The following is a 72,089-nucleotide window of genomic DNA, read 5'->3' on the forward strand; positions in this document are numbered from 1 at the left end:
GTCAAACTAACAGGCCTATAATTACCCGGATCACTTTTTTTCCGTTTCTTAAAAATAGGAACTATGTTAGCAATTCTCCAATCATACGGTACAACTCCTGAGTTTACAGATTCATTAAAAATTCTTGCTAATGGGCTTGCAATTTTGGGTGCCAATTCCTTTAATATTCTTGGATGAAGATTATCTGGGCCCCCCGATTTAGTCCCATTAAGCTGTTTGAGTTTCGCTTCTACCTCAGATATGGTAATATCTACCTCCATATCCTCATTCCCATTTGTCATGCTACCATTATCCCTGAGATCCTCTTTAGCCTTATTAAAGACTGAGGCAAAGTATTTGTTTAGATATTGGGCCATGCCTGGATTATCCTTGACCGCCACTCCATCCTCAGTGTTTAGCGGTCCCACTTCTTCTTTCTTTGTTTTCTTCTTATTTATATGGCTATAGAACCTTTTACTATTTGTTTTAATTCCCTTTGCAAGGTCCAACTCTACTTGACTTTTAGCCTGTCTCACTTTATCCCTCCATGTTCTGACCTCAATAAGGTAGCTTTCCTTGCTGATCCCTCCCATCTTCCACTCCCTGTTTGCTTTCTGCTTTTTCTTAATCACCTCTCTGAGATGCTTGGTTTGATTTAAAGTAATCCCAGGCCACCTCTGCCTTTAGATCCATAAATTCTTCAGTCCAATCCACTTCCCTAACTAATTTCCTTAATTTTTGAAAGTCAGCCCTTTTGAAATCAAAAACCCTAGTTGCAGATTTATTTTTGTTAATCCTTCCGTTCAGTTTGAACTGAATTAGCTCATGATCACTTGAACCAAGATTATCCCCTACAACCATTTCTTCTATGAGGTCCTCACTACTCACCAAAACCAAATCTAAAATGGTATCCCCTCTAGTCGGTTCAGCAACTACTTGATGAAGGAATCCATCAGCTATCGCATCTAGGAAAATCTGAGCCCTATTATTATTACGAGCACTCGTGCTCCAGTCTATATCTGGGAAGTTAAAGTCCCCCACGATCACGCAGTTTCCATTGAGTATTTCCTTATTAAAAACATTAAAAAGGGCTCTATCCATATCAAATTAGATCCCGGCGGTCTATAGCAACACCCCAAGCACTATTCAGGGATAGATTTCCTCTCCTTGACCTGTCCCTTATTTTTGAGGATTGCTGACATTGTATTATTAAAATTCAAAGGGGATGTGAGATGGCGTTCGTGTGGAAGTTAATGCTGCCTCAGGCTGTTATTGATTTTGTGGGTGGACTTACTGCTAGATTCAAGGGCGGGGGGGGGAGGTGCCATTCCCAACCCCACCTCCTTGGGTTCAGAGGTTATATTTAGGGTGACAATATTTCCCAAAGGGAAATAGGACACCTCCCAAGCCCTGCCCCCCATCCCCAAGTGGGGCTTACCCATTCCCTGCACCCCCTTTTATTCCCCTGCACTCAGGGCTGACCAGAGTGGCTGAGCCAAGACCTGCCTCCACTACGTCCAGGGCTTGAACCTGAGCTCAGCTTGCTCCCATATGTGGCCGGTGACACTCTTCACCCAAGCTCTGCTGGCCCTCCCGCCTGGGGCTGGCATTGCCCATACCCTCCCTGCCCCCCTCCCCCTCCGTGCAGATATTGCGGCTCGCCCAAACCTTGCCTTCCCGTCCTGGAGCCCTGTTCTCCCCTCCCACCCAGGGCTGGCATCTCCACTCCCCCCCAACGTTCCTCTGCACCCCACTAGGGGTGCGTACTCCATTTTTGCCAAAAAGGTAGAATGCCTGGGACAGGAAAGGGATGGTCACCCGAAGTATATTGCACAGGTAGCTCACTCCACGCCCAAAGGAAAGGGAAATTCATGTGTGTAGAGTCCCCTTCTGCAATCCCCACCTCCCCAAGAACTCCTCCAGGATTTAGCCCAAGGATTTGTATTCTGCGTTTCCAGGGGGGTTTTTTCGTAATAACTAATGCCACTTAACTTTTCTGTGTCAGAAGCTAAAGTGATCCCAGCTCCTAAAGAGGTCTCTGCTCGGCTGGGTTTGCCTTATGCCATACAAATAGAAATCAATAGGAATTTAAAAGTAAAACTCTTTCAGGGAGGCTGGGTCACAGCCTTTCCTTTGCAATGACTAGAAACCACACAGCTGCGGAGTGTCAGCAAAGAAAGCCCAGAAAAGTTCACATCCTTCCCCTCCTAACTGGCACTTGGCCTGATACCTGGTGCCATGGGTGTGCCCAGCCTAGAGTGCAAACCAAGTATCTGAGCTCAGTTTCAGGGCACAGCCCGGCTCCCAAGTCCAGTGCAGTGTCAGGCTGCCCTTCATCGTAGAGTGGTGCAGGCAGGAGAAGGGTGCAGTCACTTCCTGCTTTCCCACCATTCAGAGCCTGTCCTGCCAGACAGCCAGGCAATCCTTACCCAGCTGCTTCCCCTGTGACTGTCCTCCTGCTGTCAGCCTCATTCACGGGTGGGGGAGGGCCCCCATTCACGTGATAGGGCCCAAATTCAGGTGGATGAGTCCAAAATCAGGGGCACAGCGTGCTTAAGTATGGGGACAGGGCTGCTATCGGGGGACAGCCTCCCTCCCTTTCAGGGAGGAAAAGGTCTCATATAAAGGTCTCATATAACAGAGCGTTTTGCCTTCTGTCCCACAAGGCCAGTCACAGTTTTTTCTCTGTTGCATTTCTGATCAGATGTCTTTTAGGATTTCTGATAATTTGAGGGAATATTTTCCTGCACTCCCTCATATTTAGGACACTGGAGTAGAAAGAGTCTCCTGTCTCAGTCTCTCTCCTCTGTCGTGCTGGAAGCACACTCATTCCTCTCTGGACTTGGATTGCTTTATGCCTCCTAATTCTCACCTCTAGTTTATGGTCACTGATTCTGTAATTGGAGACAATCTGCCTTAGTTCTGCCCGTGTCACTGTAGTGAAGCTGCTAGGGTGACCAATCTCTGCAGCGTTCTGTAGCAGTCCAGCTTGTTGCTATTTTTGATTTGTTTTTCCAGTGACTGATGTGTTGGTGTTTTAGTTGCTGGTCTAGTATTTTGAGCACATCTTGGTTTTGATCATTCTTTTCTGGTTGTTGATTTAATAGAATTGGCTCAGTTCTGCTCCGTAGCTGGTGGTGCTGAAGTCCCCATGCACTGAACTGCAGGCGGAGGGTTTCTATGAGGGTTTTATAGTAGTCAGTATAATCCGTTCTTAGATGCGGGGCCCAGATTTCACTCCCATGTAGTAGAATGGGTTGGATGTTGCTCTCAGATAGTTTTAGCAACAGTTTCACTGGGGAGCGGTATCTATTTAATTATTTATTTATGGCGTAGATACCCTGCAGCACTCTTCCTTGCAGTGTTTTGATAGATGATCTGAAACTTCCTGATGTGTTTATTATCAGGCCCTGTACATATAATACAGGGTATGTTCAATCTCCATGTCTCTCTAATACGATTTCTAGACTAATAGACTTGAAGGCCAGAAGGGACCATCATGATCATCTAGTCTGACCTCCAGCACTTTGCAAGGCACAGAACCTCACCCACCTCTCTGTTTTGATTGTTTTCAGGCTTTACCTGGAAAATCATGATTTTTGTTTTTACTGTGTTGACCTGGAACACAACAGTCTGTTTCATATGTATTCACCCAGACCTCGATCCAGTCAGGTCACTCCCATTCCACACAGCCCATCCCCAGGTCACTTATGCTATTTAAAGTCCCAGCTTGCTCAGAGATTCACTTTTAAATGTGCCTTACATTGCTCACTCAATATTCAAATAGTGATGATTCTCATTAGGGGACGTGATGGCTTTTCTTCTGCAAACTTTTAGTGATATGAAGGTTATGCTGTACTGCACAGAATGCACACAGCCTTCCTCTAGTCAGCTTGCTTTCACTCCTAACTTTGTCTAATGGAGTAGAGCAGGGGCAGCAGATAGGACTCTTAAGGAATAGAGTCTAGTGGTTAGAGCAGTCCTGGGTTCTATTTTTAGCTCTGGGAGGGAAAACCTAGTAATTAGAGCAGGACTAGGAGTCAAGGCTCCTGGTTCTGTCCCTGACGGGGAAAGGAGTAAAGTCTAGTGGTTAAAACACCATGGCTGGGAGTTAGGCCTGCTGGGTCCTACTCCAAGCTTTGAAAGGGAAGTGGAACCTAGGGATTTAGAACAGTGGTGAAGAATGGGAGTCGGGACTCCTGGGTTCTATTTCTGACTCTGGGAGGGGACTGGGGTCTAATGGTTAGCAAATGGGTAACTAGGAATCCAGATTCGTGGGTCCTATTCCTGGCTCTGCCACTGACTTGTTTGACTGTGGGCACCACCTGAACTATTATCTCACTTTTATTTCATTCTCCCCAAGACTATTTCTGGGAATCAGAGTTGCTGGCTGAGATTAGTGAAAGATCCTGGCACCCATTAAGTGTGAAGCCTTTTGGGAGATTGTCATGCAATAACATGATTCCAGCAGTTGGGGCTTTAAGAAATGCATTAAAATCACAGGACTGTTTACATTAAGGAAATTTGCAAAGGTTTTGCTACACTACTGGAAATTCCCCTTCCCCTCCACAATATAAATATTCTGAACTGGTGCAATTTACTTTGATAAATTACCTAGCCACATCAGCATAAACTCCACTACTTCAAATTATCTAGTTACATTGGCGTAGCTATGCTAGTGCAAATTTCCTAGTGTAGACAGGCTTGAAGAGAAGCTGTTATAACTGTTATAAACAAGGAAAGGGCCTGCCCCTGTCCTGACTACTTCACTCTCTCTCATTGGTATTTACTGAGAGCAGTGGGTGTGGAGGCTGCTTTACAGATATGTGTCAACACTCGGATACCATGGTAATGAGTGCAGTATAGTAACACAGGGAGAGAGAAGCAGAGGTCCCTGTTCCAAGGAGTCCTGCTCTAAATCAATCCCACAACTCAGTGGAGAAGATGGCAAACTGTGGGGATCTAGGTGAATGTTGGGGGCAGAGGGAGGGGGAATCCAGAGGCCCAGAGGAGAAGGAGTGAAGGGAGCTGCTCCTGGGAAGGGTTATTTTCCCTTTCAATGACAGCTCCTCCCAGAGATTAGCACTTCAGGCCACTTCCTCAGGGAGGAGATTTTAGAAGTTTGAAGACAAGGAGTGGGGGACTGTTCGTCTCAATATGGTGGTTGCCCTCAAAGTAGGGGAAAGTCTTTGTGGTGCACCATCTGCTGTAACTGGTGTGCGTATCGGTGGAATTTAACGGTGCTGTGCCCAGGGCTGGCACCCTGTTCTTGGGCTGCTGGGGATCAGTTCAGTCTCCAATGCTGGTCAAAGCGGAGGTCTGAGGGCTGCACACAAGCTACTATGACCACTCCAGCTGCCAGGAACAGCCAACATGAGGAACTCCCTGACCACGCTCACTTCCTTTCCATCACCCTCCTGCTCAGGGCACTGAACAGAAATAGAACGTGGACCTAGTTTCAGTGGGGCCGCGCTTGCCAGCAATGCCTTCTTACGTGTGCAGTGCAGCCACATTGTGCCGGCAGAGCAAGTGGACAGTGGTCACAATGCAACCACGACGTACACAGCCCCACATAGGTTTCTGTCTGTGAGGGGGCATGAGATCAGCAGGTAGGAAGGGGGCCAATGAGTCCCACAGGGATTGATGTCTCATCCAATCTTATTTAATACTTGCATTAATGGTGTAGAGGAGAATGGCATAAACACAGACCCCCACCTTTCTCTGCACACGTTGAGACCAGGTCCTCTGAGGTGGCAGGCAGGACGCTCAGTCACTTATATTCCAACTAGCCCTGCTCTCTTTGCCCGAGGGGACTGTGTTGTCTTTACAGGTACAGAGTTGCGGGATTTATGGACAGACTCCATCATTATCAGATGAGAGCTGCACTCTACACACAAGTTACTATACGCAGATAAACAATGAAGCAACCTCAGATCCTAGCAATTATCAGGCTCACCCAGATCCCCACCTTTCACTCTGCCTCCCCGCACTGCACTCTTACTGGCCTTTCACTTTCAGTTCCTTTGTTTTCTGGCCATTTCTGGGAAATGGAGTATCTGGCTCTTTTTGATAAATGCTCCCTTCTTATTCAGAGTTGGGATGCTCTGTGTCATCCCCTCGTGCTGGATAACGTGCTCAGATCTCCTGTTCTGCCTCCTCTAACACCCCCAAGTAATCATGAGGAAGGACCATTTTCTCATTGCATTACCCTCCCCTTCTCTTTACTCGAAAAGATGTATGTGTGCGCATGTGTCATCAGTGTGTACATGTGTCCATAGGACTGATTCTCCTTCCTTTCTCACCCCTAAGACCTCCTTCTACCACAGCCAGAACTGGGAGATTGGCCTATTACCTCCTCCCAGGAGACAAGCTATCCATTTTCATTTAGCCCATTGAGAAGCTGTAGCGCCTTCATGCTTTGGAGTGACGGCTGCTGAAGCAGATTCTAGTCACACAGCAGGAGTAGATCTCTACTGCAGTTCAGTGGGTTCCTGGCTGCCCCTGTGGGCTCACTATGTGGCCTGAGGTTGTATCAGGCAGCCAGCAATATCTGATCTATCCATGCTCCTCTGTGAACAGCCCAGATGGTTTCCCATTTCTGGGATATTCATGCATCTTTGGTGCCCTCTAGCACACCAGTGTCCACATTCTCCCTCATGGAACCAAACATTTGGTCCTGAGGATCGATAAGGAGCAGCAGCTCCAACCCCAGCTCACTTCTTTCATGATTGCCAGGTAGCAAGTCTTGGAACAACTAGTTCCCCGAGTGCCTACTTTGTGGCCTCCCTTTCACCAGGTAGATCTTTAACTGTTGGTCAGTTAGTTTAGCTGTTACTTATTACAACCAATGTAGTTATACTTTAGGATTCGTTCGGTAGCTGAGTCCCACCCTCAGCTGGGATTCCTGCCCCTGCTTCCTCCAGGCTTCCGCAGCCATGCTCCAGGTCCAGCCAGTCTGTGTCCCCTCCAAATGAGGATCCTCCTCCAAACACTCTGGCCAGCCCACCCCAACCACGCTTCCTCCAGCACAGGGATGAAGTGTATCTTTATTCATTTTCTGGATTTCAGATGTTTAAATTTGTGTTATATTCATTCAACCAGATCCCAGATCACATGGATGGCCAGGGAGAGGGGCTCAGACACAGCAAGAGGAGCAGGATGCCCCAGATTCCAGAACACATAGCAGGCAGGAAGAAGGGCTCAGATCCCTGCAGAGGGGTAGGGCGCCCCTGGATCCAAGAACACGTGTGGAAGGGGACAAGTCAGGGCTAACAGGCCCCTCCCACCTTAAATCCCCAACTTCCTCTGATACCTCTCACATTCTCTGACCCCCCCCTTCTCACCTCCCTTTCCCCCAATCCTTATCCCATTCTCCCATACCTAACCCCTGACCCATCTTCCTTCTCTTCCATTTCCATGTATCCCCCTCCTAACCATACCCCCATCCCTCACTGCAGGCCCAAACCCTGTCCCCCTATTCCCACCTACTCTTGCACCCCTAATCACCCCTCACCTCCCTGGGAGCATTAGTTTGTGTAGTTTATTTTCTGTTCAAAAATAGTTTCAGCTTGTTTTGTTGATTCTGCTGTACTCCGATTACATTTCCCTACAGTAAAAATCCCCTTTTATTTCAGATTTCTTCATTGGGTTGGATTTGAACTCACAGAGACTGGGACAGGTTGAAGCTTAGAATTAATGACTGTGATACTCCCTCACAGGTACTGAGGTGCTGTAAGGCAGAGGTAGTTTTCTAGATAGTTAACCTAGCTTGTCATTTAGCGCAAGAGGCTTCTGACGAGCTACGCTAGAGTGGCAAAATCTTTTTCAAATAATTTTTTAATTTGATTTTCCCCCAAGGGCTGGCGGGTGCCATCCCCTCTCTTGGGGTAACTGTCGAGTGTTGAATTTCTTGATGCAACGATCTGAGCCCTGGTTTGAGCTCTATCTGTGAGCACAAAAAGGTCGCCAAAAGCTCTCACGTTTAAGAAATTCTTTTTGGAGGAGCGACTATACCTCAGGAAGCCCTTGGTCAAATGTCTCCAAATCTGGATTACTAACAGAACCCCACATCCCTATGAAGCAAGGCAATCTGAGTAACCCTGTAAATTTTAGGGCACTTAGAAAAGTGAGCTTTCAATGGAAACATTGCCCTAACCTTAACTATAGCAGGGCTGTCACTCTGCTATAAAACCTTGAGAAATCACCATCTCTGAAGACTCAGGGCCATCTGAATTCCTGGGTGTACTCCTTACATAAAAAGACTATGAAAAGAAAACAAGATCCTTGAGACTGTCCTGATTTTCCTGTTTTCCCAGACAGATTTCATCCTGGCTTTTCTTCAGGAGGAGGATGGTGCCTTCACACCCAGGGTCACACACAACAGGCATATAGATGAACACCCATGAAAAGCAGAGACAGCGCAAATAAGAATAGTTCTCAGTAAACTGCGGGGGAGCTGGCCAGGTGAAATGGGAGATGATGTTACATACTCTCGGGTAAAGGTGATACTTGGACAAGTTATATTCTCAGATGATTTTATTCTAAGAACCGCAAATTTGCACCATTAGCTCTATCTCAGACATGCGTTTCTGAGCAATGGAAATATTAAAATCAGCTTCTTACTGAAGTGCATGTATCTGAGGAACTCCTTCACCAAATACTCCCATTCTTGAACCTCTAACTCTGTCCCTGGCACAAATGAGAATCTTCAAGCCAATCAGAGTGTGCCTGTGGATTTAAGAGCACTTTGAAAGATCAGCTTTTACACCAGAAGCTTTGTTTTCTGGCAAAAAGTCCAAAAGCAGAGCTTCCAGGTGAAGCAGGCAGAGAACTTAATGAGCCCAACACATGTTCTCAGAAAGCTTCTGCGGAAAGTACTCAAGAGTCTCAGTTTACAGGTGTGGCTCCAGAGCAATGGCACAGCAGATCACCTTGATCCACATGTGAGCTCAGGTGACAGACACTTTGGCTTGCAACAGAGCCCCAGGTGTGTGCCAAAACATATTAGAAGAACGGGAAAATGCTGATATATGATGGTTGTGCCTCAGGATCCCATTGTTGAAAAGACCCTAATTGTGGACTAACCCTACCGCAAGACCTGATGAGACACAGCAAATTTCAAGGCAATCTAAGTACGCACATGGATTATAGAGCACGTAAGAAATGTCAGCTGTTAAACAGTAAACTAGTTTCAACCTTAAGTACAGTGGAGCTACCATGCCACTATAAGCCCCTTGGATTAGCTGCCTGAAGGTACTGATTTATTTATCTCAAGTTAAAAATGTGACAATTGGAAACTCAACATTAAATTCATGAAACAAAATCAATCAGTGGTATCTCCCTCCGCAGACGCCAGCAAAACTCAACCACCAGTAAAACTCCCAAAGATATTACAAGGCCCATCCCCAACCCAGCCCTCGCTACAACCGTCTATCTGCAAAAGCTCTAGGAAATAGTTATGTCTCGGCCACCCTGCCCTGGATCCCACATATTGCTGCAAAATGCCAGGCAGGGGCCCTTACTCAGATGAACTCTATATACAGCACTAGGGATGCATACATCTTCGCAGGCCCTGGAATCCTCACCCCATTCTCCTTCCATAGCGGAAGAGCACCACCTCCCTCTCCAGGAAACCCTTATGTCCAAGAGGTGGAGGCAGCATTTGAATCTACTAAGCAGGAATCGAGTTGGGAACAAATCCCCCCGTTCAGTGTTGCAGCAATTACATTCTTAACGTGGAAAAATGATTTTTTAAAACCAGACACACTGACACCACTTACCCTGTCCTGAGTATTGTATGTGCTGTTGGAAATCAGGAAACAGGCTTTGTAAACTCTCCAGAAATTGCTTACAGGTCACTTCCCCCTTCCGCTGGATCATATCCAACAATATTCTTATTTTGTCCTCTGCATCCTTTCCTTTGTTGATTCGATGGTAGTCCTGCTGTGTGATCACCAACTGGAAGAACAACTCGTCCAAGACCTTTCCAGCATTGTTTTGAAGTAATTTGACCAGGTTATTTTGTTCCCTGTGTATCGTCTCCAAGGCCTTTTCATCAGTGGCCGCTGTTACTGAGTCCCATGGTCTGGAACAATAATTCACTATTAAATATATATATTATTTTTCTCCTAAGGATCAAGAAATAAACATTTGAAGCTGCTAAAGCTAGACTACATTTAATGTCTGGGGAACTGATTCCTTCAGTAACATATAATCAGGAAGTCAAACAGTTGTAGAGAGACAATGGCCAGTTGTTTTCTCTCCTAGCTAGATTGATGTGCTCCACTCACCAGAATGAGTTAAATTGTGACCATTTCAGGTCACAGCAGCTCATGCAAGGTTCCCTTTAAGGGGCTGTGCATGAATTTCAGAAATGTAACATTTTTTTCCTTTCAAAGTAACTTTCTAGGGGGGAGTTGAAAGGGCAGTTACAGGAAAAGGGAAGCTGAGCTCAGCAGAGATTTCCACATACTCCCGGATTCGCTCACAGGAGAAAAAATATTGTGCTCACTGAAATGAGCTGAAACCCATCAAGAACCATTTGTTGGCTGGGCTGCCTGACTGGGGATCATTACATCAGTCCTCCATATTGCCCACCTCTCAGGAACAAAACCCCTAGGGTCGATTTTCCTCTTGCTAACACCAGCATGAACCAAGAGTGACTGCATTGGATCCAATGGGGATCCAATGAGGTTTCACCAGTGTAAAACTAGGGTAAGTGGATCAGCCCCATTGTTTTCATCCCATACTGATACAGGACTTTTCTTGTGTGTGTTGTAATGGGGTTTTTACCCCACACTGGTGGTGAAAAAGGTTAATTGTCTTCTCAGGCCCACATTAACACAGCTGGGTGCACCTGGAGGGTGAGCCAGGCCTAATTAAAGATGAGTCCCAGCTGAGGGAAGAGCTGGGCAGTTCTAGAATAAGAGGAAATCCAGACAAGAAGGTTTCAGAGTAGCAGCCGTGTTAGTCTGTATTCGCAAAAAGAAAAGGAGTACTTGTGGCACCTTAGAGACTAACCAATTTATTTGAGCATTATTTGAGCCTCCAGAGAAGAAGGAGGCTGTTGGGAGAATCATAGACTCATAGGATTAGAAGGGAACTCGAAAGGTCATCAAGTCCAGTCCCCTGCACTAATGGCAGGACCAAGCACCATCTAGACCATCCCTGACAGGTGTTTGTCTAACCTGCTCTTAAAGATATCCAATGATGGAGATTCCACAACCTCACTAGGCAATTTATTCCAGTGGTTTACCACCCTGACAGCCAGGACGATTTTCCTAATGTCCAACCTAAGCTTCCTTTGCTGCAATTTAAGCCCATTGCTTCTTTGTCCTGTCATCAGAGGTTAAGGAGAATATTTTTTCTCCTGCTTCCTTGTAACAACCTTTCAGGTACTTGAAAAATGTTATCATGTCCCCTCTCAGTCCTCTCTTTGCCACACTAAACAAACCCAATTTTTTCAATCTTCCTTCATTGGTCATGTTTTCTACACCTTTTATCATTTTTGTTACTTTTCTCTGGACTTTTTCTAATTTGTACACATCTTTCCTGAAATGTGGGGACCAGAACTGGACACAGTACTCCAGTTGAGGCCTAATCAGTGTGGGGTAGAGCAGAAGAATTACTTCTTGTGTCTTGCTTACAACACTCCTGCTAATGAATTCCAGAATGATGTTTTCTTTTTTTGCAACAGTGTTACACTGTTGATTCATATTTAGCTTATGGTCCACTATGACCCCTAGATCCCTTTCCGCAGTACTCCTTCCAAGGCAGTCTCTTCCCATTTTGTATGTGTGTAACTGATTGTTCCTTCCTAAGTGGAGCACTTTGCTTTTGTCCTTATTGAATTTCATCCTAATTACCTCAGGCCATTTCTCGAGTTTGTCCAGATCATTTTGAATTATAGTCCTATCCTCCCAAGCACTTTCTTTCATTGTGATTTGTACTTCACTTTTAGGTTTGTCTGTTTGACTCCAAGGAGAAGTCTTGGGGCCACTGCTCTGACAGGAGATTAGAACAGAAAAGGAGCCCTTGGGGTGGGGTGAGCGATCCTAGGAGCCACTTTATGCCAACTAGCATAGCCATTCAAGACACACTGTTTTCAGAATATTTAGCCAAACATTGTCTTGTAAGGTATTATATAAAAATTGATGACACTCTGATCATGAATATCATTATGTGGTGTGTATACAGGTTGCGTACAAAGAGCTATGTATGTGTGGTGGAAATATGTTCTTAAAATATGTTTTGGAGGCAGGGAATAAATAAGTCAGTCTTAGACAAAGGAATGTGGATTAACTTGTCTGCCTGGCTTGATTACAGGCAGAGAACAAGGAAAGTGCATTTTACACATACGGTAAACAAAGTAATCACACTCACAAGCAGCAGAGGAAACCCCCATGAGGCCTTCCTGCCTTTGAGGCAAAAACAATGGCCTCTGGGAAATATAAGGAGAGCAAAGAGAATCCCTTAGCCCTGGTCTACACTAGGACTTTAGGTCGAATTTAGCAGCGTTAAATCGATGTAAACCTGTACCTGTCCACACAATGAAGCCCTTTATTTCGACTTAAAGGGATCTTAAAATCGATTTCCTTACTCCACCCCTGACAAGTGGATTAGCGCTTAAATCGGCCTTGCCAGGTCAAATTTGGTGTACTGTGGACACAATTCAACGGTATTGGCCTCCGGGAGCTATGCCAGAGTGCTCCATTGTGACTGCTCTGGACAGCACTCTCAACTCAGATGTGGGGGGGGGGGGGGCGGTTTGCAAATGAGTACAAAACAAATCTGGTCTATTTCTTGTTTTGATCCACTCCATCTATCTTTTACATCTTTGGCTGGCAGCAGACGGTGCAGAAGGACTGCATGCCATCCACATCTCATGGCTGCTCGGCAGAAGATGGTACAATAGGACTGCTAGCCATCCTCATCTCTTGCCTGCCCGGCAGAAGATGATGCAATAGGACTGCTAGCAATCCGTATCACCTGCCTGCTCACCATAAGATGGTTCAGTAGGACTGACTGCAGGACTAAAGAGAATGACCTGGTCAAGTCACTCCAAATTTACTCCCTGCGCCCATGTCTGCCCAGGCGCTCCTGACCGACCTCACAGAGGCGACCAGGAGCACCTCGGACATGACGATGGTTATCAGGCCTATTGCACCGTCTGCTGCCACAAGGCAATGGGTTGCTGCTGCTGTGTAGCAATGCAGTACCACGTCTGCCAGCACCCAGGAGACATACGGTGACAGTGAGCTGAGCGGGCTCCATGCTTGCCGTGGTATGGCGTCTGCACAGGTAACTCAGGAAAAAAGGTGCGAAACGATTGTCTGCCCTTGCTTTCACGGAGTGAGGGAGGGAACGGGGGCCTGACGATATGTACCCAGAACCACCAGCGACAATGTTTTAGCCCCATCAGGCATTGGGATCTCAACCCAGAATTCCAATGGGCAGCGGAGACTGTGGGAACTGTGGGATAGCTACCCACAGTGCAAGGCTCCGGAAGTCGACTCTAGCCTCGGTACTGTGGAAGCACTCCGCCGAGTTAATGCACTTAATGCACTTAGAGCATTTTCTGTGGGGACACACACACTCGAATATATAAAACCGATTTCTAAAAAAAACGACTTCTATAAATTAGACCTAATTTCGTAGTGTAGACATACCCTTAGTTATCCATCATTTAGGAAACAAAAGGGACAACACCCTCTGATTCTGTGAACATTAGATCACTGAAGGGCTAAATCCATATGCTGTTTATGTTACAACCTGATATATAGACTGTGTCAGCTCTCTTTACAGGCCCAAAATCCAGAGTTTGGTCAAGAAAACAGAGAACAATATTAGCTAAGAAGCAGAACAAACAAAGGACAACCTTGCTTTTTGCTGACTCCTGAAAATCACATTCACAAACCCCCTTCACAGGAGGACGGTTGAAGGAGGTGTTCCATATGTAACTCCACTGAAAACCTGAGGGACAATTGTCCTAAAAAGGAATCTAGGCCCACACTCCATCCAGCCCAGGTTAATGCAGCTGTCATAAACACAGGACCCCCAGATGTGCCTGAGGGACTCCTGATGTGTTTTGTAAAGTCGGACCCACTGGAGTTTATTCAAGTTGCCAAAGTGAATGGCAAAGAACGCTTGGGATGGAGGGACACTGGCACCCAGATTTCTCTGGGCAGAGAGGCCACACTCTGGGAAACTGACATGTTACCTGTGGAAAATGTAGAACTCCCAACATGGGGAAAATTTAAAACCACTGTTAACTTTGGCTAACGTTCATTTGGAGTGTGTCATAGGGTGCTAGAGAGGAAAGAGCTGCTACACTAAGCGCAGCCATGATGGGGCGCACTCGAGGTGAGTCCCCCCCTTTACAAGTATATAACAAGGGAAACAACATCCCAGCAATGATCCTGCGGTGCCAGCTGAGGAGAAACTTTCCCCCTAAAACCCTGTTTTCAGAGACGTTACCCTCTGGTTGATAACATCTGTGAAGCAGCTCTGTCGGCATCTTCCAAAGGTTCCTCAGCCACAGGCCTCGGCGATGTGATACCAGCTGGTGCTGTGTGATAAATCAGAACAAAATGCTCAGTGAGACATTGCTAGGCTCATAGAAACCACTGTCTGGATGGCTAAAAGCAGAGTGTGAAAAGGATGAGGGGTCCGACAAGTTGGCATTTTCTAGTTCAGTTCGATATGAAACACCCACTGCTCTACTGACTAGGGGAAAGGGGTGCAGGGTTTTGGGGAGTTGAATAGTGGGTGACCAGTCTACTGTAGTTGGACACTCCCCTCATGTACAGATGTTGGACCAAACTCCCCTGTTCTAGACACCAGTCGATTGCACTGACTCCTGTTCATGTCAGTGGGAGTGAAATTTAGCCCATTTTGCGTAATTGAAATGCTCCCTTCTCTAGCTGCGTTTGTAGCCCTGAAGCCTAAGAGTGCATGCACAATGGTCCCTCTCTGTACTGAGTGGCACATGAAAGACCTTAGGCTGGTCCATTCCCCCATAATGCTGGGGAATACTGACTGACAGTATGTCAAGGAGCAGAGGGTCCCAGCAGTACAACTGGGAATAGCTGTAATAGCACTGCACTCCCTCAGCACAAGTGGCTGCAGATCGCACAGCAGCAGGAAAGAGTCCTGGAGGATGTGATACCCTAACACTAGAGGCTTCCTCTCAATGAGAACAAAACTCATTGTGCCCAGCTTCAAGCTCACTTTAACATTTTGTGGCTGGAAGTATGAATGACATGAGTGGATTTGAGGACAGTATATGGAAGACTGTGCAAAATGCAGAAGAAATATACTCAATTAAAAAAGGGGTGTGAAAAATGCAGCAGAGGCTGGGAATAGGAAAACACAATGATTGAGAACGTGGGGCATGGCAATTAGGCTGAGGTGGAGGGGAGACGAGTTGAATAAAGTTAGTTGAACTCTTGGAGCACAAATATCCTACATAGGGCTCCCACTCCTGCCAGCCTAGCTCTGGGGCTCTTCTCTCTCTAAGAAATGGCACAGAATTCCCATTAGTTGGAAACACTATTGTTAGAGTCAAGTCTCTGTTGGGTGGGGGATGGAAGGGATCCATAAATTATATTGCAGAGGAAAAAGATTTCCCAGTTCAGACTGGTCTTGTACAGCCTAAAACAATTTCATGAGGGGTACCGAAAACCTTAGACTACAAAAAAAGTCACCCATTCCCAGTTTGAATTCTGTAGTTATTGGCAGGATAGAGAGAATAGCTCATGCCTCTTTACAAATGTTGTCCAGATGTGACGTCCACTTCTGCATGACACTAGTGAAACATACCATAATATTTTACTTATGGTTTCTCTGCCTGTCAGTATTAGAGAGATGTAGGACAACTGGAAGGAATACAAAAGAGAAGAGCTGGATACTTAGTGTGGAATGATTGATTAATGAGGAAGGATTAAAATAGCTGAATAGGTAAAAGCTGGCTCATAGACAGCTAAAGGGGTATTCGCATACATAAACAACAACAACAATACTCACCACGTCCACAGCTCACAACCCCTGCTTACACACTGGGAGCTGTGAGTGCTTCGCACATCAGGGACAGGCACTTCATCTTGAAAGTGCTTAACAGATATAAATTACTGACCCCAAAGCTCTGTCCTGTGCGGCCACTTGGCCTTATTGTCTCTCTTTAAGATATGGGGAAACCGAGGCACGGGGAGACACATGACTAGTGTGACAAGTTCTTTCAAGGACATGGCCACAGCGTGAGTCAGAGGCAGTATTAGAAGTCAGAAGTTCTTGGCTTCCAATGTCATCCCCTAGGCACCAGTGGGCATGGCTTCCTGAGAGAAGGGCCATGATTAGGACTCATGGGATCACAGTGTGTAACAAGACAGTTCCGTGGAACACCACAACCAGTGCCATACAATGGGACGAATCAGACTGTGGAACAGTCTCCAAAGGGGAGGGGTGGATGTCCCTGGTCTCGGAACATTTACACACCACAGGACAAGCCCTGGATGATAGACTATAGACAACACTTCTGCTCCACGCATAAGGGCTGATGATGGACAGGAAGGGACCATTGTTTTCTCTTCAAAACATGAACATGCTGGAACAGAATGAAGGGCTCATTGGGGGTTGCCCGCAGCTAATCAATCTTCCAGTTTAAGAAGGTCTTTCAGCACTAGTGTTGCAAAGTTCACAGTGCTGTACTGTTAAGAAGACAGAACTGGATTCACATGGTACAGAGGCATCAGGACATTCATTGAGTATGTCTGCATGAGCTGGGAATTATACCCCTAGCTCCAAGTGTAAGCGTAGCCTTAGTGTGATACATCTCAGGGAGCTCAAAGGAGCCTTCAGTGCAGCAAATACTGTATTAGCATCCCACAACAACTGGGGCTATTAAATGAGGAAGCAGGGGTTGTAACTGACTGCTCTTAAGGAACCTGAGGAGTCAGGTTTGAAGAGAGGCTAGTCTGCCTCTTAGCAGTTGAGGGAAAGACAAACTAGCAGGTGACTGACCTCCAAGGGCGATGCAGTGTTACCAGCTGGTGCTGCACAATAAAACAGAACAAAATGATCAATGAGGCATTGATGGATTTATAGGGACCATTGTCTGAATTGCTCATTGAAAAGTATGAGTTAGATTATGGTTTTGGCAAGTCTACATTTTCCAATTCATTTGGGTATTGTGTACCAGCTACTACTGTAGCCAGAGGGACATTGGCAAGACTGATCTGGTTGGTACAAAAGCATGAGAGAAATTTGCTAGCCTCCATGTTCAGATGTTGGACCTAATTCCCCTGTGTTACTCCACTGCCTTGCATTGACTTCAGGGACTGTCGGTCAGAGCAGAATGTAGCCCACAGTGTGTAAATAAAAGCTCCAGTTCTGTTTTTAGCCTTGCCCACTCCCTGAAGCCCTAACGGTGCATGTGCAACCTTCACTTTCAGCAGTGAGTGGTACGGGCAAGATTTTAGTTGGTCTATAAGATGGGGAAACACTGATTGGCAGTATGTTAAGGAACCCAGGCTACCAGTGGTATAGTAGAATAGCTGTAGTATCACTAGCTTCCCTCAGCAAAAGCAGCTGCAGACCTCTTAGCAGCAGGAAAGGAGCCTAGAGGACGTGATACCCTAATACTAGCGGCTTCTACTCAAGGTGGGCAAAACTCATCGTGCCAGTTTCAAGCCCACTTTAACATTGTGGGGCTGTAAGTCTGACTGACATTAGTGGGTTTGATTTCTGCTTATGCAAGATGGTGAAAAATGCAGAAGAAAGAAGAGTATCTAATTAAAAGGGGGTGTGAAAAATGCAGCAGAGGGTGGGAATACGAAAATACAAAGATTATGGACATGGGGCACTGGGATTTGGCTGCGATGGGGTGAGAAGAGAAGTTGAATAAAGTTGATTGAAATACTGGAGCACAAATATCATACACAGGACTCCTGCTTTCGACAACCTTGCTCTTCTCTCTCTAACACACAACACAGAAATACTATTACCTGGAAACACTGTTTTAAGAGGTGCGTCTCTCTTGGATGCATAAAAGGGGAATTCATATATTAAATTTCAAAGGAAAAAGATTTGCCAGTTCAGTCTAGTCTTGTGAAGCTAGAACAGTTCCATGAGGGGTACTGAAAACCTTAGACTACACAAGATTCACCCATTCCCAGTGTAGATTCTGTAGTCGCTGCCAGTTATTGGCAGGGTAGGGAGAGGATGGCTCAGGCCTATTAATTAACATTGACCAGATTTGATGGCCTCCTCTGCATGACATTGGTGAAACTCCCATGAATATTTTCCTTCTAGTTCTGGACACCTTAATACCGGCAATATGTGGGGCAACGGAGGGAATACACAGAAGAGCAGCAAAAATAAATCCTGGGGTTAGAGGGACTGACTGTATTAGGAGTCAGGAGTTCTTGGCTCTCAGTGCCATGTTGTAGGTAACAGGGCACATGGCTTCCTGAGAGACGGGGGTATGACTAGGACTAATAGATCTCACTGAGTAATGGGACACTTCTGAGGAATATAAGGAATACTACAATACAGTATCAGATTGCAGAACAGTCTCCCAAGGGAAGGCGTGAATGTCCCAGGCCTTGGACAAGCACTGGAGGATAGACTGGAGGGAACACTGCAGAGCTGGGCAGAGGGGATGGTGAAGAAGATGGGACCCTGGTTATCTCTTTGAAACCTGCAGGTCTAGGAAGGGAAAGAGGGGCTCATAGCGGGGTTGCTCCCAGATAAGCAACCTTTCTCTTTAGGAAGGACTTTGTTCACTACCTCTGCAAAGTGAACACTACTGTAGAGTTAAAGACAATACCTTGAGGCTTCACTGTCTCTGAGGACTCAGAGCCAGTTACACTCCTGGGTCTATTCTCCATGATTACAGACTCTGAAAAGAAAACAAGATCCATAAGACTCTCTTCATACAAATTTCTTCTTGGCCTTTCTTCAGAATTAGGAGGATGCCCCTCATCCCCCATGATGTTTGTGTCACCCACCACAATCACATTGATAGAATTCATGTGAAAAGCAGAGATAAAGGAAATATGAATGAGCTTCAGTAAACTGTGTGACAGACAGCAGGGAAAGTTGGAGATAGTGTTGCACACTGTTGGGCAGGGCCGGTGCAAGGATATTTTGCGCCCTAGGCGAAACTTCCACCTTGCACCCTCCCGCCCCGCACATTGGTTCATTGAGGGGCAAATCCCAACGAGCCTTTATAGACCCCAGGGGCCAGCCTGCCCAGGTGCTGCTCCCCAGACCAGGTTCCCCTCTCCTCACCCCCTGAACTCCCCTGGAGGGTGCACAGCCCCCCCACAAGCCCTCCTGACCCCACCCTGGCAGCCCCCACCCCGAGTCCACTCACTGGCTTTTCTGGGCTTGGGCTGCTGCAGCGGCTCGGCAGAGAGGAGCCGCCTTCCGGAGGCACCGGACAGCCAGAGCGTCCCACTTGCGGCGGCGGCGAGCCCCAGCCATGGAGGAGCCGGTGCCGCGCAGGGGGGCAGCAGCCCTGCAAAGGTGGCGGCGGCGCTAGCAGGGAGCCGCCCCCCCCGCCCAGGCTGCGGCCCGGCACCCCCGCCCCGGGGGCTCCTGCAGGCTGCAGCGGATGCATGCGGGCGCTGGCCCCCATGCGCCCCCCAGCTCCCCCCTCGCCTAGGGTTATCATATTTCAACAATCAAAAAAGATAGAGAGAGCCCCACCCTAGCCCTGCCCCCATCCACTCCCTCCCACTTCCCACCCCCTGACTGCCCCCCTCAGAACCCCCAATGCCCCCCCGCCCCTTGTCCCCTGACTGCCCCCTCCTGGGACCCCTGCACCTAACTGCCCCCCAGAACCCCACCCCCTACCTAAGACTCCATGTTCCTTGTCCCCTGACTGCCCCCTCCTGAGACCCCCCCACCCTAACTGCCCTCCTAGGACCCTACCCCCTACCTGTCCCCTGACTGCCCCAACCCTTATCCACACCCCCGCCCCCAGACAGACCCCCGGGACTCCCACGCCCCATCCAACCACTCCCCACCCCCTGACAGGACCCCCAGAACTCCCGACCCATCTAACCCCCCCGTCCCCTGACTCACTGCTCCGATCCCTCTCCCCACCCCCACCCCCTGACAGGCCCCCCTAGAACTCCCAACCCATCCAACCCTCCCGCTGCTCCCTGACTGCCCCCCGGGACTCCCCTTATCATGCCCATGCCGGTCAGATGCTGGCTCCACGTGGAGGCAAAACACGCTGCCGGGCTGCAGCGCGCACAGCCCCTCCCCCGCAGAGCGCTGAGGCCGTGGGAGGGGCAGCGGGCGGCAGCCCCCGTGCACCCCCTGTTCCCCCCTCACTGCGCTCGGGCTCTGCGGCTCCCAGGAGTGTGAGCTGCCGCCGCTGCTGCCCCTCCTGGAGCAGGCTCAGGGCCCCATGCCCCAGCACCGGCTCACATGCCCGGGAGCTGCAGAGCCCGAGTGCGGCGTGGGGGGAATCGGGGGGTGCACGGGGGCCGCCGCCCGCATCCATCTGCTGCAGCCTGCAGGAGCCCCCCCCGGGGGGGGGGGGGTCGCCGGGCCGCAGCTTGGGCAGGAGGGGTGGGGGGCGTGGCTGCGCCCCGCCAGGGGCGCTGCCGCCTTTGCAGGGCTGCTGCCTCCCTGCGCTGTGCCGGCTCCTCCATGGCTGGGGCTCACCACCCCTGCAAGCCGACACTCTGGCTCTCCAGTGCCTCCGGAAGGTGGCTCCTCTCTGCCAACCCAGGGCACCCCTTTTTGGCGCCCCCAACAACTTGGCGCCCTAGGCGACCGCCTAGTTGGCCTAGTGGTTTATTATTTTCACAGTTTTCCACCAACTCAGTGGATTGGAGATAATGGGGACTAGCAGTTATATGTCTAAACACAAATTTCTCTGAAAACTGCTTGAACTGCAGCCCATTGTCAAGCATTATTATGTAGGGCATAAATGTCTAGCAAAAACGGATCTGACATACACAATCACTAGTTAATGTGTCTCATCTTCTAGTAACACTATCTCAGGGATGTTAGAATAATAGTTTCTGACAAGTACATAGCTTTTACAGCTAAAAAGCAACTGTAGCCCCCTATTTAGCAAGAGGGCTGCGCCTCAAGATAAGGGACACCCCTTCATGGCTCAATACAGAGTCCTGTACTGTTGACTTCCCCAGCAGCAGGAGGGAAGGGAAGTGGGCTGCGACATCCTTGTCACCCTGGCAACCCTCCTCCTTCAATCCCTTGGAGGAGTGGAGACAACAGCAATCCCCAGTAGCCAGTTAGAGGGCAGAGGACAGTCCGGGAACACTGCAAGCAGTCTCTGGTCTGTACAGAGCCTGAGGGAGGCTGTGAATAGCCCAATTTCCCACCACGTTTCGGACACCAGCCAGGGAGCAAAGGAATGAGACACCACAGCTCTTCCAGGCCCTGCAACTGCCCTGTCTGTAACCTCAGCCTGCCAGTAACAGGAGGAGACAGCTGGATACCAGTCACCACCTGCAGCCTGCCTGTCCTGCAGCAACGCACACTGGATCTGGGAGTTTGGATCCAGCAGAGGCCCTACCTGCTTACATCTGAACCCCTGAGAACCAAGCTGTAAAGATTGTCAGTTCCATTCCTGAAGGGGTTGGGTGGTTAGTCCGTCTCCAGCCATCCCCAGGGAGGACCAACTTGCCTGCATCAATATCCCCACCACTCAGCCAGAAAAGGACCCTGAGTGAGTACCCGGTATAATAGGTAGTTAGGCAGGGTTTAATCTCACACCTCTAAGGTACATTGCACCTCTGACAGGACTTTCACCTACCTGGATCATCAATATCTGCACTATCATTTCCCAATTTCACTAGGAAGGTGGTGAAGCACTGGAATGCGTTACCTAGGGAGGTGGTGGAATCTCCATCCTTAGAGGTTTTTAAGGTCAGGCTTGACAAAGCCCTGGCTGGGATGATTTAGTTGGTGTTGGTCCTGCTTTGAGCAGGAGGTTGGACTAGATGACCTCCTGAGGTCCCTTCCAACCCTAATCTTCTATGATTCTAATATAATAAAGTCTGTTTCTAACAGCATTTCCTTTCAGGTCTGCAATGTGTCTCCATGTGCACCATCCAGGCACCTGAGACGTGGGGGATAGATGGAACTGAGAGAAGAGACACTATTGGGTAGGAACACTGCAGGAGTATGTGTTCATGTGATCTAGAATGCTTGCCGGCGAAACCTTTATTAATTAAAATACATTAGTTTTACTGATTGTTTATTTCTCTTCACTCAAACCCTTACATACAGTTTATAGTTACTATTTGGAATTTGTTTGGTTGTGTGAGTTTGAATTAACTGTGAATTAATTCAAGTTAAGTAGCCACTGCGAAAGTGTGTTTAGCCCCCTGTCTCCCTGGAGGCAGCGCCAAGTAGCTTTGCTCTTTAGCACACCAGGAGAAGGAGTCAGGCACCTGCCAGCACCACTGTGAAATGAACCCAGGTGATAAACCATGAGACTGTCCAAAGACTGTGTGGTACCCCTCTCCTGTGTGCACATCATACAGGTACTAAACCAGCACCAAAAGGGAGATCACACAACTGTTTGTTTACTTTGCTCCAGGGGGGCAATTTTCTCCTGTGCCACCAGCATGGGCTCTTTCATTTGACATGACCTCTATATTTGGCATACATAATGAGTCTTCAGAGCTTCCTAATTGCTACTGTTCATCTCAGGCCAGTATAAAACATCTCTGGCCTTTCTCCTAGATTTTGTCAATCCCTAAATTACCTTCCTGGGCCCTTTCTAATATACTTTTTTCTCTTTTGACCTCAGCAGTTAACCCAAAGTTCTGGGTACTATGTTTGTTGGAGGGGGGTTTTCCATTGGGAGAGAAATTGATGATGTCAGATATTTCTTTGATGTAATCTTGTTTATTTACAAGAATGTAGAAACACCTGTTTCCCTGACTACAGCAGGAATCAAACAGGGGACAGTTTCTTTACTCACAGCTCCAAGACCCTTTCAGACAGCACTTTGCCCACAATCTCTCTCTCTAGTCTTTGCACAGAGCCATGAGCTCATGTTTGTTCAGGCTGAGTCTGGCTTTCTGACTTGGCCTCACTTGTGCCTCTGTTTTCAATGATGACGTGTGCATGTGCTTGAGGTGGAGGCTACTGTTTTTTCATAAAGGAGCTTAACTGTCTTTTACCGCTGTATTCAATGAAGGGCAGTGGTTACACCCACCAGCTTCAACTAGATTTTGCCCAACTCTCAACAATATTTTTTCTGTAACATTTTAGGGATTAGCAACCTAGTGCCTTCAAACAAAATCCCGTCTAGGACTGAGAGCTCCCCCCTGAATTGGTGTTAGGGTCTGGGAATATGCTGTACTAGCCACACTGTGCTAGTAATTTTAATTTCCCTTTGCAAGTTCTGATCCTGAGCAGTTGCTCGAGCAATCAGAGTCCACATTTTCTCTGAGAGCAGACAGGTTTCTTTTTAATTAAATTGGCATGTAGAATATCTAGCCTTGCACTTTGCTCCACTGAGCTGCGTCGATTACACTAACTTTGTAGTGTAGACCAGGCCTGAAAAGAAGAAGCTAAGATGGATTTCAGTACCAGGTGACATGGTCACATGTCCTGTGAGACCCCAGCCTTCATTCCTCCCATTCCTCCCAGGAAGGCCTGCAAACAGAGCCATCCACAGTCAATTGGCCTGGTTGATGGGAGCCATCAAGATTCCAAACCACCATTAATGGCCCATACTTTGCATAATTACAGTAGGCCCTCAGAGTTATATTTCATATCTCTAGTTTCAGATACAAGAATGATACATACATACAAATAGGATGACCACACTCAGTAGATTATAAGCTTTGTAATGATACCTTACAAAAGACCGTTTGCACAAAGCATATTCCAGTTACATTATATTCACACTCATTAGCATATTTTCATAAAATCATACAGAGTGCAACGTCACACCCTCCTCCTGAACTTACTGCTAGAGACTTGGATACTGACAGTGGCAGAGGCAGTATACCTAAAATTCCTCTTTGAGCTCCCCTCTTGGGAAGACACTCCTGTGACCCCCAAAAGGAGGGAGACCCTGATCCAGCTGTGGGCTCACAGCTACTAGCTATGATGGACCTTTCACTGACCAGCAAAATCCGCGCCCCCCCCCCCCCTTCACTCAGGTTGGGCTTGCGTACCGCTACAGAGTCCTTGGGGTCTGTTCCCACCGCAGCAGTCTCCAGGACCCCAACTTCCAGCTCCAGGATACATGTCTCTGTGCACATCTTCCACTCCATTACAGCCAGTTCGTGCTTCTGGGTCTCAATTTGCTTTGTCTTTTAAGTCCAGAATTTGCTGGTGGGCAGCCTTTTCTTTTTCCAGGGCAGCCTTTTCCCAGGCAAATTGCACATCAATTTTCATTTGTCTTCCCTTGAGACCATCACTCGATGAGCTAGGACACCACAGAGAACCCCCTCTTTCCAGAACAGGCACCCCTCCACTCCTGTATTGCTAAGTTAGATGCTCCAGTCAGCTTCAGGACGGACACAGAGGTTGGACCACACCCGTCTGCAGTTCACTGAAACTGAGATGCACTCAGCTCGGGGCTTCTTAGTTAACAGAGACTTTCCCAGTACCCAGTGTTCAGCCTTTCTCGGCAATTTGCAACTTGTGTAGTTCTAGCTTCTTCTGATCCTCACTCTTACTTATTTTGCTTGGGTATAAAAAGAGATGAATTATTGGCAGGCCCTTTTTAACAGCTGGGGTTCCTGACCGAAAACATGTCCAGCTGTGTGAGGAGAAACCTGGTCCTTTTAAAATTACATAGCAAATTGTCCCTGCAGCAAAGAAAGGCTATACACTGTTTGGTCACAGACCACTGAGCGGCCATCTCATGTCAACGTACCTTTGACACAGAATCAAGTGTGTGTGCTAAAAAAGAGATGCACACTTATAAAAGCTTTGTGTAATAAAAGGGTTTCACTTAAAAGAAGGAATCATCTGGTGAAGCAGTCTGGGGGTTTTAATCGGACCCCTGTTAAGTTTTGCTATCCCTCTGATAACTGGGCTTTTGACTAATCGATAATGGAGTATGCAGAAAAAATTTAGCTGCTGTCCAGCTGCCAGGTGGAGCAATTAAGCGCTCCTGCTCCGGTGGAGGAAAATATTAGAACGACCACAACTCGCTTACTGGATGATGAAATGAAGTCTATTCTTCAAAAGACTGACTTACGCAAATATGAAAAGGCTAAACTTTACAGTGCCATGCTTCAAAGGTAAAGGTACCTCCATTCTGAAAACTGACCATCTATTTCTACCCTTTGTTTGCTATCTTTTAACCAGTTACCAATCCATAAGACCACCTTCCCTCTTATCCCATGGCAGCTTACTTTGCTTAAGAGCCTTTGGTGAGGGACCTTGTCAAAGGCTTTCTGAAAATTTTAGTATACTATATCCACTGGATCCTGTTTGTTCACATGCTTGTTGACCCCTTCAAAGAATTCTAGTAGATAGGTGAGGCGTGATTTCCCTATCCTCCAGTCATCTGGTACAGCATCTGATTTAAATGATAGGTTACAGGCTACAGTTAATAGTTCTGCAATTTCACATTTGAGTTCCTTCAAAACTCTTGGGTGAATGCATTCTGGTCCTGGTGACTTATTGCTATTTACTTTATCAATTTGTGCCAATACCTCCTCTAATGATACTTCAATCTGTGACAGTTCCTCAGATCTGTCACCTAAAAAGAATAGCTCAGGTTAGGGAATCTCCCTCACATCCTCAGCCGTGAAAACTGATGCAAAGAATTCATTTAGTTTCTCCACAATGGCTTTTTTGTCCTTGAGTGCTCCTTTAGCACCTCGATCGTCCAGTGGCCCCACTGGTTGTTTTGCCGGCTTCCTGCTTCTGATGTACTTAAAACCATTTTGCTCTTACTTTTTGAGTCTTTGGCTAACTGATCTTCAAATTCATTTTTGGCCTTCCTAATTGTATTTTTACACTTAATTTGCCAGTGTTTATGCTCCTTTCTATTTTCCTCACTAGGATTTAACTTTCACTTTATAAAGGATGCCTTTTTGCCTCTCACTGCTTCTTTTACTTTGTTGTTTAGCCAAGGTGGCTCTTTTTTGGTTCTCTTACTATGTTTCTTAATTTGGGGTACACGTTCAAGTTGAGCCTCTATTATGGTGTCTTTAGAAAGTTTCCATGCAGCTTGCAGAGATTTCACTTTTGGCATGGTACCCTTTAATTTCTGTTTAACTAACTTCCTCATTTTTGTGTAGTTCCCCTTTCTGAAATTAAATACTACACTGTTGGGCTGCTGTAGTGTTTTTCCTGCCACGGGGATATTAAATTTATTTATATTATGGTCACTATTACCAAGCGGTCCAGCTATATTCACCTCTTGGACCAGATCCTGTGCTGCACTTAGGACTAAATCACGAATTGCCTCTCCTCTTGTGGGTTCCAGGACCAGCTGCTCCAAGAAGCAGTCATTTAAGGTGTCAAGAAATTTTATCTCTGCATCCTGTCCTGAGGTGACATGTACCCAGTCAATATGGGGATAATTGAAATCCCCCATTATTATTATTGAGTTTTTTATTTTAATAGCCTCTCTAATCTCCCTGAGCATTTCACAGTCCCTATCACCATCCTGGTCAGGGGGTCAGTAATACATCCCTACCTCTATATTCTTATTATTAGAGCATGGAATTTCTATCCATACACACTCTATGTTACGGTTGATTCATTTATGATTTTTACTTCATTTGATTCTACTCTTTCTTTCACATATAGTGCCACTCCCGCACCAGCACGACCTGTTCTGTCCTTCCAATATATTTTGTACCCTGGTGTTACTGTATCCCATTGATTATCCTCATTCCACCAACTTTATGTGATGCCTATTATATCAATATCCTCATTTAATATGAGGCACTCTAGTTCACCCATTTTATTATGTGACTTCTAGCATTGGTATATAAGCACTTTAAAAACTTGTCTCCTTTTAGTTGTCTGCCATTACACAGTGTAATTGAGTGGGACTCTTTTTATTTGACTGTTGCTGATCAGACCCTGCCTGTATTTTATCATTTTCCATCCTCTCATCCTTACTAAGACATAGATCTTCTCTATTAATAGATCCTCCCCTAAGGGATGTCCGAACCACGTGCTCCTCCGCACCTGTCAGCTTTCCCTCAGCCCTTAGTTTAAAAACTGCTCTACGACCTTTTTAATGTTAAGTGCCAGCAATCTGGTTTCATTTTGGTTTAGGTGGAGCCCATCCTTCCTGTATAGGCTCCTCCTTTCCCAAAAGTTTCCCCAGTTCCTAATAAATCTAAATAAATAAAACTTCTCCCCTTTCCTCATGTGGGCTGGGTCCTGGGTTCCTTTTTGTGACTCCTGGTGACTCCACTCAAGATGACTCTTCACTGTGCCCAGGACACAAGCGGGGCTATCCCTTGGGGAAATGAATAATGCTACCATTGCTGACAAGGAGTATAAAACCCAGTACACAAAAAACAATAAAATAGATCAACACATACCCCAGCAAAGAAATGGCATACACCAAAATAATAATATAAAAAATGGGGACTTTACTGGGAGCAGAAAAATAGTATCTGGGGAAGGAAAGGGCTAAGGTTAAACTAATACATACTAAACATTAATAATTCAATAAATTCCCCACCTCCCAACATTCACAAGTTTTCCCAGCTCCCTCCCTGGTGCCTTGGCAGGAAGGTGATACACTGAGGATGAGACTGGAGATGAGAGATGCAGCACAGTGAATGTTGGGCTGCTTCAACAAAAAGTGTCCTGTTCCAACATCTTTACCCCTGGATGGGGAAGGGTCCTTTTCTGGCTGCTACCAGGCTCACTAGCTTCCTGGGCTGGATTCCTGCGTGGGTCTCAGCTGGCTCTCAGTAGCGTGCATTGGGTCAGATCTGTGCCAGTCCGGATTCTGATCTCTGTAGAGCTGGATAAGTCTGACCCATGCACTAGATCTCACAGCAATGCAAAGACCCTCTTTGTGGAGAGGGGAGTTGATCAGAGACTCCCTGAGTTGCTCTGCTTCTCATTCAGCTCCAAAACCAAAAGCTCATCACTGGCCCCCCAAAAATGGCCTGTCCAGATCACCCCACGCAGAAGGCTCCCCGTTGGCCTCAGTTGAATTTTTCCAGTCCATTTTGTCCCTGTCCCTTACTCCAGGCATGCTGGGAAATGGTGTCAGTGTTACCGGGGGTTCTTTCAACCCAAAGCTCTTGGTAACTTTTACTCTGTGCGAGGTGGTGTCAGGAAATAAATCAGGGGAGACACGGCCATCCGACCTATAGATGGCTGGCGCAAACAGGACAACACAAGAGTGCTTTCACTTAAAGCTAAACTTTACTTAGTCTCAAGCACTTACACATGTCCACAACAGGTTAGTAAAACACCCCCAACCCTCAATAATTACCAAAGCTGATTGTGGCTCTCGAGTGGAACCGCGACAGTCTTCCGTTGGCCAAACTTCCGTCTGCCGGTGGGACCCACAAGATGCATCCAGAGGGAGAGTCCCTGAAGAAACCCTCCCGAAGAGTCCAACTACCCCAGACTTTTTAAACTTATATATGCATTAGTAATACAATGACATGTCACTTAACGAAAACTTGCTAAACAAGCAGTTTTTAAAGGTCAAACAAGAGGTGTCCTTCTGATCATCAATTAACCAGATGTGTTTTTTCAGAGTGTGCATGCCTTGAGGCCCTGACAGACACATTCCTAATCATAGAATCATAGAATATCAGGGTTGGAAGAGACATCAGGAGGTCATCTAGTCCAACCCCCTTCTCAAAGCAGGACCAATCCCGAGCTAAATCATCCCAGCCAGGGCTTTGTCAAGCTGGGCCTTAAAAACCTCTAAGGATGGAGATTCCACCACCTCTCTAGATAACCCATTCCAGTGCTTCACCACCCTCCTAGTGAAATAGTGTTTCCTAATATCCAACCTAGACCTCCCCCAACTGCAACCTGAGACCATTTCTTCTTGTTCTGTCATTTGCCACCACTGAGAATAGCCGAGCTCCATCCTCTTTGGAACCCCCCTTCATGTAGTTGAAGGCTGCTATCAAATCCCCCCCCCCCTCACTCTTCTCTTCTGCAGACTAAACAAGCCCAGTTCCCTCAGCCTCTCCTTGTAAGTCATGTGCCCCAACCCCCTGATCATTTTTGTTGCCCTCCTCTGGACTCTCTCCAATTTGTCCACATCTTTTCTGTAGTGGGGGGACCAAAACTGGACGCAATACTCCAGGTGTGGCCTCACCAGTGCTGAATAGAGGGGAATAATCACTTCCCTCAATCTGCTGGCAATGCTCCTACTAATAAAGCCCAGTATGCTGTTAGCCTTCTTGGCAACAAGGGCACACTGCTGACTCATATCCAGCTTCTCATCCACTGTAATCCCCAGGTCCTTTTCTGCAGAACTGCTGCCTAGCTACTCGATCCCTAGTCTGTAGCAGTGCGTGGGATTCTTCTGCCCTAAGTGCAGGACTCTGCACTTGTTCTTGTTGAAACTTATCAGATTTCTTTTGGCCCAATCCTCCAATTTGTCTAGGTCACTCTGGACCCTATCCCTACCCTCCAGCATATCTACCTCTCCCCCCAGCTTAGTGTCATCTGCGAACTTGCTGAGCGTGCAATCCATCCCATCATCCAGATCATTAATAAAGATATTGAACAAAACCGGCCCCAGGACCGACCCCTGGGGCACTCCACTTGATACTGGCTGCCAACTAGACATCGAACCGTAGATCACTACCTGTTGAGCCTGGCAATCTAGCCAGCTTTCTATCCACCTTATAGTCCATTCATCCAATCCATATTTCTTCAACTTGCTGGCAAGAATACTGTGGGAGACCATATCAAAAGCTTTGGTAAAGTCAAGATATATCACATCCACCGCTTTCCCCATATCCACAGAGCCAGTTATCTAATCATAGAAGGCAATCAGGTTGGTCAGGCATGACGTGCCCTTGATTAATCCATGTTGACTGTTCCTGATCACCTTCCTCTCCTCCAAGTGCTTCAAAATGGATTCCTTGAGGACCTGCTCCATGATTTTGCTGGTGACTGAAGTGAGGTTTGACCGGTCTGCAGTTCCCCGGGTTCCCTTTCTTCCCTTTTTTAAATATGGGCACTATATTTGCCTTTTTCCAGTCGTCCGGGACCTCCCCCGATCACCATGAGTTTTCAAAGACCTTGACCCTCCTAAAATAACCTTGTGACCCACCCCCCTCGCAACCTCCTTTTGGGTCAGGACCCCCAATGTGAGAAACGCTGATCTCCCCTGTGAAATCTGTATAGTATAGGGTAAAAGCACACAAAAGACCAGAGTTCACACGGGAGACCAGATTTCATGGTTCATGACACGTTTTTCATGGACGTGAATTTGGTAGGGCCCTATTTATAGGGGACGCTACTCTCCTCAGTGTTTCTGTCAGTGTGGCCCAAGCAGAGAAGTTGAATCTTAGAGATGTGCAAGAAGCAGCAGCCAGGATGTGTAGGTTAAAGAAAAGAGCTGAGTCAAAGATGGAGCAAAGGGCTGAGTGACAAGGAGGATGGTGGTGCTGTCCCCTGTGACAGAGAAAAGAGGGGAGGGCTCAGGGGAAAATATCAGTAGCATGGTTTTGGTCATGTTAATTTTCAGCTGACTAGGGGTTTTAATGATGTTTCCTCATAATATTTCTTTCTTTCTTTCTTTCTTTCTTTCACTAGAGACTGATGAAGGGGAGAGTAACAAGAAGGTTAATTTTGGTGGGGTGGGGGCTGTTATTGGCTGGGCAGGAGGACTGGGACTGGGAGCCAGGGAAGATGGGGGACTGGGACTAACTGGGTAAAGAGACTGGAATTACAACAGAAGTTCCTGATCTACCTTATAGTATCTAAACCTAAGTCAAACAGAAATACCTGTATGGAAGGGGAGTGCCATGACTGGGATAGGCCTGACAGAATAGGGAGCAAACATACAAATTCATTCAAGCCAGCCCTGATTACTCTCCTCAGATTAAATCCCAAAATCCCTGATTGAGGTCAGCAGATTCTGATGTAGCAAAATGATGGCATGACAATGGCTTCACAGCATCTAAAGTCTCCATAGCAGAACCCCCAAATCCCTTCACCCCAAATATGATTAGCTCTTGTTATGCAGGAAATGGCAAATGGCTTTCTTTTTGAATAAGCAACCAGACCCTCATTAAGCAGGTTGTTGTTATAGAATACTCTCCTTGGTCTGGCTCTTAGTTTGGTGTGAGACCCTAGCCAGAGACAGAGGCTCAGTCAGCTACTTCCTGGGACAGGGCAATACTGGTTTAGCTGAGGTTTCTGCAAGAAGAAGTTACCCATCTGCAGTCCCTGACACCTCTGTCCAAGGAAACAGGTTTCATATACATTTTGTAAATACACAGGTTTACACTAAGGGCAGGTCTGTATGGAATAGGTGGGCCCCTGAGCTGTGTTGGTTAGGAATGTGTTTTTTTTACAACATAACTGTGCCAGCAAATGCCCTGGTGTGAGATGCACTCACACTGGCAAAAAAGTGCTTTTGCTGGTAGTGTTTATTTTGCTCAGGGAACAGATATAAGCTTTATTGGCAAAAGAGTTTTTCTGCTGGTCTAAGCTGCATCTACACTAGGAGGCTGTTGCTTCTTTAAATATGCCAGTGCAGTTAAAGCAGTAAAACCTCCAGGTGTCCACCAAGCCCAAGTAAACATGTCTCCACGTCACTGATTTCTACCTCACCTGGGAAATTTACCTGCAAGGTCCCGAAAATCTGCTTCCACTCAGCTAAGGAGGCAACACCCTTACACCCTGCTCCCTGCATTTCCGGCAAGTGTAAAGGGCCATGTCTCCCCCAAATGGTGGATACTACGTTCTTCCCCTCTGGAGTACAACGGGTCCTCAGCTGCACATTATCCCCTCCCCCTACTGAGTGTTTTGGCCCTTGTTTCTGCCTCCCCCTTCCTCCCAGCCCCCGTCTCCCCCACTCCATTCTGTGTAGGGCTCTGCCCCCTGAATGCGACTGACAGCAGCAGTGACGTCAAAAGGGAAGCTGCTGGGTAAGAACTGTCTCTCTCCGAGAACTCACCCCCAAACGTGATGAAGGAAGCAGAAAGCAACTGCACCCTTCTCCTGCCAGCCACACTCCATAATGTGTGACAGCCGGACACTGCAATGAGCATTGTGGGCTCAATTCTGCCTTCAGTTACTGGGGTGCAGCAGAAAGGTAAACTGGGGTGAGATTAGCCCCATAAATTGTCCTGAACCTGAATTCCCAGACTTCTTTCCTGTTTCATCTGTGCTCCCAATCACACTAGACACACACACTGTGTTGAGGACTGGGTCAAGTGTCAGTTGGGAGGGGGGTGATGCTGAACTTCTGTGAGTTCAAGTGGTTACAATTCTTCAAATGGTGTGTGATTTCCAGTAATCAGCAATAAAGCTCTGAGCCACACCACATCCTATTTCCCCACCTCCTGTAAGTATTTTACTTTCAGATTCCAAGTGACTATTTATTTTTACAGTGTGAGGCAAACACAACAGTATGAAACGTCATTGGGAGCTGTGTTTTCTGTTGATTCTACTAGAGAAGAAGAGGTAGGTGGCATTCTCTATTACAAAAAACACTTTTTAGAACAAAAATCTCTAGGCCAAATTTGAAGATTCTTTCTCTGTGAACTCCCTTGGTGTTCAGTGGAATAAAACTGAATCAAGACAATTTAAAACAACAGTTAAGTGAGGAGCTCAGAATCTGAACAATATTGATTGATTTTCATACTGTCAGGGACATACCAGCATCTGTCTGTTGCCATCAATCAGAGCAGAGCTTTAATGATTTGTGTAGAAAAGCCAGGATAAATGTGCCAGGACATTTTACAACATGCAGAGCTGTGATCGCTGCTATCAACTCCTGCCTTTCATATTTACCTCCCAGTGTCCAAACTGTTAGAGAAACATCCTGGTAATGACTAAAATAGCCACCTGGGAGTGAGGTGTAAGGAAGACCTTTATCGTTTATGGGAAATCATTCAATATTACAGGTTACAGGAATACCTAACACTTGGACTTCATTAACTGTGTGTATATACAGACCACTTTGTGCTAACAGTAAATGCAAAGTCTTCTGAACATTTGTATATGTTTCATTCACATATTATCATGAGTGTTTTAACCGCTTGGAACCCCGAGCACTTTGGTGTGGTTTTCCACATTTTATGAATTATATTATTATATGAGTGAAATACTTGTTTTAATTTTCCTGATGTCACAAAGACAAAGCAATTACTGTAAAATGAAAAGTTTTCCAATGAAGTGAGCTGTAGCTGACGAAAGCTTATGCTCAAATAAATGTGTTAGTCTCTAAGGTGCCAAAAGTCCTCCTTTTCTTTTTGCGAATATAGACTAACACGGCTGCTACTCTGAAACCAGCAATTACTGTGTACAGAATGGACCCGCAGTCTGTTTTTATGGTTTACTCCTGCAGACAGATTACAAAGACTCCATTGACACAGTATTTTCGTATTCCTATGTCTGTCTTGATTTTCTTTAAAATATTTAATTATTCCTGAATGCAGCAAGTCTGTGAATTGCTGGGGAGTTCATAAAGCTTACCCACCCTTGGGCTAGCCTAATTAGTCTTATCTGTTTTTAAAATGTAGAGAAAGCCACAGCTCCAGCCTGTGCTGTATTATTTTAATAAAATCTATGGACCCAAAACAAACACAGAAGCTTGTACCTGTGTCTTAGCACACGGGTTGCAAACATTTAAAAACAAAGACATTCTGATAATGCAACAGAAAAATTCATACTTAAATCTAAAAGTCCTAAGAAAATGAAGCTTTATATAACTTTCACATGGATTTGTTAAAAAGTGGGGAGGAAAATAAACTTCTCTCTGATCCACTGGAATACAGAATAAGGGGAATATAAACTAATTGTTACTAAGGTTCTGTGGTTTTCACTCTGGGGTGTTTTACGTATGCTCATTTTTTTTAAAATTAAAACACATGTAAATATGTTAAATAAAGGGCTCTGTCTTCATATAGGCTTGTCTTTTAAAGTGTTTATTCCCTTACAAAACTTAATATAACTTTCACCTGTATTTGTTAAAGAGCAGGCGAAGAAGCAGCCTTCTTATCTCTGATCCACTGGCTTACAGAGGCTGTTTTTACTGTCAGCGGCTTTGCTGCAAAAGCATGCTGTTTCAAACAGTCCTTACTAAAAAATGACCAGTGCTAGTCTAAAACATGGGGGGAAGGGGACTTTTTTATCACTATACACTACTTTTATAAAAAGTTTTTCTGTGTTTTCAACCCTGGGTTGTTTCTGCATGCTCACTTTTTATTGAAACACATATGCAAAGGGGTTAAATAAAAAATTGTTTCTTCAGATAAACTTATTTTTCAAAGTGGTCTCCTTCTTTTCTAATCCACTAACTTAAAAAGGCTGCTTCAAATTGTCCTCGCTAAAAACCTCATAGGGAAAAGCTTTTAAAAACTTTTTCTTAGTCAGGGTTTGTGGGTTTAGACCTGGGGTGCTTCTGCATGCTCTTTTTATACTGCAAAACATATGCAAAAGTGCTAAATGAAGGGATGCGTCTTCATATAGGCTTGTCTTTTAAAGCGTTTATCCCTTTACAAGCCTTTCACCACTATTTGTTAAAAACTTTAACGAATTACTTTTATAAACTAACTGGCTGTGGTTTTAACCCTGAGGTAATTTCTTTTTTTTAATTTTACCTTGTTAATAAGATTAGTTACAAAGCAATGCCCTCTTCACGTAACAAAAGAAAATGTTTATTTCAACAAGTATTTGGTATAATTTTGTTTTAAAAGCAGGCCTACGACTTGCTTGTTATGTTCTGGCCTTCTTGTCTCTGATCCACTGACTCACAGATGCTGTTTTTGTTGAAAAAGCATGCTGCTTCAAAATGTTCTCACTAAAAAATGACCAATGTTAGTCTAAAACAGGGGTGGGCAAACTTTTTGGCCCGAGGGCCACACCGGGGTTGCAAAATTGTATGGAGGGCCGGGTAGGGAAGGCAGTGCCTCCCCAAACAGCCTGGCCCCACCCCCTATCCGGCCCCCTCCCACTTCCCGCCCCCTGACTGCCCCCCTCAGAACCCCTGGCCCATCCAACCCCCCCTGCTCCTTGTCCCCTGACCGTCCCCTCCAGAGACCCCCCCATCCTAACTGCCCCCGCAGGACCCTCCCACCCAACCCACCGTGCTCCCTGTCCCCTGACTGCCCTGACCTCTATCCACCCCCCTGCCCCCTGACAGACCCCCGGGACTCCCACGCCCCATCCAACGCCCCCCTACTCCCTGACTGCCCCCTCCAGAGACCCCCCGCCCCTAACCACCACCCCGGGACCCCACCCCCTACTCAACCCACCCTGCTTGCTGTCCCCTGACTGCCCCCCGAGAACCCCTGCCCCTTATCCAACCCCCCAGCCTCGGCCCCCTTACCACGCCGCTCAGAGCAACGTGTCTGGCTCTGCGTGGAGCTAGACACGCTGCCCCACAAGAGCGCGCAGCCCCGCCCCCCAACGCGCTGCCCGAGTGGCGGCGTGGCTCTGGGGGAGGGGGGAAGGCGGGGGAGGGGCCGGGGGGGCGGGCAGGATGGTGCCGCGGGCCGGATGTGGCCTGCGGGCCGTAGTTTGCCCATCCCTGGTCTAAAACACAGGGGGAAACTTTTTTATCAATATACATTACTTTTATAAACAGGTTCTCTGTGTTTTTAACCCTGGGATGTTTCAGCGTGCTATTTTTTTTTTAATTGAGACATATATGCAAAAGGGCTAAATGAAGGCATGTGTCTTCATATAGGCTTTTCTTTTCAAGTGTTTATTTCCTTACAAGCCTTAATATAACTTTCACCTCTATTTGTTAAAAAGTGGGAGAAGAAGCAATCTTCTCTCTCATCCACTGGCTCACAGATGCTAGTTTTGTTGCAGCTTCAAATTGCCCTCACTAAAAGCATAGGGAAAAGCTTTTAAAAGCTTTTTGTTAGTAAGGGTTTGTGGGTTCAACCCTGGGTTGTTTCTGCATGTTCATTTTTTATTACAACACATGCAAAAGTGCTAAATAAAGGGCTGCTTCTTCATATAGGTTTGTCTTTTCAAGTGTTTATTCCTTTACAAAACTTATTATAACTTTCACTTGTATTTGTTGAAAAGCAGGTAAAGAAGCAGCCTTCTTATCTCTGATCCACTGACTCACAGACGTTGTTTTTGCTGCAAATGGCTTTGTTAAAAAAGCATGCTGTTTCAAATTGTTCTTACTAAAAAATAACCCATGTTAGTCTAAAACATAGGGGGAAACTTTTTTTATCACTATACATTACTTTTATAAACTGGTTTTCTGTGTTTTTAACCCTGGATTGTTTCTGCATGCTCACTTTTTATTAAAACATATGCAAAAGGACTACATGAAGGAATGTGTCTTCATATAGGCTTGTCTTTTCAAGTGTTTATTCCTTTACAAAACTTTCACCTCTGTTTGTTAAAAAGTGGGGGGTGGGGGGAAAAAAACGTCTTCTCTCTGATCCAGTGGTTTACAAAATAAGGGGAATATAAGCTGTCTGTTACTAAAGACCTGTGGTTTTAAAACCTGGGGTGTTTCTGCGTGCTCTATTTTATTGAAACACCCATGTAAATAAAGGGATGTGTCTTCACCTAGGTTTGTCTTTTAAAGTGTTTAACCCTTTACAAGACTTAATATAACTTTTACTTGCATTGGTTAAAAAGTTTGGGGAAGAAGCAGCCTTCTTATCGCTAATCCGCTGACTCACAGATGCTGTTTTTGCTAACAGGGGGTTTGCTGCAGCTTCAAATTGTTCTTACTAAAAAATAACCCATGTTAGTCTAAAACATAGGGGTAAACATTTAAAAATTGTTTGTTACTAAAAGCTTATGGTTTTAACTTTTATTAAAGCCCCTATGTAAAAGGGCTACACGGTGGGAAAAATGCTCGGGGTCTGTTTTTTTCGATAAGAACAAGGCAGTTGAAGGGGGTAGGGGATTAGCGAGAGGAGAGACGGAAGATGACTCTTGTTTAAAAATCTTGGGACTATAGGATTGGTTCAGGAAAATGAATTCTATGACGCTGCTGTAGAACAACATCTGATTGGGCCAATCCAAAGGCGGTGATAACAAGCCTGAGGGGCTCTGAACCTGGGGAGTTGCCTCATTTGGCAAAAAGACTTGGAAGGGTAAAATCTCTCTCTTTGACTCAACCACATTCTCTCTATCTTTGCCCTTTGCAAAGGGGTTTTCTTTTCCCTTTTCTTGCCCTGTTCTTTCTTTTAACCTATCTTTATATATTTCTCTTTTATTTAACTCTTTTTAAATGCTTTTTTTCTTAACCTACCCTTATATTTAATAAAAAGAAAAGGAGTACTTGTGGCACCTTAGAGACTAACCAATTTATTTGAGCATGAGCTTTCGTGAGCTACAGCTCATTTCATCGGATGCATACTGTGGAAAATACAGAAGATGTTTGTTTTTATACACACAAATCATGAAAAAATGGGTGTTTATCACTACAAAAGGTTTTCTCTCCCCCCACCCCACTCTCCTGCTGGTAATAGCTTATCTAAAATGATCACTCTCCTTACAATGTGTATGATAATCAAGGTGGGCCATTTGTGCTGGAAATGCTGGAAGTGCCCACAAAGTGCTGGAAATGGCCCACCTTGATTATCATACACATTGTAAGGAGAGTGATCATTTTAGATAAGCTATTACCAGCAGGAGAGTGGGGTGGGGGGAGAGAAAACCTTTTGTAGTGATAAACACCCATTTTTTCATGATTTGTGTGTATAAAAACAAACATCTTTTGTATTTTCCACAGTATGCATCCGATGAAGTGAGCTGTAGCTCACGAAAGCTTATGCTCAAATAAATTGGTTAGTCTCTAAGGTGCCACAAGTACTCCTTTTCTTTTTGCGAATACAGACTAACACGGCTGTTACTCTGAAACCTGTATTTAATAAATACTTTTCTATGACCTTTGTTACCATGTGCTTACTAAACAGGCTCTGCCTCAATAAATTTCCTTTTTTTTGCCATGTGTGTTTTTCTTAAACCTAGCTTTTAGTATTATTTAATGTTTTTAAATGCTCTTTTCTTAACCTACCCTTATATTTAACAGTTTAAATGTTTTTTATTAGCCACCCTTTATATTTTTACCACGTGTTTACTAAACAGGCTTTGCCTTAGTAAATTCCCTTTTTAAACCTAGCTTTCAATATTATTTAATGTTTTTAAATGCTCTTTTCTTCACTTACCCTTATATTTAATACTTTAATTGTGTTTTTCTTAACCTGCCTTTATAGTTTTTACCATGTGCTTACTAAACAGGCTTTTACTTAGTAAATTTCCTTTTTTGGCCATGTGTGGTTTTCTTAAACCTAGTTTTCTCTTTTATTTAACTCTTTTTAAATGCTCTTTTCTTAACCTACCCTTATATTTAATACACTTTTTACATTTATTTCAAAAATGTCTATTCTTTAACATGCCAAACTAGGCCTTTAAAATCATCTCTCCTTACTCAACCTCACCAAAAATTTCTCTCTTCTTTAATAACTTGCCTCTCTTCTTTCAAACTAACCCTTTAAAAACAAAAATCTCAATTTTTTAAAGTTTTATCTTTCTATTCTTTAAAAACATGCCAAACTAGGCCTTTACAATCATGTCTCCTTACTCAACCTCACCAAATATCTTTCTTTCCTTTTTTCCTCTAAACCTTACCCAAACTTTCTTTTTATCTTTAAACTCTCACTCTGTTCTTTCAGCCTTTTTCTCTAAATGTATCAAAGCACAAACATAGAATACTCCTCCTAGTCAAACATATTTTTTTCAAAATGGCCGACGGCGTCAAACTTTGGCGCCAATGGAAACAGGGTTGGAGGGCGGGACCAATGTTCCTTCTAATTTTTGACAGGCCGTGTGTGCAAAAAATGTCTTCTTTGCCAATTTTTGTGCTTCTGTGCAAATTTTTGTGCGCATGGTGTTTTGCCATGTGCGTGGGGTTTATGATCTGTGTGTGCGCGCGCACACGCGCATAGCTTAGAGGGAACAGTGGGTGGGACATAAGCCCTAAATGGAAACCTTTCACAAAATACAGGGTGATGAATACTATTGAGGTTATACTACTTATTGCTTTCACCCAACAGCAGGGCCGGTGCAACCACTAGGCCAACTAGGCGGTCGCCTAGGGCGCCAAGTTGTTGGGGGTGCCAAAAAGGGGTGCCCTGGGTTGGCAGAGAGGAGCCACCTTCCGGAGGCACTGGAGAGCCAGAGTGTTGGCTTGCAGGGGTGGTGAGCCCCAGCCATGGAGGAGCCGGCACAGCGCAGGGAGGCAGCAGCCCTGCAAAGGCGGCAGCGCCCCTGGCGGGGCGCAGCCGTGCCCCCCACCCCTCCTGCCCAAGCTGCGGCCCGGCGACCCCCCCCCCCCCCCGGGGGGGCTCCTGCAGGCTGCAGCAGATGGATGCGGGCGGCGGCCCCCGTGCACCCCCCGATTCCCCCCACGCCGCACTCGGGCTCTGCAGCTCCCGGGCATGTGAGCCGGTGCTGGGGCATGGGGCCCTGAGCCTGCTCCAGGAGGGGCAGCAGCGGCGGCAGCTCACACTCCTGGGAGCCGCAGAGCCCGAGCGCAGCAAGGGGGGAACAGGGGGTGCACGGGGGCTGCCGCCCGCTGCCCCTCCCACAGCCTCAGCGCTCTGCGGGGGAGGGGCTGTGCGCGCTGCAGCCCGGAAGCGTGTTTTGCCTCCACGTGGAGCCAGCATCTGACCGGCATGGGCATGATAAGGGGAGTCCCGGGGGGCAGTCAGGGAGCAGCGGGAGGGTTGGATGGGTTGGGAGTTCTAGGGGGGGCCTGTCAGGGGGTGGGGGTGGGGAGAGGGATCGGAGCAGTGAGTCAGGGGACGGGGGGGTTAGATGGGTCGGGAGTTCTGGGGGTCCTGTCAGGGGGTGGGGAGTGGTTGGATGGGGCGTGGGAGTCCCGGGGGTCTGTCTGGGGGCGGGGGTGTGGATAAGGGTTGGGGCAGTCAGGGGACAGGTAGGGGGTAGGGTCCTAGGAGGGCAGTTAGGGTGGGGGGTCTCAGGAGGGGGCAGTCAGGGGACAAGGAACATGGAGTCTTAGGTAGGGGGTGGGGTTCTGGGGGGCAGTTAGGTGCAGGGGTCCCAGGAGGGGGTAGTCAGGGGACAAGGGGCGGGGGGGCATTGGGGGTTCTGAGGGGGGCAGTCAGGGGGTGGGAAGTGGGAGGGAGTGGATGGGGGCAGGGCTAGGGTGGGGCTCTCTCCATCTTTTTTGATTGTTGAAATATGATAACCCTAGGCAAAGGGGGGGAGCCGGGGGGCACATGGGGGCCGGCGCCCGCATGCATCCGCTGCAGCCTGCAGGAGCCCCCGGGGCGGGGGTGCCGGGCCGCAGCCTGGGCGGGGGGGGGGGCGGCTCCCTGCTAGCGCCGCCGCCACCTTTGCAGGGCTGCTGCCCACCTGCGCGGCACCGGCTCCTCCATGGCTGGGGCTCGCCGCCGCCGCAAGTGGGACGCTCTGGCTGTCCGGTGCCTCCGGAAGGCGGCTCCTCTCTGCCGAGCCGCTGCAGCAGCCCAAGCCCAGAAAAGCCAGTGAGTGGACTCGGGGTGGGGGCTGCCAGGGTGGGGTCAGGAGGGCTTGTGGGGGGGCTGTGCACCCTCCAGGGGAGTTCAGGGGGTGAGGAGAGGGGAACCTGGTCTGGGGAGCAGCACCTGGGCAGGCTGGCCCCTGGGGTCTATAAAGGCTCGTTGGGATTTGCCCCTCAATGAACCAATGTGCGGGGCGGGAGGGTGCAAGGTGGAAGTTTCGCCTAGGGCGCAAAATATCCTTGCACCGGCCCTGCCCGACAGTGTGCAACACTATCTCCAACTTTCCCTGCTGTCTGTCACACAGTTTACTGAAGCTCATTCATATTTCCTTTATCTCTGCTTTTCACATGAATTCTATCAATGTGATTGTGGTGGGTGACACAAACATCATGGGGGATGAGGGGCATCCTCCTAATTCTGAAGAAAGGCCAAGAAGAAATTTGTATGAAGAGAGTCTTATGGATCTTGTTTTCTTTTCAGAGTCTGTAATCATGGAGAATAGACCCAGGAGTGTAACTGGCTCTGAGTCCTCAGAGACAGTGAAGCCTCAAGGTATTGTCTTTAACTCTACAGCAGTGTTCACTTTGCAGAGGTAGTGGACAAAGTCCTTCCTAAACAGAAAGGTTGCTTATCTGGGAGCAACCCCGCTATGAGCCCCTCTTTCCTTTCCTAGACCTGCAGGTTTCAAAGAGATAACCAGGGTCCCATCTTCTTCACCATCCCCTCTGCCCAGCTCTGCAGTGTTCCCTCCGGTCTATCCTCCAGTGCTTGTCCAAGGCCTGGGACATTCACGCCTTCCCTTGGGAGACTGTTCTGCAGTCTGATACTGTATTGTAGTATTCCTTATATTCCTCAGAAGTGTCCCATTACTCAGTGAGATCTATTAGTCCTAGTCATACCCCCGTCTCTCAGGAAGCCATGTGCCCTGTTACCTACAACATGGCACTGAGAGCCAAGAACTCCTGACTCCTAATACAGTCAGTCCCTCTAACCCCAGGATTTATTTTTGCTGCTCTTCTGTGTATTCCCTCCGTTGCCCCACATATTGCCGGTATTAAGGTGTCCAGAACTAGAAGGAAAATATTCATGGGAGTTTCACCAATGTCATGCAGAGGAGGCCATCAAATCTGGTCAATGTTAATTAATAGGCCTGAGCCATCCTCTCCCTACCCTGCCAATAACTGGCAGCGACTACAAAATCTGCACTGAGAATGGGTGAATCTTGTGTAGTCTAAGGTTTTCAGTACACCTCATGGAACTGTTCTAGCTTCACAAGACTAGACTGAACTGGCAAATCTTTTTCCTTTGAAATTTAATATACGAATTCCCCTTTTATGCATCCAAGAGAGACGCACATCTCAGAACAGTGTTTCCAGGTAATAGTATTTCTGTGTTGTGTGTTAGAGAGAGAAGAGTAAGGTTGTTGAAAGCGGGAGTCCTGTGTATGATATTTGTGCTCCAGTATTTCAATCAACTTTATTCAACTCCTCTTCTCACCCCATCGCAGCCAAATCCCAGTGCCCCATGTCCATAATCTTTGTATTTTCGTATTCCCACCCTCTGCTGCATTTTTCACACCCCTTTTTAATTAGATACTCTTCTTTCTTCTGCATTTTTCACCATCTTGCATAAGCAAAAATCAAACCCACTAATGTCAGTCAGACTTACAGCCCCACAATGTTAAAGTGGGCTTGAAACTGGCACGATGAGTTTTGCCCACCTTGAGTAGAAGCCGCTAGTATTAGGGTATCACGTCCTCTAGGCTCCTTTCCTGCTGCTAAGAGGTCTGCAGCTGCTTTTGCTGAGGGAAGCTAGTGATACTACAGCTATTCTACTATACCACTGGTAGCCTGGGTTCCTTAACATACTGCCAATCAGTGTTTCCCCATCTTATAGACCAACTAAAATCTTGCCCGTACCACTCACTGCTGAAAGTGAAGGTTGCACATGCACCGTTAGGGCTTCAGGGAGTGGGCAAGGCTAAAAACAGAACTGGAGCTTTTATTTACACACTGTGGGCTACATTCTGCTCTGACCGACAGTCCCTGAAGTCAATGCAAGGCAGTGGAGTAACACAGGGGAATTAGGTCCAACATCTGAACATGGAGGCTAGCAAATTTCTCTCATGCTTTTGTACCAACCAGATCAGTCTTGCCAATGTCCCTCTGGCTACAGTAGTAGCTGGTACACAATACCCAAATGAATCGGAAAATGTAGACTTGCCAAAACCATAATCTAACTCATACTTTTCAATGAGCAATTCAGACAATGGTCCCTATAAATCCATCAATGCCTCATTGATCATTTTGTTCTGTTTTATTGTGCAGCACCAGCTGGTAACACTGCATCGCCCTTGGAGGTCAGTCACCTGCTAGTTTGTCTTTCCCTCAACTTCTAAGAGGCAGACTAGCCTCTCTTCAAACCTGACTCCTCAGGTTCCTTAAGAGCAGTCAGTTACAACCCCTGCTTCCTCATTTAATAGCCCCAGTTGTTGTGGGATGCTAATACAGTATTTGCTGCACTGAAGGCTCCTTTGAGCTCCCTGAGATGTATCACACTAAGGCTACGCTTACACTTGGAGCTAGGGGTATAATTCCCAGCTCATGCAGACATACTCAATGAATGTCCTGATGCCTCTGTACCATGTGAATCCAGTTCTGTCTTCTTAACAGTACAGCACTGTGCACTTTGCAACACTAGTGCTGAAAGACCTTCTTAAACTGGAAGATTGATTAGCTGCGGGCAACCCCCAATGAGCCCTTCATTCTGTTCCTGCATGTTCATGTTTTGAAGAGAAAACAATGGTCCCTTCCTGTCCATCATCAGCCCTTATGCGTGGAGCAGAAGTGTTGTCTATAGTCTATCATCCAGGGCTTGTCCTGTGGTGTGTAAATGTTCCGAGACCAGGGACATCCACCCCTCCCCTTTGGAGACTGTTCCACAGTCTGATTCGTCCCATTGTATGGCACTGGTTGTGGTGTTCCACGGAACTGTCTTGTTACACACTGTGATCCCATGAGTCCTAATCATGGCCCTTCTCTCAGGAAGCCATGCCCACTGGTGCCTAGGGGATGACATTGGAAGCCAAGAACTTCTGACTTCTAATACTGCCTCTGACTCACGCTGTGGCCATGTCCTTGAAAGAACTTGTCACACTAGTCATGTGTCTCCCCGTGCCTCGGTTTCCCCATATCTTAAAGAGAGACAATAAGGCCAAGTGGCCGCACAGGACAGAGCTTTGGGGTCAGTAATTTATATCTGTTAAGCACTTTCAAGATGAAGTGCCTGTCCCTGATGTGCGAAGCACTCACAGCTCCCAGTGTGTAAGCAGGGGTTGTGAGCTGTGGACGTGGTGAGTATTGTTGTTGTTGTTTATGTATGCGAATACCCCTTTAGCTCTCTATGAGCCAGCTTTTACCTATTCAGCTATTTTAATCCTTCCTCATTAATCAATCATTCCACACTAAGTATCCAGCTCTTCTCTTTTGTATTCCTTCCAGTTGTCCTACATCTCTCTAATACTGACAGGCAGAGAAACCATAAGTAAAATATTATGGTATGTTTCACTAGTGTCATGCAGAAGTGGACGTCACATCTGGACAACATTTGTAAAGAGGCATGAGCTATTCTCTCTATCCTGCCAATAACTACAGAATTCAAACTGGGAATGGGTGACTTTTTTTGTAGTCTAAGGTTTTCGGTACCCCTCATGAAATTGTTTTAGGCTGTACAAGACCAGTCTGAACTGGGAAATCTTTTTCCTCTGCAATATAATTTATGGATCCCTTCCATCCCCCACCCAACAGAGACTTGACTCTAACAATAGTGTTTCCAACTAATGGGAATTCTGTGCCATTTCTTAGAGAGAGAAGAGCCCCAGAGCTAGGCTGGCAGGAGTGGGAGCCCTATGTAGGATATTTGTGCTCCAAGAGTTCAACTAACTTTATTCAACTCGTCTCCCCTCCACCTCAGCCTAATTGCCATGCCCCACGTTCTCAATCATTGTGTTTTCCTATTCCCAGCCTCTGCTGCATTTTTCACACCCCTTTTTTAATTGAGTATATTTCTTCTGCATTTTGCACAGTCTTCCATATACTGTCCTCAAATCCACTCATGTCATTCATACTTCCAGCCACAAAATGTTAAAGTGAGCTTGAAGCTGGGCACAATGAGTTTTGTTCTCATTGAGAGGAAGCCTCTAGTGTTAGGGTATCACATCCTCCAGGACTCTTTCCTGCTGCTGTGCGATCTGCAGCCACTTGTGCTGAGGGAGTGCAGTGCTATTACAGCTATTCCCAGTTGTACTGCTGGGACCCTCTGCTCCTTGACATACTGTCAGTCAGTATTCCCCAGCATTATGGGGGAATGGACCAGCCTAAGGTCTTTCATGTGCCACTCAGTACAGAGAGGGACCATTGTGCATGCACTCTTAGGCTTCAGGGCTACAAACGCAGCTAGAGAAGGGAGCATTTCAATTACGCAAAATGGGCTAAATTTCACTCCCACTGACATGAACAGGAGTCAGTGCAATCGACTGGTGTCTAGAACAGGGGAGTTTGGTCCAACATCTGTACATGAGGGGAGTGTCCAACTACAGTAGACTGGTCACCCACTATTCAACTCCCCAAAACCCTGCACCCCTTTCCCCTAGTCAGTAGAGCAGTGGGTGTTTCATATCGAACTGAACTAGAAAATGCCAACTTGTCGGACCCCTCATCCTTTTCACACTCTGCTTTTAGCCATCCAGACAGTGGTTTCTATGAGCCTAGCAATGTCTCACTGAGCATTTTGTTCTGATTTATCACACAGCACCAGCTGGTATCACATCGCCGAGGCCTGTGGCTGAGGAACCTTTGGAAGATGCCGACAGAGCTGCTTCACAGATGTTATCAACCAGAGGGTAACGTCTCTGAAAACAGGGTTTTAGGGGGAAAGTTTCTCCTCAGCTGGCACCGCAGGGTCATTGCTGGGATGTTGTTTCCATTGTTATGTACTTGTAAAGGGGGGGACTCACCTCGAGTGCGCCCCATCATGGCTGCGCTTAGTGTAGCAGCTCTTTCCTCTCTAGCACCCTATGACACACTCCAAATGAACGTTAGCCAAAGTTAACAGTGGTTTTAAATTTTCCCCATGTTGGGAGTTCTACATTTTCCCCAGGTAACATGTCAGTTTCCCAGAGTGTGGCCTCTCTGCCCAGAGAAATCTGGGTGCCAGTGTCCCTCCATCCCAAGCGTTCTTTGCCATTCACTTTGGCAACTTGAATAAACTCCAGTGGGTCCGACTTTACAAAACTCATCAGGAGTCCCTCAGGCACATCTGGGGGTCCTGTGTTTATGACAGCTGCATTAACCTGGGCTGGATGGGGTGTGGACCTAGATTCCCTTTTAGGACAATTGTCCCTCAGGTTTTCAGTGAAACGCCTCCTTCAGCCGTCCTCCTGTGAAGGGGGTTTGTGAATGTGATTTTCAGGAGTCAGTTCTGAGGTGGTGCGTGCCTGGGCTCCCAACCGCCTTCTCTTTTCCCAGCAATAAAATGGGGTCCCTCTTTTCTTTGTGCCTTGTGCTCACTGGATGCTCAGGATTGTACATGAGGCTCAGCCAGATCTGCTGCTTCCTGTACAGAACCCAAAGATTTATCGCAAATGGCTTCTCTGATCTCTTCAGGTCATATACTCAGGAAATGTTCCTGTGCAAAGAGGTCAAATAATTGGTCATAATTCTCAGCCCTTCTGCCCATTTTTTTCATAAAATCACATCTGATAAACCTTTTTGGCCTCCCTCTCTTTGGCTGTCTGGTCAGCTTCCCATTTTTGGTGTTTCCTAGTCTCCCATTCTTTATCTTTCTGATCAGCCTTCAGTCTGCCCAGTTCCAACTTTGTCATTCCATCCATGGCTCATTTTATACTTTTTTGGGGTCTGTTTCCTCACCTGAAATAATCAAATAGAACACAACAAACTGTAATCTTTTCTGTCTGTTCCCAGTCCTCTAACTCTGAATCTCTCAGAAATCTAATGTACCAGCGCTTGAAGCTCGAACTTCAGTCAACCAGCAAGCTGTGTGTAAATCCTGCCACCAACTAGGCCACTGTGACACTCTCCTGAAGTCCCTCAGAACCAGTCGTTGTTTCAGAGGGGGAGCCGCGTTAGTCTGTTTCAGCAAAAACAACAAGGAGGCCTGTGGCACCTTAAAGTCATTGTCATAAGTCATTGTGTTACCTCTCTGCATCAGCAAAGGAGAGCTTTGCTGGAGCTTAAACTGTGTGTCAGCTCCCTGCCACACCAGTCTGTCTGCCCTCACCAGCAAACTCCTTGAGACTCTGCTAGCCTAAACTTTTCCTTGCAGGTAACCTACAGTGTACTCTAGTTCTCAAATTCCCCAGAGACGTCTCTCTGCAGCGTCCAGTTCCTCTGATTGGACACTCATAGAAATTTAGTTTGCTGCCTCCAAAGAGACAGAAAACACACTAGCCAGTTAATTTAGATGAGGACTCACTCTTCATTTTGATATACAGGACTGAGATGGTTTCATAAGAAAACCAGAATAGGTTTATTAGTGAAGAACTTAGATTTAAGTGATACTAAGAGGAAAAAAGAGAGATCTAGTTACAAACAAAACAAAACAAAACACACTTTCTAGTGACTAAAATTTAATCTTAGCAAGTTACAATATTTGCCTAAGCAACTTTCTTGTTTACAACATATTACCAGCACCTTCCTCACTTCAGATAAGAGGATTGAAGGGCTAAAATCCGTATGCTGTTCTGTTTGTCGGGTTTTGACATGTTTATACTCCAAATATTCTCGAGGGCTGATTATCGCCTTTCCTTTTGATGCCATGGGCTTTACTCACCCTGGCTGCTGACCTTGTTGGGAATGTACGTCTTTCCCCTTATATTTGTGGTTTTAATCTCCACAAATGTTAGCCTTAATGGGGATTTACGTTTCCCCCCCTTTTGAATACTGTGGTCTAAATTTTTACACTGACAGCTTTGATGGGGATGTACGTCTCCCCCTCTTTGAATACTGTGGTCTAAATCTCCACACAATTGCCGGCCTTATTGGAGACTTGTGCTATTTGAAGGCATGTACGTCACATGCCTGGGGGGCGCTCCCCTAGGGCTTGCAATGTTACATGCAATGAGGAAATGGGACCACCAGTTTGCACTGCCTACCGCTCGCATACCCAACCAGTTCTGGGCTTAACTCATGGCCAATCGCTTGCTGGTGGTTTATCCAAGTCCTCCATAACACACCCCTTAGTTTAAGCAGTACATAACCCTCTTGCACATGTTTCCCCTCCCAACTGGTACCCTTATTAACCCCTCTGCTTATACTACACATGCCTAGGTTCCTTTGCACTTAAATTAAAAAAAAAAAGTGGGAACAAGATGTGTCTGAAAAGGGATGAGAGACTTCTATCCCTGGCCTAATGAGGTGGTAAATTAAACATACTCACCTCCTTTTGGATTTCAGTCTCAGTTCCTCAATCAGTTCACAAGCTTGTATCCCGGACGAGCCCCCAGCTGAAGGAACAAATATGGACACCGTGTAGAATCAAACACGTGGGTTTATTACATACAGCACTGATGGAGTGTTACCTCGCTTATTAGGCTCAGAGACACTGCAAAACAATTGATTACAATGGATTATATGAATTTTCCATGGGCGGAGGGAAATGACGGGGTAGGTAGTCCCAAACCCCTGGATAGGTTTAGCAGCAAGACAAGATAAGCACAGTAGCCAATGGTCAAAAGGTTACATAATGTCTCCGCCCATGGATTCAGGTTAACACATGACACTTAATTAGTACACAGGTGTTTTCCATTAAACAATATATAAAGTGTGTTAGTATAATATATATATAATTCTGATTTGGGATCCATAGATAATGAAGTAGCTCCCTTGATTGTTCAACAGGTACACACCTAGGAGTTAAAGCAAAAGGACAAATGAAAAGTATATAGCAATAAAGGTTGTCTTTTAATTATTCATTTGTGTTTCTAAGGCAGGTACTGGCAATGGCTAGGAGGAGAGGTGCACATCTGTGAGAGGGAGGATATCATATCTCATACTGATATGTTTGAACCTCTTCCATAAACTTAAGACTGGTGTGTAGGAAGGCACCTCTTCTACAGAAGAAACAAGGCCCCTTTCATTCCCATGGTCTGTTCTTAACTTTGAGATAAAGCCCCCAATTATAATTTCCACCTGGCTTTTTGCTGACCAAGCTTATCTTAGCAAAAAGCAAGGTTGTCCTTTGTTTGTTCTGCTTCTTAGCTAATATTGTTCACTGTTTGCTAGGCCTCTGTTTTCTTGACCAAACTCTGGATTTTGGGCCTGTAAAGAGAGCTGACACAGTCTATATATCAGGTTTTAACATAAACAGCATATGGATTTAGCCCTTCAGTGATCTAATGTTCACAGAATCAGAGGGTGTTGTCCCTTTTGTTTCCTAAATGATGGATAACTAAGGGTATGTCTACACTACGAAATTAGGTCGAATTTATAGAAGTCATTTTTTTAGAAATCGGTTTTATATATTCGAGTGTGTGTGTCCCCACAGAAAATGCTCTAAGTGCATTAAGTGCATTAACTCGGCGGAGTGCTTCCACAGTACCGAGGCTAGAGTCGACTTCCGGAGCGTTGCACTGTGGGTAGCTATCCCACAGTTCCCGCAGTCTCCGCTGCCCATTGGAATTCTGGGTTGAGATCCCAATGCCTGATGGGGCTAAAACATTGTCGCGGGTGGTTCTGGGTACATATCGTCAGGCCCCCGTTCCCTCCCTCCCTCCGTGAAAGCAAGGGCAGACAATCGTTTCGCGCCTTTTTTCTTGAGTTACCTGTGCAGACGCCATACCACGGCAAGCATGGAGCCCGCTCAGCTCACTGTCACCGTATGTCTCCTGGGTGCTGGCAGACGTGGTACTGCATTGCTACACAGCAGCATCAACCCCTTGCCTTGTGGCAGCAGACGGTGCAATAGGACTGGTAGCCGTCATCGTCATGTCCGAGGTGCTCCTGGTCGCCTGTGTGAGGTCGATCAGGAGCGCCTGGGCAGACATGGACGCAGGGACTAAATTTGGAATGACTTGATCAAGTCATTCTCTTTAGTCCTGCAGTCAGACCTATTGAACCATCTTATGGTGAGCAGACAGGTGATACGGGTTGCTAGCAGTCCTATTGCATCATCTTCTGCCGGGCAGCCATGAGATGTGGATGGCATGCAGTCCTTCTGCACCATCTGCTGCCAGCCAAAGATGTAAAAGATAGATGGAGTGGATCAAAACAAGAAATAGACCAGATTTGTTTTGTACTCATTTGCAACCCCGCCCCCTGTCTAGGGGACTCATTCCTCTAGGTCACACTGCAGTCACTCACAGAGAAGGTGCAGAGAGGTAAATCTAGCCCTGTATCAATCAGAGGCCAGACTAACCTCCTTGTTCCAATAAGATCAATAACTTAGGTGCACCATTTTTTATTGGAACCCTCCATGAAGTCCTGCCTGAAATACTCCTTGATGTAAAGCCACCCCCTTTGTTGATTTTAGCTCCCTGTAAGCCAACCCTGTAAGCCGTGTCGTCAGTCGCCCCTCCCTGCGTCAGAGCAACGGCAAACAATCGTGCATCTGAGTTGAGAGTGCTGTCCAGAGCAGTCACAATGGAGCACTCTGGGATAGCTCCTGGAGGCCAATACCGTCGAATTGTGTCCACAGTACACCAAATTCGACCCAGCAAGGCCGATTTAAGCGGTAATCCACTTATCAGGGGTGGAGTAAGGAAATCGATTTTAAGAGCCCTTTAAGTCGAAATAAAAGGCTTCATCCTGTGGACAGGTGCAGGTTTACATCGATTTAACGCTGCTAAATTCGACCTAAAGTCCTAGTGTAGACCAGGGCTAAGGGATTCTCTTTGCTTTCCTTATATTTCCCAGAGGCCATTGTTTTTGCCTCAAAGGCAGGAAGGCCTCATGGGGGTTTCCTCTGCTGCTTGTGAGTGTGATTACTTTGTTTACCGTATATGTAAATGCACTTTCCTTGTTCTCTGCCTGTAATCAAGCCAGGCAGACAAGTTAATCCACATTCCTTTGTCTAAGACTGACTTATTTATTCCCTGCCTCCAAAACATATTTTAAGAACATATTTCCACCACACATACATGGTTCTTTGTACGCAACCTGTATACACACCACATAATGATATTCATGATCAGAGTGTCATCAATTTTTATATAATACCTTACAAGACAATGTTTGGCTAAATATTCTGAAAACAGTGTGTCTTGAATGCCCTATGCTAGTTGGCATAAAGTGGCTCCTAGGATGACTCACCCCACCCCAAGGGCTCCTTTTCTGTTCTAATCTCCTGTCAGAGCAGTGGCCCCAAGACTTCTCCTTGGAGTCAAACAGACAAACCTAAAAGTGAAGTACAAACCACAATGAAAGAAAGTGCTTGGGAGGATAGGATTATAATTCAAAATGATCTGGACAAACTCGAGAAATGGCCTGAGGTAATTAGGATGAAATTCAATAAGGACAAAAGCAAAGTACTCCTCTTAGGAAGGAACAATCAGTTACACACATACAAAATGGGAAGAGACTGCCTTGGAAGGAGTACTGAGGAAAGGGATCTAGGGGTCATAGTGGACCATAAGCTAAATATGAATCAACAGTGTAACACTGTTGCAAAAAAAGAAAACATCATTCTGGAATTCATTAGCAGGAGTGTTGTAAGCAAGACACAAGAAGTAATTCTTCCGCTCTACTCCGCACTGATTAGGCCTCAACTGGAGTACTGTGTCCAGTTCTGGTCCCCACATTTCAGGAAAGATGTGTACAAATTAGAAAAAGTCCAGAGAAAAGTAACAAAAATGATAAAAGGTGTAGAAAACATGACCAATGAAGGAAGATTGAAAAAATTGGGTTTGTTTAGTGTGGCAAAGAGAAGACTGAGAGGGGACATGATAACATTTTTCAAGTACCTGAAAGGTTGTTACAAGGAAGCGGGAGAAAAATTATTCTCCTTAACCTCTGATGACAGGACAAAGAAGCAATGGGCTTAAATTGCAGCAAGGGAAGCTTAGGTTGGACATTAGGAAAATCATCCTGGCTGTCAGGGTGGTAAACCACTGGAATAAATTGCCTAGTGAGGTTGTGGAATCTCCATCATTGGATATCTTTAAGGGCAGGTTAGACAAACACCTGTCAGGGATGGTCTAGATGGTGCTTGGTCCTGCCATGAGTGCAGGGGACTGGACTTGATGACCTTTCGAGGTCCCTTCTAATCCTATGAGTCTATGATTCTCCCGACAGCCTCCTTCTTCTCTGGAGGCTCAAATAATGCTCAAATAAATTGGTTAGTCTCTAAGGTGCCACAAGTACTCTTTTCTTTTTGCGAATACAGACTAACACAGCTGCTACTCTGAAACCTTCTTGTCTGGATTTCATCTTATTCTAGAACTGCCCAGCTCTTCCCCCAGCTGGGACTCATCTTTAATTAGGCCTGGCCCACCCTCCAGGCGCACCCAGCTGTGTTAATGTGGGCCTGAGAAGACAATTAACCTTTTTCACCACCAGTGTGGGATAAAAACCCCATTACAACACACACAAGAAAAGTCCTGTATCAGTATGGGATGAAAACAATGGGGCTGATCTGCTTACCCTAGTTTTACACTGGTGAAACCTCATTGGATCCCCATTGGATCCAATGCAGTCACTCTTGGTTCATGCTGGTGTTAGCAAGAGGAAAATCGACCCTAGGGGTTTTGCTCCTGAGAGGTGGGCAATATGGAGGATTGATGTAATGATCCCCAGTCAGGCAGCCCAGCCAACAAATGGTTCTTGATGGGTTTCAGCTCATTTCAGTGAGCACAATATTTTTTCTCCTGTGAGCGAATCCGGGAGTATGTGGAAATCTCTGCTGAGCTCAGCTTCCCTTTTCCTGTAACTGCCCTTTCAACTCCCCCCTAGAAAGTTACTTTGAAAGGAAAAAAATGTCACATTTCTGAAATTCATGCACAGCCCCTTAAAGGGAACCTTGCATGAGCTGCTGTGACCTGAAATGGTCACAATTTAACTCATTCTGGTGAGTGGAGCATATCAATCTAGCTAGGAGAGAAAACAGCTGCAACTGGCCATTGTCTCTCTACAACTGTTTGACTTCCTGATTATATGTTACTGAAAGAATCAGTTCCCCAGACATTAAATGTAGTCTACCTTTAGCGGCTTCAAATGTTTATTTCTTGATCCTTAGGAGAAAAATAATATATATATTTAATAGTGAATTATTGTTCCAGACCATGGGACTCAGTAACAGCGGCCACCGATGAAAAGGCCTTGGAGACGATACACATGGAACGAAATAACCTGGTCAAATTACTTCAAAACAATGCTGGTAAGGTCTTGGACGAGTTGTTCTTCCAGTTGGTGATCACACAGCAGGACTACCGTCGAATCAACAAAGGAAAGGATGCAGAGGACAAAATAAGAATATTGTTGGATGTGATCCAGCGGAAGGGGGAACTGACCTGTAAGCAATTTCTGGAGAGTTTACAAAGCCTGTTTCCTGATTTCCAACAGCACATACAATACTCAGGACAGGGTAAGTGGTGTCAGTGTGTCTGGTTTTAAAAAATCATTTTTCCACACTAAGAGTGTAATTGCTGCAACACTGAACGGGGGGATTTGTTCCCAACTCGATTCCTACTTAGTAGATTCAAATGCTGCCTCCACCTCTTGGACATAAGGGTTTCCTGGAGAGAGAGGTGGTGCTCTTCCGCTATGGAAGGAGAATGGGGTGAGGATTCCAGGGCCTGTGCGGATCTATGCATCTCTAGTGCTGCATATAGAGTTCATCTATATATAGAGTAAGGGCCCCTGCCTGGCATTTTGTAGCAATATGTGGGATCCAGGGCAGGGTGGCCGAGACATAACTATTTCCTAGAGCTTTTGCAGATAGACAGTTCTAGCAAGGGCTGGGTTGGGTATGGGCCTTGTAATATCTTTGGGAGTTTTATTGGTGGTTGAGTTTTGTTGGCGTCTGTGGAGGGAGATACCACTGATTGATTTTGTTTCATGAATTTAATGTTGAGTTTCCAATTGTCACATTTTTAACTTGACATAAATAAATCAATACCTTCAGGCAGCTAATCCAAGGGGCTTATAGTGGCATGGTAGCTCCACTGTACTTAAGGTTGAAACTAGTTTACTGTTTAACAGCTGACATTTCTTATATGCTCATGTGCGTACTTAGATTGCCTTGAAATTTGCTGTGTCTCATCAGGTCTTGGGGTAGGGTTAGTCCAAAATTAGGGTCTTTTCAACAATGGGATCCTGAGGCACAACCATCATATATCAACATTTTCCCGTTCTTCTAATATGTTTTGGCACACACCTGGGGCTCTGTTGCAAGCCAAAGTGTCCGTCACCTGAGCTCACATGTGGATCAAGGTGATCTGCTGTGCCATTGCTCTGGAGCCACACCTGTAAACTGAGACTCTTGAGTACTTTCCACAGAAGCTTTCTGAGAACATGTGTTGGGATCATTAAGTTCTCTGCCTGCTTCACCTGGAAGTTCTGCTTTTGGATTTTTTGCCAGAAAACAAAGCTTCTGGTGTAAAAGCTGATCTTTCAAAGTGCTCTTAAATCCACAGGCACACTCTGATTGGCTTGAAGATTCTCATTTGTGCCAGGGACAGAGTTAGAGGTTCAAGAATGGGAGTATTTGGTGAAGGAGTTCCTCAGATACATGCACTTCAGTAAGAAGCTGATTTTAATATTTCCATTGCTCAGAAACGCATGTCTGAGATAGAGGTAATGGTGCAAATTTGCGGTTCTTAGAATAAAATCATCTGAGAATATAACTTGTCCAAGTATCACCTTTACCCGAGAGTATGTAACATCATCTCCCATTTCACCTGGCCAGCTCCCCCGCAGTTTACTGAGAACTATTCTTATTTGCGCTGTCTCTGCTTTTCATGGGTGTTCATCTATATGCCTGTGGTGTGTGACCCTGGGTGTGAAGGCACCATCTTCCTCCTGAAGAAAAGCCAGGATGAAATCTGTCTGGGAAAACAGGACAATCAGGACAGTCTCAAGGATCTTGTTTTCTTTTCATAGTCTTTTTATGTAAGGATCACACCCAGGAATTCGGATGGCCCTGAGTCTTCAGAGATGGTGATCTCTCAAGGTTTTATAGCAGAGTGACAGCCCTGCTATAGTTAAGGTTAGGACAATGTTTCTGTTGAAAGCTCACTTTTCTAAGTGCTCTAAAATTTACAGGGTTACTCAGACTGCCTTGCTTCATAGGGATGTGGGGTTCTGTTAGTAATCGAGATTTGGAGACATTTGACCAAGGGCTTCCTGAGGTATAGTCGCCCCTCCAAAAAGAATTTCTGAAACGTGAGAGCTTTTGGCAACCTTTTTGTGCTCACAGATAAAGCTCAAACCAGGGCTCAGATTGTTGCATCAAGAAACTCAACACTCGACAGTTACCCCAAGAGAGGGGATGGCACCCGCCAGCCCTTGAGGGAAAATCAAATTAAAAGATTATTTGAAAAAGATTTTGCCACTCTATCATAGCTCGTCAGAAGCCTCTTGTGCTAAATGGCAAGCTAGGTTAACTATCTAGAAAACTACCTCTGCCTTACAGCACCTCACTACCTGTGAGGGAGTATCACAGTCATTAATTCTAAGCTTCAACCTGCCCCAGTCTCTGTGAGTTCAAATCCAACCCAATGAAGAAATCTGAAGAAAAAGGGGATTTTTACCGTAGGGAAATGTAATCCGAGTACAGCAGAATCAACAAAACAAGCTGAAACCATTTTTGAACAGAAAATAAACTACACAAACTAATGCTCCCAGGGAGGTGAGGGGTGATTAGGGGTGCAAGAGTAGGTGGGAATAGGGGGACAGGGTTTGGGCGTGCAGTGAGGGATGGGGGTATGATTAGGAGGGGGATACATGGAAATCGAAGAGAAGGAAGATGGGTCAGGGGGAATGGGATAAGTATGGGGGAATGGGGGAATGGGATAAGGATTGGGGAAAACGGAGGTGGGAAGGGGGGGTCAGAGAATGTGAGAGGTATCAGAGGAAGTTGGGGATTTAAGGTGGGAGGGGCCTGTTAGCCCTGACTTGTCCCCGTTCTACACGTGTTCTTGGATCCAGGGGCGCCCTACCCCTCTGCAGGGATCTGAGCCCTTCGTCCTGCCTGCTATGTGTTCTGGAATCTGGGGCATCCTGCTCCTCTTGCTGTGTCTGAGCCCCTCTCCTTGGCCATCCATGTGATCTGGGATCTGGTTGAATGAATATAACACAAATTTAAACATCTGAAATCCGGAAACTGACTAAAGATACACTTCATCCCTGTGCTGGAGGAAGCGTGATTGGGGTGGGCTGGCCAGAGTGTTTGGAGGAGGATCCTCATTTGGAGGGGACACAGACTGGTTGGACCTGGAGCATGGCTGGGGAAGCCTGGATGAAGCAGGGGCAGGAATCCCAGCTGAGGGTGGGACTCAGCTACCGAACGAATCCTAAAGTATAACTACATTGGTTGTAATAAGTAAGAGCGAAACTAACTGACCAACAGTTAAAGATCTACCTGGTGAAAGGGAGGCCACAAAGTAGGCACTCGGGGAACTAGTTGTTCCAAGACTTGCTACCTGGCAATCATGAAAGAAGTGAGCTGGGGTTGGAGCTTGTCATAAATATAAAGGGAAGGGTACACACCTTTAAAATCCCTCCACACACCTTTAAAATCCCTCCTGGACAGAGGAAAAATCCTTTCACCTGTAAAGGGTTAAGAAGCTAGGATAACCTCGCTGGCATCTGACCAAAATGACCAATGAAGAGACAAGATACTTTCAAAAGCTGGAAAGAGGGAGAACATCAAAGGGGTCTGTGTCTGTCTGGGTCAGGCTTTTGCCAGGGACAGAACAGGAATGGAGTCTTAGAACTTAGTAAGTAATCTAGCTAGATATGCGTTAGATTATGATTTCTTTAAATGGCTGAGAAAATAAGTTTTGCTGAATAGAATGAATATCCCTGTCTGTGTGTCTTTTTGTAACCTAAGGTTTTGCCTAGAGGGATTCTCTATGTTTTGAATCTAATTACCCTGTAAGGTATTTGCCATCCTGATCTTACAGAGGTGATCCTTTTCTTTTTACTGTTTCTTCTATTAAAATGTTTCTTTTCAAGAACTGAATGCTTTTTTCATTGTTCTAAGATCCAAGGGTTTGGGTCTGTGGTCACCTATGCAAATTGGTGAGGATTTTTACCAAACCTTTCCCAGGAAGTGGGGTGCAAGGGTTGGGAGGATTTGGGGGGGAAAGACGTTTCCAAACCACATTTTCCCAGTAAGCCCAGATAAATGTTTGGTGGTGGCAGTGGGAGTCCAAGGGCAAAGGGAATAGTTTGTACCTTGGGGAAGTTTTAACCTAAGCTGGTAAAAGTAAGCTTAGGAGGTTTTCATGCAGGTCCCCACATTTGTACCCTAGAGTTCAGAGTGGGGAAGGAACCTTGACAGAGCTGCTGCTCCTTATCGATCCTCAGGACCAAATGTTTGGTTCCATGAGGGAGAATGTGGATACTAGTGTGCTAGAGGGCACCAAAGATGCATGAATATCCCAGAAATGGGAAACCATCTGGGCTGTTCACAGAGGAGCATGGATAGATCAGATATTGCTGGCTGCCTGATACAACCTCAGGCCACATAGTGAGCCCACAGGGGCAGCCAGGAACCCACTGAACTGCAGTAGAGATCTACTCCTGCTGTGCGACTGGAATCTGCTTCAGCAGCCGTCACTCCAAAGCAGGAAGGCACTACAGCTTCTCAATGGGCTAAATGAAAATGGATAGCTTGTCTCCTGGGAGGAGGTAATAGGCCAATCTCCCAGTTCTGGCTGTGGTAGAAGGAGGTCTTAGGGGTGAGAAAGGAAGGAGAATCAGTCCTATGGACACATGTACACACTGATGACACATGCGCACACATACATCTTTTCGAGTAAAGAGAAGGGGAGGGTAATGCAATGAGAAAATGGTCCTTCCTCATGATTACTTGGGGGGTGTTAGAGGAGGCAGAACAGGAGATCTGAGCATGTTATCCAGCACATGAGGGGATGACACAGAGCATCCCAACTCTGAATAAGAAGGGAGCATTTATCAAAAAGAGCCAGATACTCCGTTTCCCAGAAATGGCCAGAAAACAAAGGAACTGAAAGTGAAAGGCCAGTAAGAGTGCAGTGCGGGGAGGCAGAGTGAAAAGTGGGGATCTGGGTGAGCCTGATAATTGCTAGGATATGAGATTGCTTCATTGTTTATCTGCATATAGTAACTTGTGTGTAGAGTGCAGCTCTCATCTGATAATGATAGAGTCTGTCCAGAAATCCAGCAACTCTGTAACTGTAAAGACAACAGAGTCCCCTCGGGCAAAGAGAGCAGGGCTAGTTGGAATGTAAGTGACTGAGTGTCCTGCCAGCCACCTCAGAGGACCTGGTATCAACATGTGCAGAGAAAGGTGGGGTCTGTGTTTATGCCATTCTCCTCTACACCATTAATGAAAGTATTAAATAAGATTGGATGAGACATCAATCCCTGTGGGACTCATTAGCCCCCTTCCTACCTGCTGATCTCATGCCCCTTCACAGACAGAAACCTATGTGGGGCTGTGTACGTCATGGTTGCATTGTGACCACCGTCCACTTGCTCTGCCGGCACAATGTGGCTGCACTGCACACATAAGAAGGCATTGCTGGCAAGTGCGGCCCCACTGAAACTAGGTCCACGTTCTATTTCTGTTCAGTGCCCTGAGCAGGAGGGTGATGGAAAGGAAGTGAGCTTGGTCAGGGAGTTCCTCATGTTGGCTGTTCCTGACTGCTGGAGTGGTCATAGTAGCTTGTGTGCAGCCCTCAGACCTCCGCTTTGACCAGCATTGGAGACTGAACTGATCCCCAGCAGCCCAAGAACAGGGTGCCAGCCCTGGGCACAGCACCGTTAAATTCCACCGATACTCACACCAGTTACAGCAGACGGTGCACCACAAAGACTTTCCCCTACTTTGAGGGCAACCACCATATTGAGATGAACAGTCCCCCACTCCTTGTCTTCAAACTTCTAAAATCTCCTCCCTGAGGAAGTGGCCTGAAGTACTAATCTCTGGGAGGAGCTGTCATTGAAAGGGAAAATAACCCTTCCCAGGAGCAGCTCCCTTCACTCCTTCTCCTCTGGGCCTCTGGATTCCCCCTCCCTCTGCCCCCAACATTCACCTAGATCCCCACAGTTTGCCATCTTCTCCACTGAGTTGTGGGATTGATTTAGAGCAGGACTCCTTGGAACAGGGACCTCTGCTTCTCTCTCCCTGTGTTACTATACTGCACTCATTACCATGGTATCCGAGTGTTGACACATATCTGTAAAGCAGCCTCCACACCCACTGCTCTCAGTAAATACCAATGAGAGAGAGTGAAGTAGTCAGGACAGGGGCAGGCCCTTTCCTCGTTTATAACAGTTATAACAGCTTCTCTTCAAGCCTGTCTACACTAGGAAATTTGCACTAGCATAGCTACGCCAATGTAACTAGATAATTTGAATTAGTGGAGTTGATGCTGATGTGGCTAGGTAATTTATCAAAGTAAATTGCACCAGTTCAGAATATTTATATTGTGGAGGGGAAGGGGAATTTCCAGTAGTGTAGCAAAACCTTTGCAAATTTCCTTAATGTAAACAGTCCCGTGATTTTAATGTATTTCTTAAAGCCCCAACTGCTGGAATCATGTTATTGCATGACAATCTCCCAAAAGGCTTCACACTTAATGAGTACCAGGATCTTTCACTGATCTCAGCCAGCAACTCTGATTCCCAGAAATAGTCTTGGGGAGAATGAAATAAAAGTGAGATAATAGTTCAGGTGGTGCCCACAGTCAAACAAGTCAGTGGCAGAGCCAGGAATAGGACCCATGAATCTGGATTCCTAGTTACCCATTTGCTAACCATTAGACCCCACTCCCCTCCCAGAGTCAGAACTAGAACCCAGGAGTCCTGACTCCCATTCTCCACCACTGTTCTAAATCACTAGGTTCCACTTCCCTTTCAAAGCTTAGAATAGGACCCAGGAGGCCTAACTCCCAACCATGGTGTTTTAACCACTAGACTTTACTCCTTTCCCAGTCAGGGAGGAATCAGGAGCCTTGACTCCTAGTCCTGCTCTAATTACTAGGTTTTCCCTCCCAGAGCTAAAAATAGAACCCAGGACTGCTCTAACCACTAGACTCTATTCCTTAAGGGCATGTCTACACTACGGAATAAGGCCGAATTTATAGAAGTCGTTTTTTTAGAAATCGGTTTTATATATTCGAGTGTGTGTGTCCCCACAGAAAATGCTCTAAGTGCATTAAGTGCATTAACTCAGCGGAGTGCTTCCACAGTACCGAGGCTAGAGTCGACTTCCGGAGCATTGCACTGTGGATAGCTATCCCACAGTTCCCGCAGTCTCCGCTGCCCATTGGAATTCTGGGTTGAGATCCCAATGCCTGATGGGGCTAAAACATTGTCGCGGATGGTTCTGGGTACATATCGTCAGGCCCCCCTTCCCTCCCTCCCTCCGTGAAAGCAAGGGCAGACAATCGTTCCGCGCCTTTTTTCTGTGCGGACGCCATACCAAGGCAAGCATGGAGGCCGCTCAGCTCACTTTGGCAATTAGGAGCACATTAAACACCACACGCATTATCCAGCAGTATATGCAGCACCAGAACCTGGCAAAGCGATACCAGGCGAGGAGGTGACGTCAGCGCGGTCACGTGAGTGATCAGGACATGGACACAGATTTCTCTGAAAGCATGGGCCCTGCCAATGCATGCATCATGGTGCTAATGGGGCAGGTTCATGCTGTGGAACGCCGATTCTGGGCTCGGGAAACAAGCACAGACTGGTGGGACTGCATAGTGTTGCAGGTCTGGGACGATTCCCAGTGGCTGCAAAACTTTCGCATGTGTAAGGGCACTTTCATGGAACTTTGTGACTTGCTTTCCCCTGCCCTGAAGCGCATGAATACCAAGATGAGAGCAGCCCTCACAGTTGAGAAGCGAGTGGCGATAGCCCTGTGGAAGCTTGCAACGCCAGACAGCTACCGGTCAGTTGGGAATCAATTTGGAGTGGACAAATCTACTGTTGGGGTTGCTGTGATGCAAGTAGCCCACGCAATCAAAGATCTGCTGATATCAAGGGTAGTGACCCTGGGAAATGTGCAGGTCATAGTGGATGGCTTTGCTGCAATGGGATTCCCGAACTGTGGTGGGGCCATAGACGGAACCCATATCCCTATCTTGGCACCGGAGCACCAAGCCGCCGAGTACATAAACCGCAAGGCGTACTTTTCAATAGTGCTGCAAGCTCTGGTGGATCACAAGGGACGTTTCACCAACATCAACGTGGGATGGCCGGGAAAGGTACATGACGCTCGCAACTTCAGGAACTCTGGTCTGTTTCAAAAGCTGCAGGAAGGGACTTTATTCCCAGACCAGAAAATAACTGTTGGGGATGTTGAAATGCCTATATGTATCCTTGGGGACCCAGCCTACCCCTTACTGCCATGCCTCATGAAGCTGTACACAGGCAGCCTGGACAGTAGTCAGGAGCTGTTCAACTACAGGCTGAGCAAGTGCAGAATGGTGGTAGAATGTGCATTTGGACGTTTAAAGGCGCGCTGGCGCAGTTTACTGACTCGCTTAGACCTCAGCGAAACCAATATTCCCACTGTTATTACTGCTTGCTGTGTGCTCCACAATATCTGTGAGAGTAAGGGGGAGACGTTTATGGCGGGGTGGGAGGTTGACGCAAATCGCCTGGCTGCTGGTTACGTGCAGCCAGACACCAGGGCAGTTAGAAGAGCACAGGAGGGCGCGGTACGCATCAGAGAAGCTTTGAAAACCAGTTTCATGACTGGCCAGGCTACGGTGTGAAAGTTCTGTTTGTTTCTCCTTGATGAAACCCCCCCGCCCCTTGGTTCACTCTACTTCCCTGTAAGCTGACCACCCTCCCCTCCTCCCTTCGATCACCACTTGCAGAGGCAATAAAGTCATTGTTGCTTCACATTCATGCATTCTTTAGTCATTCATCACACAAATAGGGGGATGACTACCAAGGTAGCCCAGGAGGGGTGGTGGAGGAGGGAAGGAAAATGCCACACAGCACTTTAAAAGTTTACAACTTTAAAATGTATTGAATGCCAGCCTTCTTTTTTTGGGGCAATCCTCTGTGGCGGAGTGGATGGTTGGCCGGTGTCCCCCCACCACGTTCTTGGGCGTCTGGGTGTGGAGGCTATGGAACTTGGGGAGGAGGGCGGTTGGTTACACAGGGGCTGTAGTGGCAGTCTGTGCTCCAGCTGCCTTTGCTGCAGCTCAACCATACACTGGAGCATACTGGTTTGGTCCTCCAGCAGCCTCAGCATTGAATCCTGCCTCCTCTCATCACGCTGCCACCACATTTGAGCTTCAGCCCTGTCTTCAGCCCGCCACTTACTCTCTTCAGCCCGCCACTTACTCTCTTCAGCCCGCCACCTCTCCTCCCGGTCATTTTGTGCTTTCCTGCACTCTGACATTATTTGCCTCCATGCATTCGTCTGTGCTCTGTCAGTGTGGGAGGACAGCATGAGCTCGGAGAACATTTCATCTCGAGTGCGTTTTTTTTTTCTTTCTAATCTTCACTAGCCTCTGGGAAGGAGAAGATCCTGTGATCATTGAAACACATGCAGCTGGTGGAGAAAAAAAAAGGGACAGCGGTATTTAAAAAGACACATTTTATAAAACAGTGGCTACACTCTTTCAGGGTAAACCTTGCTGTTAACATTACATACATAGCACATGTGCTTTCGTTACAAGGTCGCATTTTGCCTCCCCCCACCGCGTGGCTCCCCCCGCAACCCTCCCCCCTCCCCGTGGCTAACAGCGGGGAACATTTCTGTTCAGCCGCAGGCAAACAGCCCAGCAGGAATGGGCTCCTCTGAGTGTCCCCTGAAGAAAAGCACTCTATTTCAACCAGGTGACCATGGATTATATCTCACTCTGCTGAGGATAACACAGAGAGATAAAGAACGGATGTTGTTTGAACGCCAGCAAACATACACTGCAATGCTTTGTTCTACAATGATTCCCGAGTACATGTTACTGGCCTGGAGTGGTAAAGTGTCCTACCATGAAGGACGCAATAAGGCTGCCCTCCCCAGAAACCTTTTGCAAAGGCTTCGGGAGTATATCCAGGAGAGCCGCGAATGCCAGGGCAAAGTAATCCTTTCACATGCTTGCTTTTAAACCATGTATAGTATTGTAAAAGGTACACTCACCGGAGGTCCCTTCTCCGCCTGCTGGGTCCAGGAGGCAGCCTTGGGTGGGTTCGGGGGGTACTGGCTCCAGGTCCAGGGTGAGAAACAGTTCCTGGCTGTCGGGAAAACCGGTTTCTCCGCTTGCTTGCTGTGAGCTATCTACAACCTCATCATCATCATCATCTTCTTCGTCCCCAAAACCTGCTTCCATATTGCCTCCATCTCCATTGAAGGAGTCAAACAACACGGCTGGGGTAGTGGTGGCTGAACCCCCTAAAATGGCATGCAGCTCATCATAGAAGCGGCATGTTTGGGGCTCTGACCCAGAGTGGCCGTTCGCCTCTCTGGTTTTCTGGTAGGCTTGCCTCAGCTCCTTCAGTTTCACGCGGCACTGCTTCGGGTCCCTGTTATGGCCTCTGTCCTTCATGCCCTGGGAGATTTTGACAAAGATTTTGGCATTTCGAAAACTGGAACGGAGTTCTGATAGCACGGATTCCTCTCCCCATACAGCGATCAGATCCCGTACCTCCCGTTCGGTCTTTTCCGATTCTGGGACTCCATCATGGTCACCTCTGCTGATGAGCTCTGCCTGGTCACCTGCAGCTTGCCACGCTGGCCAAGCAGGAAATGAGATTCAAAAGTTCACAGTTCTTTTCCTGTCTACCTGGCCAGTGCATCTGAGTTGAGAGTGCTGTCCAGAGCAGTCACAATGGAGCACTCTGGGATAGCTCCCGGAGGCCAATACCGTCGAATTGTGTCCACAGTACCCCAAATTCGAGCCGGCAAGGCCGATTTAAGCGCTAATCCACTTGTCAGGGGTGGAGTACGGAAATCGATTTTAAGAGCCCTTTAAGTCGAAATAAAGGGCTTCATCGTGTGGACGGGTGCAGGTTTACATCGATTTAATGCTGCTAAATTCGACCTAAAGTCCTAGTGTAGACCAGGGCTAAGAGTCCTATCTGCTGCCCCTGCTCTACTCCATTAGACAAAGTTAGGAGTGAAAGCAAGCTAACTAGAGGAAGGCTGTGTGCATTCTGTGCAATACAGCATAACGTTCATATCACTAAAAGTTTGCAGAAGAAAAGCCATCACGTCCCCTAATGAGAATCATCACTATTTGAATATTGAGTGAGCAATGTAAGGCACATTTAAAAGTGACTCTCTGAGCAAGCTGGGACTTTAAATAGCATAAGTGACCTGCTGTGTGGAGGCTGTGTGGAATGGGAGTAACCTGGCTGGATCGTGGTCTGGGTGAATACATATGAAACAGACTGTTGTGTTCCAGGTCAACATGGTAAAAACAAAAATCATGATTTTCCAGGTAAAGCCTGAAAACAATCAAAACAGAGAGGTGGGTGAGATTCTGTGCCTTGCAAAGTGCTGGAGGTCAGACTAGATGATCATGATGGTCCCTTCTGGCCTTCAAGTCTATTAGTCTATAAATCGTATTAGAGAGACATGGAGATTGAACATACCCTGTATTATATGTACAGGGCCTGATAATAAACACATCAGGAAGTTTCAGATCATCTATCAAAACACTGCAAGGAAGAGTGCTGCAGGGTATCTACTCCATAAATAAATAATTAAATAGATACCGCTCCCCAGTGAAACTACTGCTAAAACTATCTGAGAGCAACATCCAACCTATTCTGCTACATGGGAGTGAAATCTGGGCCCCAAATCTAAGAACTGATTATATTGACTACTATAAAACCCTAATAGAAACCCTCAGCCTGCAGTTCAGTGCATAGGAACTTCAGCACCAGCAGTTGCGGAGCAGAACTGAGCCAATTCTATTAAATCAACAACCAGAAAAGAATGATCAAAACCAAGATGTGCTCAAAATACTAGACCAGCAACTAAAACACCAACACATCAGTCACTGGAAAAAGAAATCAAAAATAGCAACAAGCTGGACTGCTACAGAACCATGCAGAGACTTGTCACCCTAGCAGCTTCACTACAGTGACATGGGCAGAACTAAGGCAGATTGTCTCCAATTACAGAATCAGTGACCACAAACTAGAGGTGAGAATTAGGAGGCATAAAGCAATCCAAGTCCAGAGAGGAATGAGTGTGCTTCCAACACGACAGAGGAGAGAGACTGAGACAGGAGACTCTTTCTACTCCAGTGTCCTAAATATGAGGGAGTGCAGGAAAATATTCCCTCAAATTATCAGAAATCCTAAAAGACATCTGATCAGAAATGCAACAGAGAAAAAACTGTGACTGGCCTTGTGGGACAGAAGGCAAAACGCTCTGGAAAAACGTGTTATATGAGACCTTTTCCTCCCTGACAGGGAGGGAGGCTATCCCCCGATAGCAGCCCTGTCCCCATACATAAGCACACTGTGCCCCTGATTTTGGACTCATCCAGCTGAATTTTGGCCCCAGCACATGAATGGGGCCCTCCCCCACCCGTGAATGAGGCTGACAGCAGGAGGACAGTCACAGGGGAAGCAGCTGGGTGAGGATTGCCTGGCTGTCTGGCAGGACAGGCTCTGAATGGTGGGAAAGCAGGAAGTGACTGCACCCTTCTCCTGCCTGCACCACTCTACGATGAAGGGCAGCCTGACACTGCACTGGACTTGGGAGCCGGGCTGTGCCATGAGACTGAGCTCAGATACTTGGTTTGCACCCTAGGCTGGGCATACCCATGGCGCCAGGTATCAGGCCAAGTGCCAGTTAGGAGGGGAAGGATGTGAACTTTTCTGGGCTTTGTTTGCTGACACTCCGCAGCTGTGTGGTTTCTAGTCATTGCAAAGGAAAGGCTGTGACCCAGCCTCCCTGAAAGAGTTTTACTTTTAAATTCCTATTGATTTCTATTTGTGTGGCATAAGGCAAACCCAGCCGAGCAGAGACCTCTTTAGGAGCTGGGATCACTTTAGCTTCTGACACAGAAAAGTTAAGTGCCATTAGTTATTACGAAAAAAAAAAACCCTGGAAACGCAGAATACAAATCCTTGGGCTAAATCCTGAGTTCTTGGGGAGGTGGGGATTGCAGAACGGGTCTCTACACACATGAATTTCCCTTTCCTTTGGGCATGGAGTGAGCTACCTGTGCAATATACTTAGGGTGACCATTCCTTTCCTGTCCCAGGCATTCTAACTTTTTGGCAAAAATGAAGTACGCACCCCTAGTGGGGTGCAGAGGAACGTTGGGGGGGAGTGGAGATGCCAGCCTTGGGTGGGAGGGGAGAACAGGGCTCCAGGGCGGGAAGGCAAGGTTTGGGCGAGCAGCAATATCTGCACGGAGGGGGTGGGGGGCAGGGAGGGTATGGGCAATGCCAGCCCCAGGCGGGAGGGCCAGCAGAGCTTGGGGGAAGAGTGACACCGGCCACATATGGGAGCAAGCTGAGCTCAGATTAAAGCCCTGGACGTAGTGGAGGCAGGTCTTGGCTCAGCGACTCGGGTCAGCCCTGAGTGCAGGGGAATAAAAGGGGGTGCAGGGAATGGATAAGCCCCACTTGGGGACGGGGGGCAGGGCTTGGGAGGTGTCCTATTTTCCCTTTGGGAAATATTGTCACCCTAAATATAACGTCTGAACCCCAAGGAGGTGGGGTTGGGAATGGCACCTCCCCCACCCCCCACCTTGAATCTAGCAGTAAGTCCACCCACAAAATCAATACAGCCTGAGGCAGCATTAACTTCCACACGAAGCCATCTCACATCCCCTTTGATTTTAATAATACAATGTCAGCAATCCTAAAAAATAAGGGACAGGCATCAAGGAAAGGAAATCTATCCCCTGGGATAGTGCTTGGGGTGTGCTATAGACCACCGGGATTTAATCTGGATATGGATAGAGCCCTTTTTAATGTTTTTAATAAAGGAAATACTAATGGAAACTGTGTGATCATGGGAGACTTTAATTTCCCAGATATAGACTGGAGGACGAGTGCTAGTAATAATAATAGGGCTCAGATTTTCCTAGATGCGATAGCTGATGGATTCCTTCATCAAGTAGTTGCTGAACCGACTAGAGGGGATGCCATTTTGGATTTGGTTTTGGTGAGTAGTGAGGACCTCATAGAAGAAATGGTTGTAGGGGATAATCTTGGTTTAAGTGATCATGAGCTAATTCAGTTCAAACTGAACGGAAGGATTAACAAAAATAAATCTGCAACTAGGGTTTTTGATTTCAAAAGGGCTGACTTTCAAAAATTAAGGAAATTAGTTAGGGAAGTGGATTGGACTGAAGAATTTATGGATCTAAAGGCAGAGGCAGCCTGGGATTACTTTAAATCAAACCAAGCATCTCAGAGAGGTGATTAAGAAAAAGCAGAAAGCAAACAGGGAGTGGAAGATGGGAGGGATCAGCAAGGAAAGCTACCTTATTGAGGTCAGAACATGGAGGGATAAAGTGAGACAGGCTAAAAGTCAAGTAGAGTTGGACCTTGCAAAGGGAATTAAAACCAAGAGTAAAAGGTTCTATAGCCATATAAATAAGAAGAAAACAAAGAAAGAAGAAGTGGGACCGCTAAACACTGAGGATGGAGTGGCGGTCAAGGATAATGCAGGGATGGCCCAATATCTAAACAAATACTTTGCCTTAGTCTTTAATAAGGCTAAAGAGGATCTTAGGGATAATGGTAGCATGACAAATGGGAATGAGGATATGGAGGTAGACATTACTATATCTGAGGTAGAAGTGAAACTCAAACAGCTTAATGGGACTAAATCGGGGGGCCCAGATAATTTTCATCCAAGAATATTAAAGGAATTGACACCCAAATTTGCAAGCCCATTAGCAAGAATTTTTAATTAATCTGTAAACTCAGGAGTTGTACCGTATGATTGGAGAATTGCTAACATAGTTCTTATTTTTAAGAAAGGGAAAAAAAGTGATCCGGGTAATTATAGGCCTGTTAGTTTGACATCTGTAGTATGCAAGGTCTTGGAAAAAAAATTGAAGGAGGAAGTAGTTAAGGACATTGAAGTCAATGGTAAATGGGACAAAATACAACATGGTTTTACAAAAGGTAGATCGTGCCAAACCAACCTGATCTCCTTCTTTGAGAAAGTAACAGATTTTTTAGACAAAGGAAACACTGGATCTAATTTACCTAGATTTCAGTAAGGCGTTTGATACCGTGCCACATGGGGAATTATTAGTTAAATTGGAAAAGATGGGAATCAATCTGAACACTGAAAGGTGGATAAGGAATTGGTTAAAGGGGAGACTACAACGGGTCCTACTGAAAGGTGAACTGTCAGGCTGGAGGGAGGTTACCAGTGGAGTTCCTCAAGGATCGGTTTTGGGACCAATCTTATTTAATCTTTATATTACTGACCTCGGCACAAAAAGTGGGAGTGTGCTAATAAAGTTTGCGGATGATACAAAGCTAGGAGGTATTGCCAATTTAGAGGACAGGGATGTCATACAGGAGGATCTGGATGACCTTGTAAACTGGAGTAATAGTAATAGGATGAAATTTAATGTTGAGAAGTGTAAGGTCATGCATTTAGGGATTAATAAAAGAATTTTATTTATAAACTGGGGACGCATCAATTAGAAGTAACGGAGGAGGAGAAGGACCTTGGAGTATTAGTTCATCATAGGATAACTATGAACTGCCAAAGTGATATGGCTGTGAAAAAAGCTAATGCGGTCTTGGGATGCATCAGGAGAGGTATTTCTAGTAGGGATAAGGAGGTTTTAGTACCGTTATACAAGGCACTGTGAGACCTCACCTGGAATACTGTGTGCAGTTCTGGTCTCCCATGTTTAAGAAGGATGAATTCAAACTGGAACAGGTACAGAGAAGGGCTACTAGGATGATCCGAGGAATGGAAAACTTGTCTTATGAAAGGAGACTCAAGGAGCTTGGCTTGTTTAGCCTAACTAAAAGAAGGTTGAGGGGAGATATGATTGCTCTCTATAAATATATCAGAGGGATAAATACCGGAGAGGGAGAGGAATTATTTAAGCTCAGTACCAATATGGACACAAGAACAAATGGATATAAACTGGCCACCAGGAAGTTTAGACTTGAAATTAGACGAAGGTTTCTAACCATCAGAGGAGTGAAGTTTTGGAATAGCCTTCCAAGGGAAGCAGTGGGGGGAAAAGATCTATCTGGCTTTAAGATTAAACTCGATAAGTTTATGAAGGAGATGGTATGATGGGATAACATGGTTTTGGTAATTAAATATTCATGGTAAATAGGCCCAACGGCCTGTGATGGGATATTAGATGGGGTGGGATCTGAGTTACCCAGGAAAGAATTTTCTGTAGTATCTGGCTGGTGAATCTTGCCCATATGCTCAGGGTTCAGCTGATCGCCATATTTGGGGTCGGGAAGGAATTTTCCTCCAGGGCAAATTGGAAGAGGCCCTGGAGGTTTTCGCCTTCCTCTGTAGCATGGGGCACGGGTCACTTGCTGGAGGATTCTCTGCTCCTTGAAGTCTTTAAACCACAATTTGAGGACTTCAGTAGCTCAGACATAGGTGAGAGGTTTTTCGCAGGAGTGGGTGGGTGAGATTCTGTGGCCTGCGTTGTGCAGGAGGTCAGACTAGATGATCATAATGGTCCCTTCTGACCTTAGTATCTATGAATCTATGAAATTACATCACTGATAGCCGAAATTTGCGCAGAGACAGCAAAGCGATGGATTGCTCATGGAAGGGACCCTCTGCATTCAACCCCATTCCCGTGTAGAAAAGGTGCAGGTGCCAAAGCATCCTTGTCCCTGCTCCCATCCAGGGCCCTACAGAGGATCCACACAGGAGATAGAGTTGGGAAGCCCAGGGGCAAGGCTGCAGAATGCTTATTTTCCCCCCACCAGTCCCCTATGTAAATCTGAGGAAAGAGCCTCAGGCTTTACCCCTCACAGCAGGGACTTCCCTTGAAAGTGAGATTCCAGGGGCAGCTGTCTTTGTGAGATTGTCTGACAGCACTGCTCCACTGTTTCATATTGTCTGGGACCTGTAAGGGCAGGAGATCCTGTACCCAGTGTACAGGCACAAAGACTATATGCAGATATATGCACTATAAGGTGGGTAGAAAGTTGGCTAGATTGTCGGGCTCAAAGGGTAGTGATCAATGGCTCCATTTCTAGTTGGCAGCCGGTGTCTAGTGGAGTGCCCCAGGGGTCGGTCCTGGGGCCGGTTTTGTTCAATATCTTCATAAATGATCTGGAGGATGGTGTGGATTGCACTCTCAGCAAATTTGCGGATGATACTAAACTGGGAGGAGTGGTAGATACACTGGAGGGGAGGGATAGGATACAGAAGGACCTAGACAAATTGGAGGATTGGGCCAAAAGAAACCTGATGAGGTTCAATAAGGATAAGTGCAGGGTCCTGCACTTAGGACGGAAGAATCCAATGCACCGCTACAGACTAGGGACAGAATGGCTAGGCAGCAGTTCTGCAGAAAAGGACCTAGGGGTGACAGTGGACGAGAAGCTGGATATGAGTCAGCAGTGTGCCCTTGTTGCCAAGAAGGCCAATGGCATTTTGGGATGTATAAGTAGGGGCATAGCGAGCAGATCGAGGGATGTGATCGTTCCCCTCTATTAGACATTGGTGAGGCCTCATCTGGAGTACTGTGTCCAGTTTTGGGCCCCACACTACAAGAAGGATGTGGATAAATTGGAGAGAGTCCAGCGAAGGGCAACAAAAATGATTAGGGGTCTAGAACACATGACTTATGAGGAGAGGCTGAGGGAACTGGGATTGTTTAGTCTACAGAAGAGAAGAATGAGGGGGGATTTGATAGCTGCTTTCAACTACCTGAAAGGGGGTTCCAAAGAGGATGGCTCTAGACTGTTCTCAATGGTAGCAGATGACAGAACGAGGAGTAATGGTCTCAAGTTGCAGTGGGGGAGGTTTAGATTGGATATTAGGAAAAACTTTTTCACTAAGAGGGTGGTGAAACACTGGAACGCGTTACCTAGGGAGGTGGTAGAATCTCCTTCCTTAGAGGTTTTTAAGGTCAGGCTTGACAAAGCCCTGGCTGGGATGATTTAACTGGGACATGGTCCTGCTTCAAGCAGGGGGTTGGACTAGATGACCTTCTGAGGTCCCTTCCAACCCTGATATTCTATGATTTTATGATTCTGTGATATCTCTGGGTCTCTGTTGGATCCCCCAGGATATCCATAAATCTCAGGTGGTCAATGCAGTTTAGGAGACAGACTCTCTGCTTTGTCCAGGATGGAGCAAACCTCATCTTCTGGTGAAAGAACTCAGAGTAAATTCTGTGAAGGGGCCTCATGGAGTTTTTATCTCTCCAGGAGTACCACCCATAGATTTTTCCCTTGGGAAAGCACAAGATTTTCCCTTGGCTAAGGACCCATAGCACCTTTTTTGCACTGTCTCTCTGGCAGTCAATATGCAATGTTGTAATTATTTTATTTCTGAATCTGACATCTTACTTTCCCACTCATTCCATTTTGAAGAAACAATACATGTCTGAATTCTTGGTAACAGAATACATAATGTTTGGAACATTGATTTAAATAGGAACAATGAGTCACCCACAGGAGTCAAGTGAAGAATTCTACTCTAAGGAGCCCTCTGGGATACCTGGAACCCAAACACACTGAATTGCTACCTTATTTCTCTCAGATTTCAATCCCCCAGTCAGTGCAAACTCTGGCTCAAATCAAGTTCTTATTGTTCATCTGCATAGCTGTGGCTGCCAAGTTGTGTGCAGCTTTACGTGTGACATTTTAGATAGCTAAGAGAACCATTGGCTTCCTGAGTGGTAGCAGAGGTTGGAGAGGGAGGCACCAATTCATCCAAACCACTGGAAACAAGTGTAAGTGGGAAGGCCCTATCCCGACACATTTCTGGAAGCAGGTAGCAAGAAGGCCCCAGGACCCCATGACACACGCCCAAGGATTCTTCTCCAAGGTGGGTGGCAAAAACAACTTCAGGGAAAGGTCCCTGGGGCAGCTGGAAATGTTATTGTTGGTTGCCTTGGGCAGCTAGGTGGATGGCAGGCTTGGGGTGGTGCTGTATTCACAAGTGGCTGGGGTGCATGGAGAGGGTCCTGGAACAACAATGTGAGTGGGGACCTGGATTTGGGTGTGATGGGGTGGATGTTGAGACAACAACGTGGATGCATAGTGGGTGTGTCGGAGGGTGGCTACTAAGGCAGCTCGGGTGCGTACTTGGTTGTTGGGTGCTGGGTGTGGCTGAGAGAGCTGAGGG

The 72,089-nt window shown here is 46.5% G+C and overlaps 1 protein-coding gene and 1 long non-coding RNA gene across 2 annotated transcripts in view; one reads left to right on the forward strand and one right to left on the reverse strand.

The window, feature by feature from the left end:
- Window positions 1-18,870, reverse strand: part of LOC119566353 (interferon-induced very large GTPase 1-like) — a 33,122-nt gene extending 14,252 nt beyond the window's left edge. Inside the window, 3 exon segments of the mRNA XM_037899022.2 lie at window positions 9,759-10,063; window positions 14,455-14,545; window positions 18,803-18,870. Of these exon segments, the coding sequence (XP_037754950.2) occupies window positions 9,759-10,063; window positions 14,455-14,545; window positions 18,803-18,863 (457 nt within the window). The 5' untranslated portion in view covers window positions 18,864-18,870.
- A 13,598-nt stretch (window positions 18,871-32,468) lies between these two features.
- LOC119566356 lies at window positions 32,469-54,594 on the forward strand. The gene is made up of 4 exons (XR_005225351.2): window positions 32,469-32,592; window positions 41,103-41,174; window positions 45,432-45,522; window positions 52,912-54,594. It is a non-coding gene; the product is annotated as an uncharacterized LOC119566356 (long non-coding RNA).
- Window positions 54,595-72,089: the final 17,495 nt, after the last annotated feature.

This window comes from Chelonia mydas, chromosome 6, assembly GCF_015237465.2.
Source record: "Chelonia mydas isolate rCheMyd1 chromosome 6, rCheMyd1.pri.v2, whole genome shotgun sequence".
NCBI lineage: Eukaryota > Metazoa > Chordata > Testudines > Cheloniidae > Chelonia > Chelonia mydas.